General features: G+C 28.8%; 2 protein-coding genes across 2 annotated transcripts; one reads left to right on the forward strand and one right to left on the reverse strand.

The window, feature by feature from the left end:
* Positions 1–24,208: 24,208 nt before the first annotated feature.
* LOC123271700 (protein STU1-like) lies at positions 24,209–25,063 on the reverse strand. The gene has a single exon (XM_044738089.1). The coding sequence runs from the start codon at positions 25,061–25,063 to the stop codon at positions 24,209–24,211; it is 855 nt and encodes a 284-aa protein (XP_044594024.1).
* A 25,806-nt stretch (positions 25,064–50,869) lies between these two features.
* LOC123271701 lies at positions 50,870–54,073 on the forward strand. Its single transcript, XM_044738090.1, has one exon. The coding sequence runs from the start codon at positions 50,870–50,872 to the stop codon at positions 54,071–54,073; it is 3,204 nt and encodes a 1,067-aa protein (XP_044594025.1).
* The last annotated feature ends 18,016 nt before the right edge of the window (positions 54,074–72,089 follow it).

The following is a 72,089-nucleotide window of genomic DNA, read 5'->3' on the forward strand; positions in this document are numbered from 1 at the left end:
AAATATTATTTCATAAGGCTACAAGACAAAAAAAGAAAACTAAAATTTATTAAAACCGAAATAATTAATAAAATATCACGAAAATTCTAAAAGTCAAACAGCTCAATTCGACTCACAGCTATTAATATTCCTGGAATACAAATGAAGGTACAAAAATCTTCATTTTTAGGCTCTTATAAATATCGCTTTCACACATCAAATTTTATGGTGTTTATATTTTCTATAACTTTAATTTTTTTGGAAATAGATTTGGGTTAAGACTAAAAAAATGGAATTCTAGAAAAATATTCATTGCTTTTGACTTTGGAGCAATAAAAAAATCTAAATATTTTTAGATTGAAGTTTTGTTAGAAAAACGATTCAATACCTTTACGGTCGATAAAGCTGAAAAGAATTACAAATTGACAAAATTTTAACGAATTTCTTCCATTGAATTACAAGAGATTTAATTAAAATATATTTCATTTAATTAAAAAATATTTCCCTTATTCCCCTTATATTTTATTTAATTTAAGAAAAACATTTTTTTTTAACCTGTGAGTAAATTTAGAAAATTTTAATCATACTTAACAACGATGAAAATATAACTAATTGTTTTCTTGGAATTGTAACGATCAGCACAGTAAATGATCGAGATAAATCTACATAGTCAAAACAAATTTCTGCATTATTTATTCATATAAGCTTAGAAATTTTATTTTCTTAGCCCTAAAAATTTTCATTTAATAAAATAGAAGACCAACTGTGTAAGGCAGAAACGTTGTTTGCTTGATAATTGATTTGTTTTTTCAATTTTTTATTTCTTGTTAAAATTATTATGATAAGATTTTTCTTAAATAAAAAAAAATAAATCAAAAATTTTATTTTTAATAACAATATTAACCTAAAACACATTTTCATAGTTAACAATGATTATAATAATTTCTTAGATGATTTGAAGTTATAAAATTAGAGTGCAGTATCTTGCAGCGAGAATTTTTGGCGACCATGCGCCACCTGTCGGAATTTTTCGATACTAACTTTTAAATTTTTATTTTGCAAGTTTTTTAAAGCTGTAAGAAAATTCTGCCAGTGAAAATGTGCATTAGATCTTATTCAGTGGTCCGTAAAACGAGGGATAATTTCAACAATTAATAAAAATTAAAAAGAAACAGTATGACAGGCCGCTTTGAGCGCAACCTGTTACAAAGTTAATTTTTTTGTTGAAATTTAATTTTTAGAACTTATTATTTTGATTTTTCTTTGGTAAAATAAATTTTATTTTATTAAGTAGTTGCAAAAGTTAGGCTAAAAATTTTAACTTGTCAGATAACTTCTCTGCAAAAACTTTGTTAAAAATTATTTTCATCTAGAAATGCGCTACAAAGGATTCACCAATAATGTGTCTAAAAATGGATCAGAAAATTTTCTTAAGTATCCAAAGCAGTTTATTATAATTTGCTAATTTTCCTGTAAATAAACATAAGGCTACATGATAAGAAAAAAAAAAACCAAAATTTTTCTAACAATTTATTTTGATGAGTGATAAAATTTTATTGGATAGTCATTCTATAAGCTCTAGACGATGAATAACTAAAAAAGACAAATTTTTTGATGATTTGAAGTTAAAAAATCTGAGTTGAGTGTCTTATAGCGAGAATTTTAGAAGATTATGCGCCACCTGATGGTGATTTTTGGTAATAAATTCAAAATTAAGCTTAATAATTAAAAACTTGTTGAAAATTGCATATAAAGTATAAAATTGAGTTAGTAGCTTTGAAACTTTTAGTAAATTAATGATTGATGAATTAATTTTGGTAAGAAAAATTCAAGAAGACTTCTTAATATTTTTGTTAGATTTCTTACTGTCAAAGTATTAAAAAAATTTCACAAATGAGCATCAAGATATTGAGAGTCTTCAAACAACAATAGTGATCGTTTGTTGAATAATAAAAATAAATCATAGTGTATCTTTCTAAAATTTATGAATGCCAAGTTTTCGTAAAATAGTGACGACAGATTAATAATTTTTTTTTGTTAAATCATTTACAAGTCGTTTATAATATACGCGTGATCCGATGAGACCTTAATGATTTTGTTTATTATATTTTTTTTTCATTTTTTATCATTATTCATTTGCAGAACAGAAAAATAATATCAACAGCTAAAAAATATCGGAATACAAATTAGTGGAACTAATTGGTTAGTAGTCTCTGATTGTTTGTCTGATTGGTTGAATAAGCTAGATCAATGGTTAAAAGTCAATCAGTTAACGCTAAATGTTGATAAATCGACATTTATTACTTTTGGTTGTTATACTGACAGTGTGCCTACTAATTTTCATTTGTACATTAAAGATAGAGAGTTGAAAAGAGTTGAAAGTTGTAAATATCTGGGAGTAGTTTTTGATTGCCACATGAAATGGAACAAACATATTTCAGAACTAATGAAAAAACTCAAGTACTTTACCTTGCTCTTTTACAAATTAAGTAATTGGATAAACACATCATTACTGAAAATCATTTATCATGGTCTATTTGAAAGTGTTATAAACTATGGAATTATAGCCTGGGGAGGTGCATATGATAACACATTAAAACCTATTGTAAATCTACAAAATAAAATGTTAAGCAAAATAACAAATTCTGATGATATGTTAGGACCATTGAAGATTAAACAATCTTTCGTTGTACAAGCCTTAACCTATTATTTTTGTGAATGTAAAACTTTGTACTCTGATAGGGTAATCAATACAAGATCTAGACAGTTAACATTACCAAAAATTAATAGAACAATAAGTACTAAAAGTGCAATTTATATTGCAATTAAATACTTCAATTTACTTCCTAGTAATCTGAAAGAGCTAAATTATAATAAATGGTTAACCCTTTAGAGTCTGACCTTGAAACTCCACTCTTTGGTCTGGCGGAGCCCAATAGAATTAGAAAAAGCGCGAAACAAATGTGACAGGGCCGTATTATAAGAGAAAAAATTTCACCTGGGTGGGAAGTAAAAAATAATTTTTTTTTCAATTTTTAATTTATTAAATAATAAATATCAAAGGACTTAAATTCAAATTAAGAACAACATTTTGTCTCATTATAAATATAGTTAAGTATTTTAATTATCAGCATAATTATTAGAAAAAATAAATACTAAGAAAAGTTCAAATTTCAATATCAATTCTTATAATGTGAATAATGGCCATATTTTAATAATATTTTTAGTAATATTTTAACAATATTTTGAATAACATTTTTAGTAATATTTTAAATAATTTAATAGTTAGTTTTTTCCATAAAAACTTTATTTGACTTTATGGTAAGCAGCAAAACTTTATGGTAAGCAGTAATTTATTATCTTGGACAGTGACAGGTCGATTTCTTAATACTCTCACGTTTATTTCATCATCAACCTTTAAAGGTTTTATGTTTTTTATTTTTCTTTTTGGCATACTAGCGACTAATTATGAGCAATCAAATTATTTTTCAATTACATAGCAATGTATGAAATTTAAAAAATTTTTCTAACCTTACTTTCGAAGAGACTATTTCTTTACGTCAACAATACTAACTACGGCACTGTCAATGAACGCAGCGCGAGATTCAAATGAGTGGAAGGGTACTCACAGGCACACTACTACTCTCACATGTCACTCATACATACTCACGGGACTCTACGATTCGCGCTCTCCCCACCAGTCTCACACGTAGACGTTTTAAGATCCTCTGACTCTAAAGGGTTAAGAAAGCATATTGTGAGATGGATATGATCAATCCGAACAAAAACAGTTTCACTGTAAAAAATCGCGCCAAGTCCACGTTCATAAGACTATTAAGAAAAAAAAATTTGTTTTTTTCTTTACAAAAATATATAAAATAAAGAAATTAAAAAATCCAAGTAACCGATATGATTGTTTATGATTTTCGGAAATTAAAAAAAAATTGTGTTACAAATTTAAAAATTAAAAAAAAAATTTGGAACGTATTTAGTGTGCGCGGTTGCAAAATATTTTACTTTTAATGAAATTCATAAAATCTATTTACTAGGACTTTTAGAAAATTGAAATACACAACAACGCACACCAAGTACGTTCCAAAATTTTTTTCTTAATTTTTAAATTTATAGGGGACGGACGGGCAAGACGGAGAGGGCGGGTAAAATGAATAATCGTTTTAAATCGCTGGTCGGTCGATAGAAACATTTTAGACAGCAATCTATCAATCTATTATGTAACTACACTTACCGTTATCGATAAAGCATTGGTTTTGCATACTTGTGGGAATTTTTTTTTATAAATATTGAAATTTAGGAAAAAAAATAAAATTTTAAATCGTAAGTATACAGTACTTAGTTTAATGTTGTTAAGGACGATGCAGATTTGATTTTTTTTCTTCATATTCAGGACGCGGTTGATATTTTTGCGACGATTGTTTTGATTGAAATGTATTTTCCAATCAGTATTCGTTTTACGCGACCTGAGTATTCATTTTGCCCGCCCTGGTAAGGCAAAACGGATAATGTTGACTTTTTTTTTTTTTTTTAATTTCGAAGAATTTCTTTGTTATTATTTTTTACTTTAATTATAAACTTCAATTACCCAAAAAATTATTAGCCAAAGTTAAGAATGGATATGATTGTAATATATATTTGTTATTTCATTTTCAAATTAACATATCCGTTTTGCCCGTCCTTCCCCTAACACAATTTTTTTTAATTTCCGAAAATCATAAACAATCATATCGGTTACTTGGATTTTTTAATTTCTTTATTTTATATATTTTTGTAAAGAAAAAAACAAATTTTTTTTTCTTAATAGTCTTATGAACGTGGACTTGGCGCGATTTTTTACAGTGAAACTGTTTTTGTTCGGATTTTAGTATTTTTTGTAATTATAATAAAAATTTACAATTGGTACCAACTTAAATCTCGCGTTGGTTGCATTTTTTATAGCAAACTATCCCCTTGAAACTACAGTTTATGTAAAAATAATTCAAGCGCACCCTGGCGGGTGTAGATGCAAGCTGTGAAATATCTTTTTTTAACCGTAGTTTCCCATCTAATGAAGGATTACTATGCATTCTCGAATTATTTAGTCTGTGGCAGATCACTTTGCCCATCGAAAAACAATTAGGATCGAAATTTTTGCGTTGCTATAGTTTGTGCTGATTAAATTTAATAACTTCAATTAGATTAATTGTTATAAGTGAATATAATTAATTAATAACAGTCAAATAAAGTATGAATTACTGTTATAATATACAATTTAGGAAAAAAAAGTGCCGTAGAATTAAATAAAATTTTGCAACCTCAAAATACCGTTCTGCTTACAGTAAACATAGTCGGTAGTCTGGCACTCCGTTTACAGCAGATTTGAACGGAACTTGGCGCCAGATTCTACCGAATCTGTGGATAATACTTTAATTCATGATAAATTGTATTCATGTAAAAATTTTGTAAAATTATTCTTAATATACTCTGTACACTACTTACTTAGTTAATTTAATATTATGTATTAATTTTTATAAATGTATTATATTTTTCTGGTGTCTATGCACAGGTGCTTCTTGCACCTCTATAGAATATTTTACCAGAAGTAAATAAATAAAATAAAATAAATAAATGAAAAAAGAAGACCTCAAAAACCAAATAGCTAATTTTATCAAGAAGTATTTTTGAAAAAAAAAGCAATAGCCGAAAATTATTAACCCTAGTCGTACGACTAATTGAAAAATGCATACCATAAAAATTACTAAAATAAAATTCTCAATAAAATGATGTCTTTTTTATCCTGTTGCCTCCCGAATTGCAGAACGAATTAGCTTTAAGTCAAAAAATTGTAAGTCGTCTTATTACCTCCGTCGGAGATTGAGCAAAATCGTTTGCACGACAGAAGGGTACAAAAAAAATGTTTCAAATAATTTCTCATCAAATATATATCTTAAAATTACATGCATCATTTTTTTTTTTAAGTTACATTTAGATATTTGAAGTTAAATTTCGAATTGTATTGATGTTTTCATAGAAATTAGCTCTCAATATCTGACCAAATTTTGAGTATGTTAGTAACACTTAACCAAATGGTTAGTTAAAAATATGATAAAAGGCAAAAATACAAAGTCTATTCAAAGAAACTGAAATGATCGAAAATGTATCTTTGATTAGAGATTCATGCCTTCTAACAACAAAATGTAAAATATAATTAAAATTATAAATTCAAGACGGCCAAATATATACTAAGATGATATTACTGCGAGGAAATCCATATATTTTTTTATATTAAATTTATCATAAAAGCTTGTCATGTAACTAACTATTCAGTCCAACTGTGAACTTATTACTCAAAACGCCTTTTTCAAGACTTTAATTAAAAAAACTTGAGGTTTCTGCCAGCCTCTTTAAACTAACGTCCAGTAAACTGTTACAAAAATTACAGAAATGGTAAACTTTGTAAGACACATTAATTTTTTTGGTCGGAGGTTATATAAGTATAATTCAAGTCTCTAGCAACGAGAATTTCTGACGACTCTGCGCCACCTACTGGACATTTTCAGTACTATATTTTTTAAGTTTAATATAAAGCTTTAGAATTTAGCAATGAAAATTTTTATTTAATTTAATATTCATTACCATGTAGAAGAATTCTAATTATTTTTTAGAAAAATACGTTTAAACGTTTATGATTTTCCATACTCAAAATTCTAACTAAATATGATGGTTTTTAATTTTAAATAACGTGAGTTTCCAAAATGTTAATCTAGACGAAAAAAAGAAATGATGAAAATTTCGCCGCCTTTTTTTTTGTTCGATAATTTTTTTCATTGTACAAATCGTTGATCTATTATTATAATTTAATTTCAATGATAAGGACATAAAAAAATACTTGAATAATACTGAAAAAAAATTTCAGAAATATTGGGATAAAAATATCTTGTGGATATTCGTAAAAAGTGAAAATTTATATGAGTTATGTTGATACTCCCGTAATTTGCAATAAAAAAAAAAAAATTTGCTTAAAAAATTCTAAGTTTTCACAAGCCATTCCAAAATTCAGATTTAAAAATTTAAATAGGAAATATCAACAATTTAATTCAAATTATCATCAATTATAAAACTTAGTACCCAAATTTCTCAAGATAAAAATAATTTGTATTATTGAATTAAAACAGAAGACAAACCAATAATTAGATCACTTCACTTAACTATGCTTCTGTATGAACTTCTCGTCTTATGAGCCGCCATTTCCAATTATTCTTATTTTACAATAATCTTGAAATGAATCCAGGACCCGGCCGTTAATTTCGTCAAAAAAAAAAGCATCTAATATACTCCATTTTTTTTAATAGCGCAATTGAATCATAAGTTATTTAAACAGATGATAATTCATATCATCTTGATTATTATTTTTAATAATATTATTTTTATGTGATCTAACGATTTTAGTTAATAATAACGCAGATGAAAAACACAAGTAATAAGCACGGTAATTGTAGAGATTAAAATAACAAACTCTGTATGACACAAATTTTTTTCTTAGTTGGAAGTTATAATATTTGGGTAAACTCTTTGCTTGTGAGAAGTATCAGCGCTTATGCGCCACCTGTTGGAATATTTTGGAACAACATTTGCAATTTTTTGAAATTTGTAAAAAATGAGTTCTAATTTAGTTATCAATTAAATATGACAAATTTCGATGAAATTTTTTAATATTATAAAAAAAAATTTTATATTTATGGTTTTTAATTTATTCAAAGACTCACAGAATTTTGAAAAATTTGAATTTGTTTAAAATGATATTTAGCAGTGACTAAAAATGATCTTGAGTGGAAATTAGGAAAAAAATTAATGTTATAATAAAATTGTTATTATAAACGATGAAATTTAATTATTTTATAATGAAGGTAATAATAGTCAGTGAAATTACAGCAATTTTATACAAACTCTAGTACGATTTTCATACAAAAATTGTGATTATGGTTTTATGTTTATGTTTCAAAAATGCACAAGTTTATGTTTCAAAAATTTCATTCACCTTATGATGATTTTAAATTAAGAATTTCTCTATTGAGTAACTTATATTACACTTATATCTTAATTGGATTTTTGAGAGAAATCTTCCAAAAATAAAAATGTCATATCTAAAAAATCCTACTTTTCACCATGATAACAATTTTTTAAAAAGTAATTCGATTATAAAATACGAAGAGTTAACTTATTTAATAAAGCTTTTCACGCAACCGAAGTTACAAAATTCCAGAATTACAAATCATTTGTAAAATAAAGAAACTATACGATTTATCTAATTAGTTTGAAGACAAAATTATATTTTAAACTTTAATAATAAATCAAAAATTACAAAAATGGAAAAATTTGTAGGATACATTAATTTTTTATCGGTTGAAGATTATATAAGTATAATTCAAGTCTCTTGCAGCGAGAATCTCTGACGAATCTGCGCCACCAATGGGACATTTTCAGTACTATATTTTTTGAGTTTAATCTAATACTTTAGAATTTTAAGTGTTTAAATCAAGGAGTCAAAATAATTTAGCAGTAGAAAATTTAATTTTTTGCTCGACGGGCAGAAAGCGTCAACTTTCGGCCCGCTGCACTAAACGAAAGTGCCGCTTCCTGCCTTCGTCGAGCAAAAAAATAGTATAGACTCGACGGGAAGTAAATAAGAAAGCCTCAGATCACATGTTTGTCAACCTCGGCTTCGCCTCGGCCGACAATTACATGTGATTTGAGACATTTATTACATAAATCCATTTTATAAAAAATTAAGAAAATAATACTTTTGAACAATATAACATTTCGTCGATAATAATACAATTTGAACGCAAATTATGTTGTAACGAGAATACAATCTTAACAAGAGCACAATAAAAATTTTTTGAAAAAAAGAAGTGAAATTCAACTATCGTAAATTTTTTCAAAATAAATTAATTATAAAATAAATATAATTATCAGGCAAAGATATAGTGATATAATTTTCATAAAATGATAAACTTTGTAAGACATAAATATTTTTTTTGGTTAGAACTTATGATATCTGAGTTAAGTTTCTTGCAGTGGAAATTTTAGATCACAATTCGCCACCTGTTGGAAATTTTCAGAACTAAAAATGAAAAATAGTTTAATTTAGATAAAAACTTGATTAAATTATCCAATGATTGAATTTTAAGAAATTGAAACGTTGAACATAAATATTTAGACTATTATACAAATATTTTTTGGGTAATTACCTTGAACGAGTTCGAAGATGAGCAAAATCGATCAATTAGTTGTGTTTAAAAAGAGATAATTAATTTTTGAAAAATTAATGTGATAGCTTATGAAATTACCTTTAATTTGACGTATATAACATTGACTCTTTGACGATTTTTAGTTATTTTATCAAAGTTAAGAGTTATATTGAATCATTTTCAGGCAATGTGTAGTAGAAACGATTTATGAATGTTATTCTATTGAAAATTTTCATTTCTAACATATTCCATACTTAACAATGATCGAAACATAACTAATCGTTGTCTTGGCATAGTAATAACTAGGGCCGAGAATTTAGTTTTTTTAAAAGAGAGAGACAGAAGATAGGCGTAGCCAAGCGTTCTGATTGGTCGTAATAAATAAATTGTTTTTTGTTTATCGCTATTAAGTGAAGACAGCAGCTTGAATAAAAAATAAAATTTAGATTGCTAATCCAATATGAAAATATAAAAAATATGTCAAAAAAAAACAGGTTAGTTTGCAGATGTGAAGGTGCTTGTAAACAAATACAAGTCTGTGCTGCTCAGATAAATAAAGAAGAAAATTTGAAACACCGTGTTGTAACTAAAATGTTTAATGAAATGAATAAAAGTGAACAGTGACAAGCTGGCGATTTCGCTGGAGATCGCGTAAAGGAATTGCTCCCGGTCTCACTGGTAATTTTGCTGGAGATCGCACTGACGGTCTTTTTAAAGGTCTCGCTGGAGGTCACGCTAGAAATCTTGCTGACGGTCTCGCTGGAGATCACGCTGATAGTTTTTCTAGAGGTCTCGCTGTCGGTATCACTGGAGATCGTTTTGCTGGGAGTTGTGCTAATGGTATGGCTGCCGGTCTCGCTCGTAATTTTGCTAGCGATCACAGTGACGGTTCCGCTCGAGATCACGCTGACGGTCTTTCTGGAGGTCTCGCTGGAGATCACGCTGATGGTCTCGCTGGAGGTCGTTTCGCTAGAAGTTGTGCTAATGGTATTGCTGCCAGTCTCGCTGGTAATTTTGCTAGCGATCACGGTGATGGTATCGCTGGAGATTACGCTGACAGTCATTCTGAGAGTCCCGCTGGAGATCACGCTGACAATCTTTCTGGAGGTCTCGCTGGTGATTACGCTGACGGTTTTTCTGGGAGTCTCGCGGGAGATCACGCTGACGATCTCGCTGGAGATCATGCTGACGATCATTCTGGAGGTCTCGCTGGAGATCACGCTGACGGTCTCTCTAGAGGTTTCGCTGGAGATCACGCTGACGATTTCGCTGGTGATCACTCCCAGAAAAACCGTCAACGTAATCACCAGCGAGACCTCCAGAAAGATCGTCAGCGTGATCTTCAGCGAGATCGTCAGCGTGATCTCCTGTGAAACCTCTAGAGAGACCGTCAGCGTGATCTCCAGCGAGACCTTCAGAAATGCAGTCAGCGTGATCTCCAGCAAGACTCCCAGAAAAACCGTCAGTGTAATCACCAGCGAGATCTCCAAAAAGATCGTCAGCGTGATTTCCAGCGAGACTTCCAAAAAGATCGTCAGCGTGATCTCCAGCGAGACTCCCAGAAAAACCGTCAACGTAATCACCAGCGAGACCTCTAGAATGATTGTCAGCGTGATCTCCAGCGGGACTCTCAGAATGACTGTCAGCGTAATCTCAAGCGATCCCATCACCGTGATCGCTAGCAAAATTACCAGCGAGACTGGCAGCAATACCATTAGCACAACTTCTAGCGAAACGACCTCCAGCGAGACCATCAGCGTGATCTCTAGCGAGACCTCCAGAAAGACCGTCAGCGTGATCTCGAGCGAAACCGTCACTGTGATCGCTAGCAAAATTACGAGCGAGACCGGCAGCCATACCATTAGCACAACTCCCAGCAAAACGACTTCCAGTGATACCGACAGCGAGACCTCTAGAAAAACTATCAGCGTGATCTCCAGTGAGACCGTCAGCAAGATTTCTAGCGTGACCTCCAGCGAGACCTTTAAAAAGACCGTCAGTGCGATCTCCAGCAAAATTACCAGTGAGACCGGGAGCAATTCCTTTACACGATCTCCAGCGAAATCGCCAGCTTGTCACTGTTCACTTTTATTCATTTCATTAAACATTTTAGTTACAACACGGTGTTTCAAATTCTCTTCTTTATTTATCTGAGCAGCACAGACTTGTATTTGTTTACAAGCACCTTCACATCTGCACACTAACCTGTTTTTTTTTTGACATATTTTTTATATATTCATGTTGGATTAGCAATCTAAATTTTATTTTTTATTCAAGCTGCTGTCTTCAATTAATATCGATAATCAAAAAACAATTCATTTATTACGACCAATCAGAACGCTTGGCTACGCCTATCTTCTGTCTCTCTCTTTTAAAAAAACTAAATTCTCGGCCCTAGTAATAACATTCATCAAGACCAATTTCTGCATTATTGATGCTTCTAACGCTAGAGACGTAATTTTTATTGAATTTGTAATCAATCAATTTTAAATACTTTTTAAATTCAGCAGAGCGATTGAAATCTTCTGACAAGCAGCATAATAAAACACAATCGTCTTCAAATCTTCACAGGTATTCAAAACAAAAAAATCTACAATTTTGTGAAAATGAGACTAAACAATATAGTTGTCATCAAAAATAGATTTTATTACTAAACAACGAGAGTCGTTTTCATTTTCGTCAACAATTTATGACAATAAAACTTAATTATAAAAACTTAGCAATAACAACTTTCATTTAAGTAAATAGAAGATTAATTGTGTAAGAAAGAAAAGTTTTCAATTGTTAATTAATTTGTTTTTCTAATTTTCCATCACTTTTAATGGAAAAAATTAAAGCCAAAATTGCATTATTAACGACAATGTAACCTAAAACACTACTTTGGTGGTCAAACAATGATTCTAATAATTTCTTCGATGATTTGAACTTATAAAATCAGAGTAAGGTGTCTTGCAGCGAAAATTTATGGCGACCATGCGCCATCTGTCGGAATTTTTCGAAACTAAAACTTAAATTTCTATTCTGCAAGTTCTTCGAAGTTGAAAGAATTTCTTCAATTAAATAATAAAAGTTTTAATATTTATAATTATTTTTTCTACAAAAAAAGTGTACCAAAATTTTTTATTCGATCTAGAATTCGGGAGTCGCATTATTTCATTCACTTTCAATATAAATGTCTCTTCAACGACTAGGCACCTATCGAAAATTGAGAAACAACGCACTTTAAAAATGATTTTCAATTTAACAAAAATTTTATTTTTTTTAAAGAAAGTTGAAAGAGAACTTTGCTAATAAAAATATGCATTGAATCTTATTTAGTGGTCGAGATAACGAGGAACATTTTCAATAATTAAGAAGAAGTAACTACTTACTCAAACTAAAAACAAAAGCTGATCCTAGAGTCATTGTTAGATACAATATCAAAGAACACCCTTATTAAAAAGGACTAGTCACTAAAACCAAAAATTAGAAAAAGAAACATTTCAAGTTGTCTAGAAACTTGTCTGCAAAAAGTAGTGAAGTTACAAATTATTTCAATCAACTGCTACAGACAATTCATAAGTCATGTGTCAATCATGGATCAAAAAATGTTGGAAAGTACACAAGGGAGTTTATTATAATATGCTAATAATAATGCAAGTAAACGTAAGGCTACATGGCAAGAAAAACCAATACTTTTCGAAGAATTTGTTTTAATGTGTTATAAAATTTTATTAGATAGTCATTCTATAGGTTTAAAACAATGATTAACTCTATCATTGATTGGAAAAGAAAGAATCTGAGTTAAGTAAAGTTGACGGTTGAGTGAAGAATGTTTTAACCATTATATTTTACATATTAAAATTATAATGAACGATGAAAAGCAAAAGAATGTGTCTTATTTTTCTTACTCTTTTTTCGTATTGTTTTTAACAAAAATCAAAAAAAAGAAAGCTGATAAAAACAGAAAAAAATTCACATTTTTGTAAAAATAAGACTAAACAATATAGTTTCTTTAACGAAAATAAATTTTAGTTCAGTTAGAAATTTTTTTTATATGAAAAAAAAATAAAACCAAAATTGTATTTTTAATGACAATGTTAACCTAAATAACTTTTTTGGTATCCAAACAGTGATAATAACAATTTCTTCGATGATTGGAAGCTATAAAATCTGAGTGAGGTATCTTGCAGCGAGAATTTTTGGTGCCCATGCGCCACCTGTCGGAATTTTTCAAAACTAAATTTCAAATTTCTATTCTGCAAGTTTTTTGAAGTTGCAAGAAAATTCTGTCAATGAAAATGTGCATTGGATTTTATTCAGTGGTCCGGATAACAAAGGAAATTATTAACCCTTATCAAAAATTGAAAAAAAAACAACGTAACTCGTCTGAAAAGTTGTCTGCAAAAACAATGGTTATTAATTATTTGATGCCACAAAACCGAAGAATCTTAAATCATGTGTCTCATTTCTCAGGGTACAAAATTTTTTTGAGTATTTAAGAGAGTTTGTAATAATATGCTAATATTCAAGCTAGTGAACACTAAGCTGCATGCTAATAAAAGAAAGACATAAGTTATTCTAAGAAGTTATTTTGATGAGTTATAAACTTTTAGTGAATAGTCGTACTATAGGCTCAAGGCAATGATTAATGATGTGAGATAAATTTTTCGTTGATTGGAAGTTAAGAGATCTGAGTTGAGAGTCTTGCAGCGAGAATTTTAGAAGATCATGCGCCTTCTGTTGGTGATTTTTGGTACTAAATTAAAAATTAAGTTTAATACTTAGAAACTTGTTAAATATGACAAAAAAATAATAAAATTGAGTTAGTAGCTTAGAAACTTCTAGTAAATTTATTAATTATGGTAAGAAAAATTCAAGAAGATCTCTTCTAAATATTTTTGTTAGAATTTTTATTGTCTAAGTATTTAAAGAAATTTATCAATGAATATCCAAGTGTTCAAAATATTACCAAATAGCAATAGTGATCGTTTGTTTAAAAATAAAAATAAATCATGGTATATCTGTATGATTTAGGAATGACAAAGAAGTGATGGCTGATAGTCAATTTTTTTTTGTTGAATCATTTACAAGTCGTTTGTATTATACGCGTGATCCAAATGATTTTGTTCCATCAGATTTTTTCCATTTTTTAGTATTCATTGACAAAATAGAAGAAAAAAGCGAAAGATAAGGAACACAGACGGAAAAAAAAGATGATCGTTAAATTTGAATACTTCCAAGGAAATATAACGCAAAATTAGAGGGTACAAAAAAACACTAAGTAAGAAAAATCTTGATAAATAAATATCTCATTACATACTTAAATTATTTTATTTACACGTAAGATATCAGAAGTTAAATTTTAGATTTTATTCAATAGTTTTCATAGCAATTAACTCTTAATATCTGACCAATCTAAGCACGAGAAAAAATCACAAAAAAAGGAACACAAAGTTTATTTAAAAGCATCGAAATAATAGATAATATATCTTCGATTGAATATGAATAATTAAATACGAAATATAAGCAAAATAAGGAATTCAAGGCGAAAATATACGCTGGAGATATAACTGCGGAAGGAGTCATGATCCTGACCGTAGAATCACTGATTCATTTTCAGATTTATAATATTAATTATAGTTTAATGGATTATGAAAAAGCAAACATTCAATTTAATTATCAGTCCTATTTAAGACCTAACAATTATAAAAAGTCTCGACTTCCACCTTGAAAATTTTCAAGCACTGCCAGCTTCTCGAGTGAATGTCCAGTTAACTGTTGAGTCACAAAATATCAAAATAATCAATTACTTATAGAATAAAAAAATTATACAAATTATCTATTTAATTTTGAAGATAAAATTATATTTTAAACTTTAATGATAAATAAAAAATTACAGAAATGGCGATTTTTGTAGGATACAATAATTTTTTCCCGATTGGAGATTATATAAGTATAATTCAAGTTTCTTTCAGCGATAATTTCTGACGAGCCTGCGCCACCTATTGGACATTTTTGGTACTATGTTTATTAAGTTTAATACAATATTTTAGAGTTCTAAATAATTTATGAATTAGATAGTCACAATAATTTAGCAGTAGAAATTTTTATCTTGTTTAATATTTATTACCATGTAAAAGAATTTCTAATTATTTTTTTAAAAAAATACATTTGACGAACTAGGGAGTCAAAATTTAGCAGTAGAACTTTTTATTTACTCTAATAATTATTACCATGAAGAAGAATTTTTACTTAATATTTAAAAAAAAAATACATTTAAGCGTTATGTTTTTTTATGCTTGAAAATTTTAACTTAATGTAAGAATGTTTAGTACCCGAATAAAATCCATTGCAAAAATGTTAAGCACAAAAAAAAAGACAAACAATAAAAATTTTATTGACTTGTGCTCAACGTTCCTTTCCAATAATTTTTTTTTATCTTGCTTAAGTAGTTGATGTATTATTATAACTCCATTTCAATGATCAGGGTGCCAAAACAAGATTGAACAAAATATTGAAAAAGAAATTTAGAAAATATTGAGATAAAAATATTATGTAGATATTAATAATAAAAAAAAATTATTAGAATTTATGACAATATTGGCGATATGAACAATAAAGAAATATTGACTTATTCCGGATCATAATCAAAAAATCAAATTTTTAATGACATCTACGGTGAAATACCTTTAACTTACTTAAGGCTATTAAACCGTATGTTTTACCCGTGTAAAAATGATATATCATTATGACGCTCATAATGAATATCATAATGAATCTCATAGTTTGACACTAATATGAGATTCATATAAAAGCCATATCAATACATTTGAAACCTGTAATAAGTAAAATACTTATGGAAATGAATTTTTTTTTAACTAGATTATAAAATTTTGATTTTTCTTGTTGGAGAAAGAAAATTTCTAGTAATTTGATTATATTTATTATAAAATTTGATCTACATGGATCGGTCACATGGGGATTCGTGACCAAACCATAGTGACAAACGCATAATTTCATACTGAAGTCATAATAGTATCTGCGTAAACTCATGATGGAATTCGAACAAAAACAGTTTCACTGTAAAAAAATCGCGCCAAGTCCACGTTCATAAAACTGTTAAGAAAAAAAATTTTTATTTCTTTACAAAAAGATATAAAATAAAAAATTAAAAAATCCAAGTAACCGATATGGTTGTATATGATTTTCGGACATTAAAAAAAATTTTGTTGTAAATTTAAAAATTAAAAGAAACAATTTTGGATCGTATTTAGTGTGCGTGGTTACGAAATATTTCACTTTTTATGAAATTCCTAAAATCTATCTACTAAGACTTTTAAAAAAAATTGAAGTACACAATGACGCACACCAAGTACGTTCCAAAATTGTTTCTTTTAATTTTTAAATTTACAACAAAAATTTTTTTAATTTCCGAAAATCATATACAACCATATCGGTTACTTGGATTTTTAATTTTTATTTTATATCTTTTGTAAAGAAATAAAAATTTTTTTTCTTAATAGCTTTACGTGACTTGGCGCGATTTTTTGTGCAAACTGTTTTGTTCGGATTTGTAAAATTTGCAATTGGTACCAACTTAAATCTCAAGTTGGCTGCATTTCTTATAGCAAACTATCCCCTTGAAGCTACAGTTTATGTAAAAATAATTGCAGCGTACTCTGGCGGGTGTAGATGCAAGCTGTGAAATTTATTTTTTTAACTGTAGTTTCCCATCTATTGGACTATTACCATGCATTCTCGAATTACTTAGTCTGTGGCATGTCACTTTTTACATCGAAAAAAAGTCAGGATCGAAATTTTTGAGCTTGCTATAGTTTGTGTTGATAAAATTTAATAATTTCAAGTAAATTAATTGTTATAATTGAATATAATTAATTGATATCAGTAAAATAAAGTATGAATTACTGTTATAATATAAAATTTAGAAACAAGATGTACCGTTGAATTAAATAAAATTTTGCAACCTCGAAATACCGTTCTGCTTACAGTAAACACACTCGGTAGTCTGGCGCTCCGTTTACAACGGATTTGAACGGAACTTGGCGCCAGATTCTACCGAATCTGTGGATCAGGCTGAAATTTTTCAAATTCATTATGATATTGTAATGATAATGTTGCCTCTTATTCATAATTCAAGAAAAAAATTTTTTTTACTGTTGGAAATTCGTTAGGATAGTATCTCCATGATGATATTAACATAATTTCATTATGAAATCATAATGATAATGAATTGAATTCAAAATTTAATAATGGTCATATCTGCATAAAATCATAATGATATTGTTAGCCTTTTTAAATCGTGATATAAAGTTATTGAGTCAGAACTATATACAGGAAATAATGCAAAATAATTAAATTAAAGAAATTTTTAGGACGATATAAATTGTTTTCAAAATAAAAAATAATTATTTTAAGACGAAAAAAATTTTTCAGTTAAAAATTTTTTTTAAACCAAGATAGTCAATGTTTTTCTAAATATTCTTCCAAGTTAAGAAAATCAAGGAGGAAAGTTAAGTAGTTCAACAGTATAGTGCATGATAAAAATACTGTTTTTCTCAATTGTTATACATTTCCTCTGATTAACAGAAAAAATTAAAATTTTACTAATCTACTTAAGAAATATTCGTTCTCACAGGTATTTTACTTATTACGGGTTTCCAAAGTATTGATATGGCTCATATATGAATCTCATATTAGTGCCAAAATATGAGATTCATTATGATATTCATTATGAGCTTCATAATGATATCATATCATTTTTACACGGGCAATGGTATCCATTTCATTTACGAATCAATTTTTCTTAAACTATTGCTATTAAACTAATTTTATGAAAAATTTACATGAAACTATTATTACATAGACTTCTTGGAGCTTAATTATGTATTCCGCCTGGAAATTAAGCTCTTACAAAATGTCTGTGAGTCCAAAGTCCATGGCTTCGTTACAAGACCATACATGTAAAATATTTAAGATAAGTTTACTAAATTTTATTCATTAATTAATTTTCATAACAACTATGTCTTCTTATCAAACTCTCACCATGCTATGAACATTCTACAAAATAATTTATCAAGACCATAACTGATAAGAGAATAATAAGTCTATTTCAACCGACGAAATGATAGGAAACATATCTGCGATTGAATGCGTATGTAATTTTAGAATAAAATACGAAACAAAAATAATTTTTTAAGTTAATAAAGCTTTTTACAACACGTCCAAAGTTACAAAGTTACAAAATTCAAAAATTACCAATTATTTGTAAAATAAAAAAATTATACGAATTATCTAATTAGTTTTGAAGATCAAAATATACTTCAAACTTTAATGATAAATCAAAAATTACATAAATGACGATTTTCGTCTGACTTATTTATTTTTTCTCGGTGAGAGATTATATAAGTATAATTCGAGTCTCCTGCAGCGAAAATTTCTGACGACTATGCGCCATCTGTTGGACATTTTCAGTACTAAATTTCCAAATTTTAATGTAATACTCTAGAATTTTAAATGTTTGACAAATTAGAGAATCAAAATAATTTAACAATAGTAATTTTTATTTAATTTAATATTTATTACCATGTTGAAGAATTTCTAATTATTTTTCAAAAAAATACATTTAAACGTTTATATTTTTTTATACTAAAAATTTATAACTTAGAATGATAATTTTTGACACCAAGTAAAATTCATTTCAGAAATGTTAGTCAAGAATCAGAAAAGCGATCAAAATTTCATTAACTTTCGTTAGTTTTGTCGAAATAATTTTTTTTATTGCGCTTAAAGAGTTCAGGGCGTTAAAATAATATAAAATGAAACACTGAAATAACTAATAAAAAAATTGTAATAATAAAAATGTAAGAAGAGTGGTTTAAATGCGAATGGGATTGCGAAGACTGTAAGAAACCTTTGCAAAAATTAGAGGAGTTCTGGGACAAGTTCCTTTTCTACATTAAACAATTTACGCATTCCTAAATTAAGAAAGAAATTCTAACGAAAATTTATGACAATTACGAGGCCAAATTCGAAGGAAAGTTAATTTTATATTCTGTTTAATTCAAGTATTGAAATTTTAAAAGATTTTAGAATATATTGTCCGAAAAATATGTAAATGTTGATGATTATAAAAAATAATAAAAAGTTCTAACAGTACTACAGAAATTTATTGTCATAAATATCAACTCAATTGCGAACCTTAAAATAATAGAGTCATAATTTCATTGACTGATTACGTTTGAAATTTACTCAATACGTTATACTTATATTTAATACGTTCGAAAAAGAGATAAAATATAAAGAAAAATACTTACTGAAATAATAAATTCTAAGTTTTGGAGAACCGAATGATATCATTTAAATTTCAAATTCTCTAACACAGAAATAATGTAAATATTATTGAATTTATAAACTACAATTAAAGTTTGACTACTTTACACATGTTTCACTGCTGAAGATAATCCAGTCGTAAATTTCAACAACAAAAATATTTAATCAAATCAATTTTTGTTCCAAAATTGACATACATCATCTTAATTTATTGATGGTATTATTTACATGTGATCTTATGTCTTGGGTTAAATAAATAATGCCGAGGATAAGATACAAGTTGTGGACACAGTAATTGTAGAAATTAAAATAACAAACTCTGTAAGACATAAATTCTTTTCTTACTTAGAACTAATAATATTTGAGTCAACTCTTCGCTGGCGAGAAATTTTGGCGTTCATGCACTACCTATCGGAAATTTTTAGAACTAGTTTTAAAAATTTTGTCATTATTTTCTAAATTTGTAAAAAATGAGTGTAGTTCTGATTCATTTATCAATTTTGAATATGAAAATTTTATGTAAAAATTGCAATTACTCGAAAAATTTTATTTTCAACAATCATTTTCCTTTCATAATATATGCTTCTTATATCATTTTTATGGATAATATCGTTGATAGATACGATTTAATGTCATAAAATGTTGAAATCATGGTTTTTAAGTGCTATTAAATTATCGGCTCTGTGCAAATAAATTTTATTTTTTTTATAATTTCTATTTCAACTTCGATAAATATTAATTACTTTTCATTTCGTAGCAGTGACCATAAATAAATATTTTTGAATTGAAATTTAGTCAGAAAAACGATTTAATTACTTTCACGGTTAAGAAAGCTAAAAATCAATTCCATGTTGGTGAAATTTTAATGAATTTCTTCGATGAAATAATAAAAGTTTTATTCCTTACTTTTTTTAAAACAAAAATTTTCCTAAATGTTTTATTCGGTCTAAAATTCTGCGAGTAGATTTGTTACATTGATTTTAATTATTAATTATTTTTTTAATGGCAAGAGGTTGATAGCAAAAATTTGCAAAAACAGTTCACTTGGTATTATACTAGATTATAATTTTTTTAAAAATATTAATTTTCAAACAATAATTATATTAACATGAACTTCTACTTTCATATCAAAGATTTAAACAGACTTTCAAAGAATCTTTATTCGTGACTTACCATTAAAATAAATATTGTAGTTAATAACAAAATCATTTCTATCTTGAGATGATATGCTCATAAATTTCTGCATTAGATATGCATAATTATAGAAATTTTATTCTGAATGACGTTCATTAATTTTTAAAATTATCGAAATAAAGGACCACAATTAAATTAAAATCTTCTGACGAACAGACGGATTAATCAAAGCTTATATTTTTTTCGATTGACAGATTTCCATTGATAATATATATGTTAACAAATAGTACCAATGATTTAAGACCACTAAAAGTAACTGACGATAAGGAACACTGAACGTGCAATCAAATAAAATTCATCTTCTGATAAAAACAAGTCACAATAATAAAGTTTAATTTTACATCAATTAATTTAAGTGTGTAAAAAAACGAAAGTTTTTTTCTATGAGTCAAAAATTTATAAGAATAAAGCTATATTATTAAAACCTAACAAAAGACTTTCATTTAATCAAATAGAAGACCAACTGTGTAAGACACATAAATTTTTCCTTGATTGTAACTTATTAAATCTGAGTGAAGTATCTTGCAGCGAAAATTTTTGGTGACCATGCGCCACCTGTCGGAATTTTTTGATACTAAATTCTAAATTTCTATTCTGCATAGAATTTTGAAATTATGAGCTTCTAACTAACTCTTCACTAGCGAGAAAATTTAGCGACCATGCACCACCTAGTGGCAAAACCAAGAACTAGTTTTCAAACTTCAAAAATTAAAATTTATACTATTACTAAAATCTTTTTTAACAATTTCATATAAATTTATAGTTAATAAATGAATTATTAAAAAAGTAAATTTGAATAGAATTAAGAAATTTTGATATTAATTTTATTTCAATAAATACTAATTAATTAATTTCCGAAATTTTTTTAAATTTTTTAGAAAAATTACTATTAATTCTGGTATTTTAATTTTTGTAAACAAACAACAAAATATGCACTTATTAAAATATTTCAGCTAGAATATTCAAATTTATCAAAATTTTTGTGAATTACTAATAGACCATTTTTCTGTTACAACAGGACTTATCGTTCAATGAAGCTAAAATTATTTTAGATCTGATTCTAAGCTCTCAAAATTTCACTAAATCATCCATACAATTACGAAAGTAACTCAGATGAATAATTTCCTCCTTCTTTTGTTTTTAGATGCAGTAAATAAGTTGCTAATATGGAAAGAGAGTTGGTAAGATATTTGAGCACCAGATTGTTGAAAAAATTCGATATTATATGTTCATTAAAATACCAAAAAATAAGGTTTTATCTATTATATAATTATCTTAATGAGTTTGGCTATCAATTCCGATCACTTGTCTCATATAGACCTTTTCATTTTCAGTGCGCATATTTAAATATCTACCATTATTTTCGAATGAAAACTAAGGCTTATTCGCCTTTTACGTTGTGACGTGATGACAAAATGTACCTAAATAAATAAAAAAGATCTTTTTAAAAAAAGCAGATAAGTAAACTAAGCACATCTAAAAATTCAGCCGACATGGGGCAGTTCACATTAATTATAATGGAAAAATGTCATAATTGTGAAAAAAACGCATTTTCATCGAAATGAGAAGTTCTTACAATATTCAAAGGAAACTCTGCCACTAAAAAGATACAATGGATATTATTCGATGGTCCCGATGATCAACGACATTTCCAGCAACTGAATTAAAGAAAGAGTCTAGCATCGAGATGAACGAAAAAATTATTGCAATTGAGAATTACTTTAGTATTATTTAAGCTCACACTATAAAATGCTAAGAATCGTGCAAGTTCAAACAAAGCAACATGACAAAAGTAGAAAAAAATTATTGAAATTTTTCTAAGAATTTATTTTTATGAGTAATAAAATTTTTATTAAATATCAGAAAGTAATTCTATAAACTCAAGACAATCACTAACTCTAAGAAAAATAAATTTCTAATTGATTTGAAGTTAAAACATCTGAGTCGAGTGTCTTGCAGCGAGAATTTTAAAAGATCATGCGCCACCTGTTGGTTATTTTTGGTACTAAATTCAAAATTAAGGTTAATAATTAGAAATTTGTTAAATATTGCAGACAAAAGGATAAAATTTAGTAGATTAATGATTGATGGAATAATTTTAGTAAAAAATAATCAAGAAGATCTCTTCTTAATATTTTAATTCGATTTTTTACTGTCTATTCGAAGAAATTTATAAATGAACAACAAAGTGTTAAAAATATAACTGAATCATAATAATGATCGTTTGTTCAATAATCAAAATAAATCATGAGATTTATAAATGATTGTTTTCGTAAAATAGTGACTGCAGGTTTTTACTTGATTTTTATTAAATGTTTTACAAATTATTTATATTAAACACATGATCTAGAATGATTCTAATGATTCATTTTCAAATAAAAGAAAAGCTTTACAAACGGTTACAAAAAAATTTCCTAACTTTCTTGTAACGAAAAGGAAGAGTCGTTTTAGACACCTGTCCGGTGTTCTCGAACTAGCATTCAAAAATAATGATTTATTATTTTAATCGCAATTTCCTTCATTTTCTATCCATTCGTCTCGCCAAATTCTAAGTTTTTATTTTTGAAACTCAAATCTTTATTATTTTAATCGCAATTTTCTTCATTCTCTATCCATTCGTTTCGTCAAATTCACAATTCTTTATTATTTTAATCGCAATTTCCTTCATTATATATCCATTCGTTGGCTTTTCCATACTAAATTGTCCTCGGGACTTATAAAATTTTCGCTCACCTAATTAATTTCTTACAAAAATAATAATCGTCATTTCTTTCATTCTATATCCATTCGTTGAGTTTCCATACTAAATGGTCCTCGGGACTTAGAATAATTTTGCCAGTCTTTTAAATTCTTTTACAATTTAATCATACCTTCGGTAACAATAATATAAAATTTTTAAATGAATACAAAAAATTAAATAATTAATCGCCGTACTAACAACAATAATTGTTTCTATCAATTTTTAAGTAATAAACTAAAATACTCAAATACAAAAAGTAAAATCTGGGTCATACCCCTCTTTCCTCGGAAAGAAAAGTGGTGAACTTGGTTTGCCACTTTTCTTTAGGTAAACTTTCCCACCAAGTCTTCAAGTCGTTGCTGGGTCAGTTGTAGAGTCGGTTTTGCTTGGTTGCGGGTCTGGGTGACCTTCCAGATCCGCCCTTGTTTATCATAAGCGCTGAACGTGCGCTTGCCTTTCTGTCCTGGTAGGAAAGGTCGACTCTGGATGTTTTCCCACGGTACCAGGGTCTCCTTCAGTTTTTCCCATGGCGTCTTGATCTTTTGGGGACCAGTGAACAGGTCTCTAAGTTCCTCTGAGAATGACTCTGGGTAGTCCTCCAGTGTTGGGAACTCTGGCAGGACCCAATTGTCGCAGGTCGGTGTGGGTGGAGCACTCGTCTGTGGTACTACTATTTGCACGTTCTTTGAGAACACACTGGAGTCTCGGATCTTCGGGCCTACCCGTTGGGGACTGCGTCTTGGACGTGGGCCCGGACGGTGATGTCTCTCTTTTTAGGTGCAACTGGTACACTCTCAACAGGTTCTACAGCTTCAACGGCGGTTTCAGCGGCAGGTTTTCTACTTTCTACAGCAGGTTCCACAGTGTCCATAGGCTCGACAGGTTCAGCAGCAGGTACCACATCATTAGCAGGTACCACAGGATCAACACTTTCAACACTGGCAGGTACAACAGGATCAGCGGGTGCAGCACGATCCACCATAGCAGTTTCAGCAACTGGGTCAACAACCGTTTCTGCAACTGGCTCAGCAACAGGTACAACCGGTTCAACCCTGGCAGGCTTCGTCTTCTGTGACGCAGCGATCAACTGGGGACTCCGCTTTTGACGTGGGCCCGGGTTGGTAGTTGTGTTGTGGTTTTCGTCCACATTGTTGGCACTGTCCGGTACCCTTCTTGGAGTCGGAGGAGTTTCCCGAGTGGGGCTGGCCCCAAAAAGGTCCTCCATTTGGCTGGCACTAGTTCCTGGCCTCCTGGCCAGTTTCAACGAACCGGTCGTGGCTGGTCTGATCAGCATTTTGGGCCTCTTGCGCTTAAACAGCCCGTGGCTGACTCTTTGCGGCTGAAGTTTGGGCACACTGGTCCCCATGCTGGGACTCACTGTCTCCGTGCTCGGCAACTTGACTGGTCTCCGATCAGGTCTCACAAAACCCGGGTTGGCCGGATCGTAAGGCTCTGGTGTTGCGATGTTTTCGGGACTAGGGCTCGATGATCTCGCTGTTTCTGGCAGGTGGTTGAGGACGAGGTGTGGCGGCTTCTGCAACATCTCCTCCAACAACCATAGTTCTTCTTCCATTGTGAATCGGGACTCCATCTCGGTTAAATCTAGATTATAATATAAATCACAATAAAATCTATTACGCTAGCGAGATCAGTTTTGACCCTTAAATATAAATACCGCTTTAATTTTTCGACAATATCTTTGTATTTCGTTTGATCTATTTTATTCATAACCCTGTATAGACATTTCGATTATAAGTAACAATTATCTGATTGGCTGCTATAACATTCGAGCAAATTTTTCAAACCAACCCAGTCTAAATCTGTCTAAAAAAAAAAATGTACTTGATTCTAAACGTTTACCTGGCGTCCGATATGATTGTTTATGATTTTCAGAAATTAAAAAAAATTTTGTTGTAAATTTAAAAATTAAAAAAAAATTTGGAACGTACTTGGTGTGCGTCATTGTGTATTTTAATTTTTTTAAAGTCTAGTAAATAGATTTTACGAATTTCATTAAAAGTAAAATATTTTGCAACCGCGTACACTAAATACGTTACAAAATTCTAAAATTATTTGTAAAACAAAAAAATTATAGGAATTATCTAATTAATTTTGAAGACAAAATTATATTTTGAACGATAATGATGAATTAAGAATTACAGAAATGGAAAAATTTGTAGGACACATTAATTTTTTTTCGGTTGGAGATTATATAAGCATAATTCGAGTCTCTTGCAGCGAGAATTTCTGACGACTCTGCACCACCTATTGGACATTTTCAGTACTATGCTTTTTAAAATTAATATAATACTTTAGAATTTTAAATGGTTGACGAATTAAAGAGTCAAAATAATTTAGAAGTGAAAATTTTTATTTAATTTAATATTTATAACCGTGTAGAAGAATTTCTGCTTATTATTCTTCAAAAAAATATATTTAAGCAATTGTTTTTTTATGCTTAAAAATTTTAAGTTAATACGATTTTTGATACCCAAAAAAAGATAACGTCATTCAAAGTTGTTGAACAAAAAAATAAGCCAACTCAAAATTTTATCGGTTTTGTTTGTTTCATTTCAATAATTTTTTTTTTTATCACGCTGATCTGCCGTGATTATTACGATAATAAATATTGTCTTCAAAAATTCCATCGGTCATAAGAAAAAAATTATAATTTCAAAGATTTATTACGTTTGAAAAATACATGGAATACACAGAATAAAAATAGCCAAAGTAATATCTAAGTCTTTCTATACCGAATGTTCAGAAATACAGAACATATTGAAAGAGTGAGTAAAAAATACATGCAGAAATACAAAAATACTCCAGAGACATTTCACAATTTTCCAATCAATTATATTATAAGCAGAACTGAAATTTAGAAATATAATTTTCTAAATGCAATATAATTTATATATTATTAAATCGAGAAATAGACTTAAAGTTGAACCACTTCATCAATGTATTGAGGTTGTGTGAAATGCGTGTGTTTTAAGCCGCTATTGGCAATTATTGCTTGTTAATCATAATTTTGCGAATAATTCAGGAGCCGGCTGTTAATTTCATCAAAATAAATATCATTGCACTTATAGATAAATTTTTATTTTAAAAAACGCATATCATTTCATATCATTTTAATTATTCTTTTATATTTTTATTATTTATGTGAGATATTACAACTAATGTTGCAGATAAGACACAAGTATTACGCACGGTAATTATAGAAATTAAAATAACAAACTCTGTGAGACGCATAAATTATTTTTTTACTTGGAACTTATAATATTTAAGTCAACTCTTTGCTTGCGAGAAGTTTTAGCGCTCATGCGCCACCTGTCGGAATTTTTCGGAACTAATTTTGAGAAAAAATTGAGGAAGAAAAATTTAATAAATCAATCTTTAATGATCACATACTTCAATTTTTTTAAGTTACATGTAAAATAATTCAATTATTCTAATTATGAATTCATTGTTATATTAAATATTAATTACTTATTATTAGGGCCGGTAATTTAAAGAAGTAATGCATTAGTTTTCACAGCAAATAGAATAACTGAATTAAAACCATGGAGAACAGATGAGTCGATGAGTCAAAAAGTCTATCCAAATGTTTGAAAATAGTAAAAAATATGGCTGTAATTGGAGTTTGTGCACTACAAATATAAATATTTCTCTGCATTTTGTGCGTATCTAAGCATCAATATACATAGTAAAAAAACCTTGACTTTCAAAACGACCTAGCATACTGAAACACATTTTAAAAGAGCCGAATATGTTTCAAACATTTACCTAAAATCACTAATTTTTTCAAATTTATAATATTAATAATAAATATTATCGAATACGAAGAGAAAATTTTTAATTAAATTATCAATTTCCGACGTTATGAAAGCTATTCACATAACTAAAGTTACAAAATTACAAAGTCGCAAATTATTAGAAGGAAAAATAAAAAAATTACACGAATTATGTAATTATTTTAAAGACAAAATTATGTTTTAAATTTTAATCATCACTCAAAAAATATCTAAATGGAAAAAATTTGTAAGACACATTAATTTCTTCTCGACTAGAGAATATATAAGTATAATTCGAGTCTCTTGCAGCAAAAATTTTTGACGACTCTGCGCCACCTATTGGACATTTTCAGTACTATGATTTTTAAGTCTACCATAATACTTTATAATTTTAATTAGTTGACGAATTAGAGAGTTAAAATAATTCAGCAGTAGAAATTTTTATTTAATTTAATATTTATTACCATTCAAAAGTATTTTTAATTATTTAAAAAAAATACAATTAAGCAATTATGTTTTTTTATGCTTGAAAATTTTAACTCAATATGATTTTTGATAAAAAAAAAAAAAAGAAAATGCATTTTAAAGCTGTGAAACTTAGAAAAAGAGGACGATATTTTAATTTTATTGGTTTTTTTTTGTACAACAGAAACAATTTTTTTTATCACGCTAGAATAGTTGATGTATTATATTTTAATTTGAATTATCTGGATGCTGCAAAAAGATTAAAGGAAATTCTGAAATAAAAGAATTAGAAAATATTCATAAACAAAATATCATGTGGATATTCATTTTCATAAAAAATTAAAACTTTTTTTAAGACAAATAAATTATTCTTCGTTAGAACTTATAATATCTAAGTTAAGTTTCTTGCAGTAGAAATTTTAGACCACAATTCGCCACCTGTCGGAATTTTTTAGATCTAAAAAAATTATTAAATTGAGACAAACACTTTTTTTCTGTGTATATTTTTTAAAATTGTAATTTTTTTGAGGATTAAATTTTGATTAAAAAATTTGAATTCTAGAGAAATTGCTTTTTATTCCGTAGCAGTCACCATGAATAAATATTTTTAAATTGCAATTTAGTCAGTTAAAAACTCTTGATAAACCAAAAGCAAAGATGGAATCCCAAGTTAACTTAATTTTGAAAAATTTCTTCGATTGAATAATAAAAGTTTTAATATTTCTTTTATTTATTTTTATAAAAAAATCTACCCAAATTTACATTTCGGTCTAGAATTCTGGAGCAGAATTATTTCATTCATTTTTAATATAAATATCGTTTTAACAATTAGGAGCTAACTTATAATTGAAGGACAACGTAATTTGATTGAAAATAGATTTTCATTTTGCTAAAAATATTTATTTTTAACTTGTAAGTAAATTTATGAAAATTCTGTCACATTGGAAAATATTAAAAAAAAAAATGAAAACCAATTTCTGCATTATTTATGTATATAAGCTAAGAAATTTAATTCTGGATTATTTTCTGATCTCTCAACCTTAATTTCTCTTCGGACAGCGATAAAAAGTTTGAAAAACTGACATAGAACAGAAAATAGAAAAACAGACAATAGAACACCATCGTAATTTTTTTTTTTTTTCATATTCGACTTCCAGAGACAAAGAATATGTGGCAACAAAGAAAAGCTGAACAAAAAAGTCAGTCTAACGAATTAAAATCAAAACTAAAAATTAAAAAACAATCCATTTGGTTTTAGAATAAATTTTTATTTACTAAAAATATTTATTAATTATAGTTAATTAATGTATTATTAATGCTAACATTAGAAACATAATTGTAAATCATTTTATAGGTCGATAAATCACAATTACTCTCCAATTTAAGGAAAGTGATTGAAATTTTTTGACAAGCGGAATAATTGTTTTTCTAATTTTTTGTAAGCTTTTTTTTTAATGGAAAAAATTTAATCCAAAATTGTATTTTTAATAACAATATTAACCTAAAACACATTTTTTGTAGTTAAACAATGACTATAATAATTTCTTCAATGATTTGAAGTTATAAAATCTGACTGAAGTATCTTGCAGCGAGAATTTTCGGCGACCATGCGCCACCTGTCGGAATTTTTCGATATTAATTTTTTAAATTTTATTATGCAAATTTTTCGAAGTTGTAACAAAAACTCTGCCAATGAAAATATGAATTAGAACTTATTTAATGATTTGTATAACGAGGGACTTTTTCAACAATTAAGAAAAATTACAAAGAAACACTCTAACAGGCCGCTTTGAACACAACTTGTAAAATTAATTTTTTTTGTTGAAATTAAATTTTTAAAATTAATTATTTTGATTTTTCTGTCTTTGACAGAATATATTTCATATTGTTAAATATTAATGTTAGGTTAGAAATTATAAATTATTGGAAAACAACTACAAAAACTATCAAAGTGGAAATTATTCCAATCAAAAAGTGCGCTGCAGACAATTAATAAATTACGTATGACCATCATGGACCAAAAAAAATTTCTAACGTATCCAAGGGAGCTTGTCATAATATTCTCATATCCCTGTAAGTAAACATATAAGGCTGAATAGTAAAAAAAAAAATTCAAAATTTTTCTAAGAATTTATTTTGATGTGCTATAAAATTTTATTGGATAGCTATTCTATAGCCTCAAGATAATGATTAACTAAATAAGACAAATTTTTTGATGATTAGAAGTTAAAAAATCCGAGTTGAGCGTCTTGCAGCGAGAATTTTAAAAGATCATGCGCCACCTGTTGGTGATTTTTGGTACTAAATTCAAAATTAAGGTTAATACTTAGAAACTAGTTGAATATTACAGAGAAAGGATAAAATTGAGTTAGATTAAAAACTTTTAGTAAATTTACTATTAATAAATTAATTTTAGTAATAAAAATTGAAAAAAACATTTTTTTAATATTATTGTTGAATTTTTTATTGTCTAAATATTCAAATAAATTTATGAATAAGCAAAGTGGTAAAAATATTACTAAATCACAATAGTGATGGTTTATTGAATAATAAAAATAAATTATGGTATATCTTTATGAAATTTATGACGAATTTTTGTAAAATAGTAGGTTTATAATTTTATTTTTGTTAAATCATTTATAAGTTGTTTGTATTACCCGCGTGATAAAAAATAATCCTGATAATTTTCTTCTTAATTTTTTTCATTTTTTTTATTGTTCATTTACAGAACGGAAAAAAGAGCACCTATTTCAACAATTTAACAATTTTGAAGTATAAGTGAAAAAGAAAGATAACTAAAAAAGAAATGTCTTATCTGAATAAAAAGTCTTTTCGGAAAAAAAGAAATTTACAAACAGAGGAAAAAGAATTCAACTGAAAAGAATCATATAAATGAGAAGATTTTAAGAAAAACGACGGCTGATTTCGATTGTTGACAAGACCTGAACCGGAAGCTCGTGAGGAATAAAAGAGTCGAAAATAAAATAAAAAATGGAGTCAGAAAAATTTAATAAATTAATCTGTAAAGATCAATTTTTTTTCAATTAATATGTGAGATATAACAATTATTAAAATAATAAATCCTCTTATATATTAATTGGAGTCAGGAAAAAAAGCAATTAAATTATTCATTTTCAGAGCAATCGAAGAGAAATATTTCAACAAAATCTTATCACGCCCGCAACACAGAATAAAAGTCACGAGTTAGAAACGAAATAAAAAAAAGTTTCGATCCAAAATTATAAAAGTAGTACAAAATATTTCTGCAATTATAGATTTAGAACTGAAAAGGGAATATACCTGTAACTATTTCATATTTAACACCAAAAACCGTAGCTGGCATAACAGAAAATTGAGACGACCAAGAACACTAAAAAAAAAAAACATGATAATAGATCTATAGATGTCTTTAACAATTACATAAAATCACTCATTTTTTAGAATAATTCTATTTTAACTGACTAACATGCAATCCATCACTTTAGAAGTTCTAAAAGCTTTTCATACAACGGAAAATATTAAACTTTACATTACCAATTATTTGTAGAATAAAATAATTATAAAAATTGATTAATTTCGCAGACAAAATTATATTTTAGACTCGAATAATGAATCAAAAATTATAGAAATGGTAAACTTTGTGAGACACATTTATTTTCTTCCGGTTAGAGGTTATATAAGTATAACTCGAGTCTCTTGCAGCGAGAATTTCTGACGACTCTGCGCCACCTATCGGACATTTTCAATACTATGTTTTTAAATTTTAATATAATACTTTAGAATTTTAAATGTTTCCAGTAAAGTCGCGTAATGGGAGACTAATTATAACATTTAATTTATTATTTTAAAACTTCCTTATTCACTGGACCAACTTTTACTTTTTTCATCCTTCTTTTTTTTTATTTATTTATTTTTTTATTATTGTTTTCATGATACTAAACTTCAGTAGCTGTGCAACAGTAACTGTAATTGTGATAAATAATTAACATAAAGATAAATATTATGCTACTGCGGCAGAAATTTAAAATAATTTAGCAGTGAAAAATTTTTTTTAATTTAATATTCATTACTATGTCGAAAAATTTCTGCTTATTATTTTTCAAAAAAATATATTTAAGCAATTATGTTTTTTTAATACTTGAAAATTTTAGCTTAATATTATTTTTGAAACCCAAAAAAAGAAAATGCGATTCAAAGCTGTTAAACAAAAAAATAATAAAAGAAGTCAAAATTTTATCAGCTTTTTTTTATTTCCACTGCAATATTTTTTTTTTATTACGCTGGAACAGTTGATGCATTATTAAAATTTAATTTAAATTATCAAGATGCTGTGAAAAGATTAAACAAAATACGAGGAAATAAATTAGAAAATATTGTGAGAAAAATATCTTGAAGATATTAATTTTCAAAAAAAAATTATTATAAGTATATAACGGTACTACCATAATTTACTGTAATTAATATTATCTTGAAAAAGTTTGAAAACCAGAATAACAAAATTATTATTTTAAAGATTTATTAAGTTTAAAAAATAGATGGAATACACAGAAATTACCGAACAGAAATAACCGAAATAAAATCTAAGTTATAAACCGAATTTTCGGAAATATAGAACACATTGAAGGAATAAGTAAGAATTTATACAAAAAAACAAAAAGACTTCAGATACGTTTAACAATTTTTTAGTATCAACATTTATAAGCACAAAACTGAATTAAGAAATATAATATACTAAATGCAATATAATTTATATATTATTGAATTGAAAAAAGACTCAATGTTAAACCACTTCATCAATGTTTTAGGGATGTATGAAACGCGTGTGTTTCGAGCCGCTACTAGCCATTGTCGTCACAATTTTATGAATAATTCAGGACCTGGTTGTTAATTTCATCAGAAATAAAATTCAATACTTCAAGATGTAATTTATTGTATAAAAATATGTAATTTGGACATAAGTTCTCTAAAGAGACGATATTTGATTTCATTTTAATTGTTTTTATCATTTATGTAAGATATTATGACCAATGCCGCAGATAAGACACAAGTAGTACGCACGGTAACTGTAGAAATTAAATTAACAAACTCTGTAAGGCACATAAATTTTTTTTTTAGTTGGAACATAATATTGGAGTCAACTCTTTGCTTGCGAGAAGTTTTAGCGCTCATGCGCCACCTGTTGAAAATGTTTGGAACTAATTTTACAAATTCCGTCGATACTATTTAAATTTGTAAAACATACTTCCTAATTTAGTGATCGATTTTGAAAATGAAGATTTTTTTGTTAATATTATAAACAAAGTGGAACCGTCTATATATATTGTGTACATTTATTCCACTAGAGGCGCGAACGCATGATATGTACTTCTTAAAGCAACAGAATTAATTTTGGGATAAAAGAAATTTTTTATCAAGAAAAAAAATTTTTCTTTCGCTCGAGAAAATAATTAGGAAGAAATATATTTTCTTAATTCAAGTAAATCTTTTTTTTTTTGTGTATATTTTTTCTAATTGTAATTTTTTTGAAAATTAATTTAGTTTTTATAAATCGAAACCAGAAATATCGAACGCATTAACAAAAGAAATAAAGAAATACATTAAGACTGTAAATGAAAGTAATTTTTAGCAATTGTTTTACAATTATGATGACAGTTTGAAATTTATAATTCGATCTTTCAAACATAAAAATATTTTATGTATTATTGAATTTAGGAAATAAAACTGGAAGAAAGAAAACTTGATCTACGTTACGTTACTGGACTAATCGCACGTGTTTTGTACTGCCATTAACAATTTAATTATTTTTATTAACAACAATTTTGTGAATACTTCAAGACTCGTCTGTTAATTTTAAGAAGCCAAGTATGCAAAGAAATAAATTTTTGTTTCAAAAAATTAGTAACGACATAAATTTTTCATATCATCTTAATTAATTTTTTAATAATATTATTAATCTGTGATTTTATAACTTAAATTGATGATCCCGCAGGTTAGACACAAGTTATACACACGGTAATTGTAGAAATTAAAATGACAAACTTTGTAAGACACATAAATTATTTTTTAGTTCAAACTAATAATATTTGAGTCTCTTCTTTGCTTGCGAGAAATTTTAGTGATCATGCGCCACCTATCGGAGAATTTTGGAACTAAATTTATAAAATTCGTCAATGTGATCTAAGTTATCAATTTTGAATATGATAATTTTTTTTTAAATTATAATAAAAAAATTATATTTTTATGATTTTTAATTCATTTAAAGACTTACACATTTTCGAAGAATTCCAATTTATTTATAATAATATTGAGTGATGACTAAAAATGGTCTTAAGCGAAAATTAAAAAAAAAAATAATATTATAACGAAATTATTTTTTTAAACGATGACATTTAAATATTTGATTTTATATGTAACAGTCGCATATAAATGAAATGAAGCAAATTAACAGACACACTTTTCGATCCATGAATTATAATTTGTGTCTTTAATTATTAATGTTTTATTTTCTTCACTGGAACGATAAACGTAAAAATAAGGATTATGGTTTGTTTATGAAGCTCAGAAAAGAAATTCAATAAGCTTAGTCAACCCAAATTAATTTTATATGAAGAATTTGTCACTTAAACGATTTTAATAAGGATAACTATACTCAAATTTTATTTTTGTAAGTAATCTGTTGAATAAAAAAAAATGTGTCTTCAAAAAAATTCAATAACTAACCTAGATTTAAAAAAAAATTTCCTCTGAACCAAAATAAAACTGAAATTTTTTCGGGATACAAAGATTTAACTAAGATACATTTATTTATAATAATCTAATTATAGAATCAGTAGAAAAAATATAGTGATACAATTTTTACAAAAAGGACAATTTTTATAAAACTAATAAATTATTTTTTGTTAGAACTTATAATATCTGAGTTAAGTTTCTTGCAGTGAAAATTTCAGACCACAATTCGCCACCTGTCGGAATTTTTTAGAACTTAAAATAAAAAATAATTAAATTTAAATAAATCCTTTATTAAATTATCCAATATTTTAATTTTAAGACATTGAAGAATATAAAATAAATTTTTTGATTATTGATAATAGTTAAACAATTACATTACTTATTTTAATTGTACAAAAAACGGTATTTTTTCTTATTTTAGCCAAAAATTTATGACAATAAATACTTAAAAAATAAGTGAATTGTTGAGCACTTAGGTATGGAGGTAGCGGGAAGTTGCAGGGATGGCCTTTAGGGTCAACCGTTTTCCTAATTTTTTTTAAGTTATTTTTTTTCTCGGTTGGAAATATAATTAATTACGTACATAATTAATTAATTTCAATTTTTAAAAAATTTATAAAATTATTTAATGAAATGTTTTTTTTTTTTTAATTCAAAATAACGTTAGAAGTGTCAGTAACTGGGTCTTTTACCTTAATTAATTAATTTCAGAAAATTTCTTTTAATTTTTTAGAAAAATTACTGTTAATTCTGGTATTTTAATTTTTGTAGACAAGCAACAAAATATGCACTTATTAAAATTTCAACTAGAATATTCAAATTTATCGAAATTTTTTTGAACTACTAATAGAAAATTTTTCTCTTACGATAAAAAACCGTTCACTGAAGCTAAAATTATTTTGATTCAATTCTTTCTCAAAATTTCACTAAATCATCCATACAATTACGGAAGTGTCAGATAAATAACTTCTTTTTTTTTATTTTTAGATGCAAAAAATAAGTTGCTGATATAGAAAGAGTGTTAGAAGACATATCAGTACTAAATTTTTGAACAAATTCGATATCATATGTTCACTAAAATACTAAAAGTAAGGTTTGATCTCTCATTAGGACAATTCTCAATTTTGCTTTTTGTTGTGACGTAACACCCAAAATGTATTTAAATGAATGAATTAATTCTTTTCTAAAAAAAAAACTAGATCAGTAGGTTAGGCAAATTTAAAACTTGGGCCGACATGGGTCAGTTCACATCAATAATCCAATAGAAAGTCATAATTGTGAAGAAAGATGCTTTTTCGTAAAAATGCAGTTCTCATAAATATGGAAAAATACTTTGCCACCGAAAATGTGTATGGGATATTATTCAATGGTCCCAATTGGCAAGGACATTTCCAACAGAAAGCTCGTAAATCATGTGACTCATCTCTGGGACGTCGAAAATTTTATTTTAGTATTTAGTAAACGTACACTATAAAATGCTAAAAATCAAATTCGTTTAATGCAACATGACGAAAGAAAAAAGAAGTAATTAAAATTTTTTAAAAAATTTATTATTCTCAGTAAAAAAAATTTTACTGAATATCAAAAAGTAATTCTGTAAACTCAAAAGACAATGTCTAACTCTGTATGACAAATAAATTTTTCGTTGATTGGAACTTAAAACATCTGAGTCAAGTGTCTTCCAGCGAGAATTTTAGGAGACAATGCGCTACCTGTTGGTGATTTTTGGTACTAAATTCAAAATAAAGGTTAAAACTTATAAATTTGTTAAAAATTGTAGAAAAAGGATAAAATTTAGTAGATTAATGATTGATAAAATAACTTTAGTAAAAAAAAATCTAGAGATCTCTTCTTAATATTTCAATTAGATTTTTTACTGTATATCCGAAGAAATTTACAAATGAACAACAAAAATATATCTGAATCATAATAGTGATCGTTTGTTTAATAATAAAAATAAATAGTATATTTATATGAGATTTATAGATGATTGTTTTCGTAAAACAGTGATTGGAGGTTGCTAATTAATTTTTATTAGATCTTTTACAAATTATTTATTTTAAATACGTGATCTGGAATGATTCTAATGATTTATTTTTACAAAAAAGCCAGTTTTACAAAAGAGTACAAAAGATTTGAGAAAGAAAAATTCAATTAATACCTCGTATGTTTACATACAATATTTTTAACTTCCCGCTAAGAAAATCGAAGATTTTCAAAAATCGGGAAGTTATTGTTTTCACCCTGTTTTGCAAAAATCGAGTTTTCATCAGATCTCGACGTTTGAAGGTCACAGGAAGCTTCCCTGACTATTCCCGCGAGGTTGTCACGGTGTCTGTATGTATGTATGTGTGAAAGTATGTGATCCGCTTATAACTTTTGAACGGCTTGACCGATTTCATCGCGGTTGGTGCCATTTGAAAGGACTTGACCAAACATAGATTTTGAAAACTATTTGGATCGATTCAGATCAATAGATTTTGAGAAATCTTAAAAAAACTGAAAAAAAAATTTTTTTCAAATGTGGTTTTTTTGGAATAACTTTTAAACGGCTTAAAGGTTCAATTCCAAAAACTAATCAGCTCTTAGCCTCAAAAAACCACGTTGATCGCCACCAGTCCGGTCAAAATCGGTTGATTCGTTCGAGAGATATCGTGAACGAAAGAAAAACGAAAAAAGTGTTTTTTCGGAATAACTCCAAATTTTCTAGCGCGATCAATTCAAAATTTGAGATTCTTCATGAGGCTTAAAAAACTGCGTCGAATGCTTCTAACCGCGTAAAAATCGGTTTATTCATTCAAAAGTTATTGCGGTTTAAAAATTCAAAAAATAGTGTCTTATCAAATCTCTATCAGACTTTTGAGCTCGAAGAGCTTAAAAGCATAGGAAAGTAATCTCTTTGAGCTCGGAGAGCTCAAAATAACCCATAAATTGTATTTTTGAGCTCGAAGAGCTCAAAAACGTCATTGGTGCAATTTTAAGCGCCTAAGTATGGAATTAGCGGGAAGTTGCGGGGATGGCCAGCCATAATTTGTAGCTAAATTTGTCATTAAAGACAAATATGGGAACTGGGGAAATAAAGGATAAAGGGGGGAGGAGGGACCTTACTCAGTAGGAATTTTTCGGTAACCGAAAAAATAATTCAGACAGCCCAGACCGGGACTCGAACCCGGATCGTTTGGTTACGCGCCAAAGGCTCTACCAGTTAAGCTATCCGAGACATTGTCCGTAACTACCATTCCGTCACCTAATAAGACCTACCGAGTAATAAACACCACCGTCCATCTTACGGTAAAGAGCCATAATTTATAGCTAAATTTGTCATTAAAGACAAATTTGGGAACTGGGGAAATAAAGGATAAAGGGGGGAGGAGGGACCTTACTCAGTAGGAATTTTTCGGTAACCGAAAAAATAATTCAGACAGCCCAGACCGGGCCATCAGGGTCAACCGTTTTCCTAATTTTTTTTTTTTTAAGTTACATATAAAATATTAAAATTTTTCAATTTATGAATCTATTTGTATATCAATTATTAATAATTTATTATTAGAGCCAGAAATTAAATTAAGTAATTTATTAGTCTTCATAGTAATAAATCGAAATATCTTACCAAACTCTGATTATGTCCACAACATTAAATTTAAACCATCCAAAAAAAATAATTGATTATGCAAAAAGTCTATCCAGAAGTTCAAAAGTAGTGAAAAATATATTTATAATTAGAGATTGAGGATGAAATGAAAATGTATATGAAATTAATTTCTATGCAAGCAATAAAATACAAAATAAAAACTAAATATGAAGTTCAAGACGATCAAAGTGATGATGAAGTCATTCGCATTAGTCGCTTTGAGAGCGAACATCAATATATTCTATAGCACTTTATACAGCAAAATATATGCTTATTTACACGTGCTTAAAGCGTGAATTTACAGTAAAAGTATTACGTTTTAAAATAGTCGTGTACATTTTCTTCATCTGCATGAAATCACTGATTTTTCAGATGAATTATATTAATAATATTTTAACAGATTACAAAAAAGAAAACATGTAATCAAATTATTAAATTTTGAAGTTATAAAAGCTTTTCACTCGTCTGCCAAAAATCAAAAATTAACAAATTACTTGTAAAAAAAAGTTACAAGAATTATCTGATTATTTTAAAGTCAAAATTATATTCTAAATTTTGATGATGAATCGAAAATTTCTGTAAAATGGAGAATTTTGTAAGACACATTAATTTTCTTCCCGTTGGAGATTATATAAGTATAACTCGAGTCTCTTGCAGCGAGAATTTTATACGACTATGCGCCACCTGTTGGTGATTTTTGGTACTAAATTCAAAATTAAGGTTAATAGAAATTTGTTAAATATGACAGAAAAAGGATAAAATTGAGTTAGTAGTTGATTATTGAATAATAAATTAATTTTGGTAAGAAAAATTCAACGAGACTTTTTTTTAATATTTAAATTAGATTTTTGACTGTTTATTTAAAGAAATAATTTCTTTAATAATAAAAATAAATTATGGTATATTTTTTATGAGATTTATGAATTATTGTTTTTGTAAAATAGTAATTGCAGGTTGCTAGTTATTTTTTATCAGTAATTTAATAAATCTTTTACATTAAACTCGTGATTTAAAATGATTTTAATTACACGTAAATAAAATTTTTTTTAAATTTATTTCCAGACAGAGGAAAAAAAGTTCGACTAAAAAAATTACACGAATACAAATTGTAGAATATCTTTACAAAAAAAATAAATGATTTCGATGATGGACAAGAAAGATCCTCACGTGAAGATATATGATCAATAAAAGAGTTGAAAAAACAAAACTAAAAAAGAAAAATTTTTATAAATGAATTTTTAACGATCACATCAATTTTTTAAAGTTACACGTAAAATATTACAATTATTATTATTATATTATTCAAGAATGATAAATCAATTTTTAAAGTAATTTGACCCAAAAATTCCATTAGTTGATTTATTTATTTTCAAAGCAAAAGCAGTAAAATATTTTACTGAATTAAAAGTATGAGTAAGACACGAATTGAAAAAAAAGTCAATCCAAATGTAGAAAATTGAAAGAAAATGTAGCTATAATTGGAGATTTAGAACTAAAAGGGAATATATTTGATACTATTTTGTATTTTAAAAAGCGGAGCTGAAAGAACAGAGAATTAAAGACGACCAAGATATTTTTGAGATTAATTATATTTCCACCGATTATGAAGAAGCAAATATGTAATCAAATCAGCATTGTAGATGTTTAAAGTATAAATTTACATTTACTAAATATGTATGAAATAAAAAAAATTGTTAAGTTAATTTTGAAGACAGAATTATATTTGAAACAATAATAAGCAATTAAAAATAACAGAAATGGAAAAAATTTGTAGGTTACGTAAATTTTTTTTCGGTTGGAGATTATATAACTATAACTCGAGTCTCTAGCAGCGAGAATTTCTGAAGACTCTGCGCCACCTAGTGGACATTTTCAGTACTATGATTTTTAAAATTAATATAATACTTTAGAACTTTTAATGGTTGACGAATTAGGGAGTCAAAATAATTAGCAGCGAAAATTTTTTATTTTATTTAATATTTATTACCACACTGAAAGAAAAATATGGTCAACTGAACTAGGAAAATCTAGTTAAATAGCATCACCACTATTTAATTGCAGTTTTTCTACCTAAAATTATTTATTATATTGAACCCCAATAAATAGTTACTTAAACTATTTTCAGTTAAATATCAGCTTAATAGCCATCTTGATTAACTTTAACTTAGAAAACAGAAAAAATAATTCGGATAGCTCGGACCGGGAATCGAACCCGGATCTTTTGGTTACAAACTAAGAGTTCTTCCAGTTTAGCTATCTGAGATGTTGTCCGTAAAAACCTTTCAGTCACCTAATAACTTTTTGTTTAACACGATAACAAAAACATATTTATTAAAATATAGTCGATATACCTATGTATCAATAGTTACTTAAACTAATGCATAGTTTGAGTAACTACAAAAAAAAAAAATTCAGAAAACTATATTTTCATAATTGTAATGTTATGATTCAGTTAACTATGCACTTTTCTCTCAGTGCATGTAGAATTTCTGCTTATTATTTAAAACAAAAAATACAATTAAAGAAATTATGTTTTTTTTATCCTTGAAAATTTTAACTTAATATGATTTTTAATACCCAAAAAAAGATCACGACATTCAAAGCTGTTGGACAAAAAAATAAGAGAAAGCCTTAAAATTTTATCAGCTTTGTTTGCTTGATTTTATAAATTTTTTTTTTTCACGCTCATATATTGTTATAATTTAATTTGAAGTATTGTATGCTGCAAAATGGATTAACAAAATACTGTTGAAAAATTAAAAAAAATTCCAGAAAAAATCATGTAATGATTAGATTTCAAAAAAATACTTAATTAAAAGTTACTGCCGTCGTTTACGATAATAAATATGGTCTTGAATAATTCCATCTATCACAAAAAAAAATTATAAAATTAAAGATTTATTACATTTGAAAAATCTATGGAATACAAGTAATATCTAAGTCTTTATACCGAATGTCCAGAAATACAGAACATATTGAAAGAAGAAGTAAAAAAACATATAGAAATACGAAAAGACGCCAGAGTCCTTTAATAATTTTCCAATAAATTATAAGCACAGAACTGAAATTTAGAAATATAATTATCTAAATGCAATGGAATTTAAATATTATTTAATTGAAAAATAGACTTAAAATTAAACCACCATCAATGTATTAGATTGCATGAAATGCGTGTTTTGAGCCGCTATTGGAAATTATCGCTTATTGATATTAATTTTACGGATAATTCAGGAGCCGGCTGTTAATTTTATCTAGAAAAATATCAATTCACTTATAAGTAAATTTTTGTTTTAAAAAACGCAGTGATGTCGTAAGTTCTTTAAACAGATTATATTTCATATCATCATAATTTTTTTATGCCGCAGATAAGACACAAGTAGTACGCATGGTAATTGTAGAAATTAAAATAACAAACTCTGTAAGACACATAAATTTTTTTCTTAGTTGGAACTAATAATATTTGAGTCAACTCTTTGCTTGCGAGAAATTTAGCGCTCATGCGCCGCCTGTCGGAATTTTTTAGAACTAGTTTCAAAAATTTTGTCAATACTTTCTAAATTTGTAAAAAATGAGTATAGTTCTAATTGAGTTATCAATTTTGAATATAAAAATTGCAATTATTCGATTTAAACAAAAATTTTATTGAGTTCAACATTCATTTTCCTTTCTTGAAATGTGCTTGTCATATCACTTTTATAAATAATATCATTGACAATTACGATTTAATGTAATAAAATATTACAATCTTGGTTTTTAGATGCTCTTAAATTATCGTTCTTATGCAAATAAATTTTATATTTTTCTCAACTGTAAATTTTGAGGATTAGATTTGGATTAAAACCAAAAAAAATAAAATTCGAATAAATATTTATTGCTTTTTATTTTGTAGTCAACTCTTTGCTTGCGAGAAGTTTTAGCGCTCGTGCGCCGCCTGTCGGAATATTTTGGAACTAATTTTGAGAAAAAATTGAGAAAGAAAAATTTAATGAATCAATCTTTAACGATCACATATTTCAATTTTTTTAAGTTACTTGTCAGATAATTCAATTATTTTAATTATGAATTCATTATTATATTTAATATTAATAACTTATTATTAGGGCCAGAAATTAAAAGGAGTGAAGCATTAGTTTACAGAGCAATCCGAATAATTGAATTAAAACGATGGAAATCTAATGAGCCGATGAGTCAAAAAGTTTATCCAAATGTTTAAAAATACTCAAAAATATATGTGTAATTAAATTTTATGCACTATAAGTAGAAATATTTATCTGCATTTTGTGCGTTTCTGAGGATCAATATACGAAGTAAAAAAAAAGCTCAGAGTTCAAAACTACCAAGTACATTCATCACTTTTAAAATAGCCGAATATGTTTTCAACAGTTACGTAAAATCACTAACTTTTCAAATTTATAATATTAATAACATATTAATCAATTACGAAAAAACAAACGTGCAATTAAATTATCAATTTCTGACGTTATAAAAGCTTTTCACGCGACTGGTTACGAAATTACAAACTCGCAAATTATTATAAAAATTAAAAACATTTCCAGACACTAAAGGAAATCGGTGATTTTTCCGATGGATGAATCTCCCAAGGAAAACATTACTAACGACCCACCAGAAGTAAGTAAAATTATTTTTTATTTTTCTTTTATCAGCCACTTGGAGAAAAAACTATATAATTAATTAATCTTTTACGATTACATTCTTCAATTTTCTTCAAATTTACATATAAAATACTTGAAATTATTAAAAATCATCAAATTTATAGCAAATAGCTCTTAATATCTGACTAGATTTTGACCACGCTGGTAACTTAAAACTACATGGTTAATTGAGGTCTCTCAATGTAAAAAAAACAATGTCTATTCAAAAGTATGGAAAAGAAAGAAAAATTATCTTCGATTGAAGATGTGTGCCATTACAGAATAAAATACGAAATAACTATTTATTTCCACCAGTTTCAAGAACTTTTGACGCATCCAAACCGACAACATTCTACAAATACTAATTATTTGTAAGACAAAAAAATTATAGGAATTATCTAATTAATTTTGAAGATAAAATTTTGGACTTTAATAATAAGCAAAAATTATAAAAATGGCAAATTTTGTAAGACACATTAATTCTTTCTCGGTCGGAGGTTATATAAATATAACTCGAGTCTCTTGCAGCGAGAATTTTTGACGACTCTGCGCCACCTATTAGACATTTTCAGTACTACGTTTTTAAAGTTATTTAGTTTCTTTTTTAAAATTCTTTAGAATTATTTTTTTTTTTATTATTCACGTGTTTTATTTTGATTTGTGACGTTACCAACTTTTTCTATGTAATTTTTTAATTATTTACAAAAAAAAAAAATAGAATGTTTTCTCAGAAAAACAATTTTTTAACATACATTATTTTGCTTGACTACTTTCATGTACTAGTTATGATAAGATTTTATAGTTTGTTATGATTGTAATAGAACACAAAAAAATTGGATTGTATTTATAAATTTATGTATATATTTTTCAGAGCCTGATGAAGACTCAATATACTGAGAAAAAGATTTAGTACGGAGTACTAAACTGATAAAGTAACAAAATTTTTATTCGTTTATTTGGAAGAAACAAAAAGTTTGGAAAATTCAAATGAGCATATCTTAAGCGCTCATGTCATACATAAATTATTTAGGTCATAACAAAAATTATTCGTTTTTAATTTGAATTTTCCCGCGAGTACAATCGAAAAAAATTAACTGTATCGAAACGGAATTATTTTGACACGCAATTTTCACAAGGGTTTTGATAAACTTCCTCAGGAATAAAACAAAAAAAAAATTAAATCGTAAAAGTGATTTTTGACAAAGTTATGGTGTTATCAAGCCCAGTGCTTCCGTGAATACCACACGGGAAAAAATTTCTGGGAAAATTTACGATACAACTATTGTAAAGCTGGACTATACTTTTATTACTCTTAATTATCAAATATTTTAGAAGAAAAAATACTATTTATTCATGAAAAAATACAATATTACTATTGTAAAAAGTAAGAGATGAAAATTTCCAATGCTGCCTCTGTATCTTTCCAATAGAACTATAGCAAATTTTACAATAGTTGAATTGGAATGTCTCTCAATTAGTGTGAGTGATGGCCGTGCACAGCGCTAGACTCCGAGTTTATGTAAATGTTAAAGGATATGAGTCTTAGTTTACCTTGGATAGCGTAAAGGGAGAGTTTCTGGCTGCCAACACAGAGTTCTGGGTTAGATTCCCAGATAGCACGAAAATTGTCGGTCTCTGTTTTCGATTACTGTGCAGGTACCTATTAGTCCAACCTTCTATCTCTCTCCCTCCCTTATATTTCTTTTAAAAATACCAACTGTGAATTTTTACAATAGTTGAATTGTAAAGTTCTCAAACACATATTGTATAATTTGCTCTATAGTATTCGACTTTTTAAGACTCTTGCTAGTCTTATTTGTTGGATAAAATTTACAATAGTAGATCGTAAAAATTACTAAATGAGAAGTATAGTCCACCGTTACTATTTTATTTAGTAAAAATTACAATAGTAAAATAGTAAAAACTCCTTCAATTTTCTTTCCGTGCACGCTCTTATTCATTTAATTCATCAGAAAAACGAGTTTTTTTTGAGAAATCTTATTTAATCGATAAGAAAATTTTTTTAACGTGTTCTGTAGTTAGTATTATTTATTTCAATATGCTTTTTATTCATAATTTTTTTCGTTTAAATTATGAAAATCACGTTTTAATCGAAATTACGAATTTTAGGCGAGAGTAGAGCATACCTGCGCGCTTCGCGCTTAAGGCATGCAATATTTTGTACCCTATAATATTATTTGTTACAGTTTAATAAATGATTTATTCATATGAACAAAGCCTTATTACATGGAAATAAATATTTAGTTCCACTAAATAATATTTGCCTTCTATTTATGTCTTTTCTCAGTGGAGCTTAGTTTACATTTTTTAATTTGTTTATTATTGATATGTTAAAAACTTGTTTTATTTTAAATTTTATAAATCTCTTAAACAAAAAAATATTATTTAATGAGATTCTTTTCTTTATAATATCTTATATTTTCACTTAAAATTATTTATTTTAATTATTTTTATTTATTTTAAGTAAAAAAGTTAGGTTACACGCTAAAATTAGTTAAATTAATTTCTTTGATACTGTACGGTGAACAAGGCCCAGTAGCAATTAACTCGCTTCTGGGGGACTCCCAAATTAAAGAGACGCACCTGTCCACCGCTAGTTCCCGCAAAATCGAACCGCCAATGGAAAATCAGCCTCTCGATCACGCCATGGATCGACCGCTTTATTGGCTGATCGCTCCCGCTAGACATGCGCAATAGCCTTCTTCCCCAAGTCAACGAGGAAGAAGACGAACTATTATTATTATCTTTCGCTTCCACGCTTTTAGTTGCAGCAAGTCGCCATTAATTCCGCTTTGCTTTCGCTTATTGTTAATTAACCGCATTTCGCTATTTTTATAATTTAAATTGCTTAAATTAACCGCTAATAATTCGCTCTAATTTGTTACAGATAAATTGTGTTATTTGTGCATTTATTTCACCGCTTTTACAGTGCCGGCAGAGTGTTCACCCACGTGTCAACCGGTATCGCTTGTGCTAACCACGCTTTGTATTATAAATCCGCTTTTATTTAAACAATCCGCTATTTAACATATTAAATATAACTTGTATTTAGTGTAAATAAATTTATAGTGTTAATTTTTAATAATATTTCCGTGTTTTAATTGAGATATCCAGACCTAAACCTGATCCCCGCTTTTCCGCTCTTTCAGCATTTTTCAGATACCAATAAACGATTTATTAAATACCAATAAATTAATTGTTATATATTTATTTATTTATTTATTTATTTATTTATTCAATTTAAATGTCAAGGCGAAAGCCAAATGGCAAAATTAATACATAGAGTAACATAAGTATTTGTAAATCTATAAACATTGTCGATATCAATATCAATATCAATATTCAGCATTATAGCTAATAAGTGATAGTATAAATATAAAATATAATAATAAAAGATGGAAAATCGTATGAAGGTGATATGAAAAAGATGATATTAAAATATGATAAGATAACATGTAAAATGACATGTAAAACACTCATTAATTAAAGTAATAAATTTTGTATATATATCTCAGTTTAAATTATAAATTAAGTAAACTATTTGCAGTCAATGGTTCTTAGGTTCTTTGGTCTCCCTGAGCTCAAGATCGTAGAAGAAATCGAACACTCTAGATTTAAATGCTTCAATGCTAAGTGAGTTTATGACTTCGAGTGGTATTTCACGCCAAAGACGTATTGATAATATGAGGCTTTAACTCATTTACTAAGGCTTCGAATTGTGGTGAATGAGCAGAGAGACTATTTATATTTAGGCTCAGAATATTGATAGATGACAAGATGTTAGTAGTTTTATACGGTAATTGCTAATTCAATTTAGCTAAATCAGCTTCAGAGCTTATCAAGAGCTTCAACGAATCATCATCTTTTTTAGCATAGACTTTGCCTTCAGAGGACCAGACATATTTGAAATTTCGTTGTTTTGCTTTAATTTTAGTGAGTTTCAGCAATTTATAAACATGCGTGTGTAGAAATTCGTTGATAAATACTTGTCGATCTTGATCAGTTTGAGTACCTGAATCAAAAATATTTTTGACAAGCAATTTCGGTGAACGACGTTTATTATTAATGATATGTTTACAAACTTCAGATGATTTTAAATGAATAACAAAGGATTTAGATAATGGTTTGGAGCTAGATCGACTTTGCTTTCTCTTTGAGTTGAATTCACAAATACTCAGTATATCAGTGATAAGATTAGCAACACCAAGCTTATTAAAGACTTTATGAACTATTTGTTCCGACGTTTGATCAGCAGCAGTAGTTTCAGAAATCCCAGATAGTAGAAGCTCGGATGACATCTGATAATTAGCCGCTTGTGGAGGAGTAGAAGTACCAGCAACAGAATTGAAAGCAGCTTGTAGCATAGTAATTGACGCAGCATCATCATCGCATTTTTGCGAATTTAAGTTTAATTTATTACTAATATCACTGATATCCTTCTGTACTACAGCTTGATTTTCCGTAATATCAGCAAGCGATTTGTTTACCATTGCAAAATTTTCTGATAGAGTTTTGATTTTAATGTTATTCAACTCAAGATTAGCAACCAAGCTTTTAATTTCTTGACAGTGATTGTCAAGATTTTTAGAGATAGTCTGAATACATTGACTATTATTGTACGACATATCAATTAGGAAATTTAATTTATCCTCTAGACTAAAACTTTCCCAATCAGGTTTATTTCCAGCAGAACTTGCTTCATTCTGATTTCCTGAAGTTGATGAATTTTCACTTTGATTTGTAGCATTGGTCATCTTGGAAGAGTTTGTTGTGGTTGGTGATATAAATACAAAATATACTACTGAATATTTATTTGGTGGAACTAAATGGGCTTTAAAAAATGTTTTAGTACCTATTACTAAATATTTATTAATGAAAGATTTGTTACTAAATCATTTAGTATCCGTTACTAAATCTTATTAATTAAATTAAACAGAACTAAACCCTTCTATCAGTGGAAAGAGTCGAACCGTCGCAATATTAAAAATAACATGATTTTTTAATTTGTCATTTATTAAGTCCAACTATCTACAATTTTTTTGTATTAATTCATGATTTTGGATGTGATAGAAAATTTAAATTCTTTAGAATTTTAAATGGTTGACGAATTAGGGAGTCAAAATAATTTAGCAGTGAAAATATTTAATTTAATATTCATTAACATAGAGCAGAATTTATGCTTATTATTTTTCAAAAAAAATACATTCAAGCATTTTTTTATGGTTGAAAATTTTACCTCAATATAATGGTTTTCAATCTCAAAAAAGTCAAGCTCTAAAATGTTAATTAAAATTGAAGCAAGGAATTAACATCGGTTTTTTTTTCCGTCGAAATAATTTTCAATTATCTCGCTTAAATAGTTAATGTATAATTATAATTACATTTCAATGATAAGTTTAGTACAAAAAGATTAAATGAAATACTGAAAGAAAAATATTTTTTTGATATCAACAATAACAAAAAATTATTATAATTTATGACAGTAGCATCGTCATTTACTTTAAAAAAATATTGACTTGACTATTTTGATTACAATAATGGAAAAATCAAAATTTTAATTACTTATTACGCTTGAAAAATTAATGGGATATAAAGAAAATAACGGAAGAAAAAAATTTTAAGTTTTCGTATACCGAATGCTCAAAAATTCAAGTACTTGAACATCCGAATAGAAAACACGAACAATTCTATTGCAATTATATTTAACAACGAAATTTAGAATTCAAATTTTCTAACATCAAAATAATTTATATATTATTGATTTTAAAAACTACAATTAAAGTTAGACCACTTAATGATTGTTTCACTGCTGTACGAAATGAGCGTGTTTAAAGCCGCCATTAATAAATATTCTATTTTATTGAAATTTTGTGATTAAATCGGGACCGAGCTGTTAATTTCAACAGAAAATACATCTAACCAAATCAATTATTGTTCCAAAAGCGGAATACATTCGTAAGTTTTTTAAACAGACGATATTGTATATGATCTTAATTAATTTATTGATAGTATTATTAATATGTGATTTTATGACTTAATTTAATAATGTCGCAGATTAGACACAAGTTATAAGTGCGGTAATTGTAGAAATTAAAATAACAAACTTTATAAGACACATAAATTGTTTTCTTAGTTGGAACTAATCATATTTGAGTCAACTCTTTGCTTGTGAGAAGTTTTAGCGCTTATGCGCCACCTGTCGGAATTTTTCGGAACTAATTTTTCAAATTTTGGTAATACTTTCTAAAGTTCTGATTTAGTTATCAATTTTGAATATTAAAATTTTTGATGATTTTTTTTTCAATACTTTAAAAAAAATTCTATTTTTATGACTTTTAATTTATTTAAAGACAATTTATTCAAAATAATATTTAGTGATGACAAAAAACGGACCCAAGCGAACATTGAAAAAAAATTAATATTATAATGAAATTGTCGGAGTTCATTTTGGTACGCCATCATTGACAGACGTGTCTGAAAAGAGTGCTTTCAATTGTCTTATTTTATCGTTACAGTGCTTACAAACAATTGTGCAAAGTGTCACCTCCGAGAAATTAATCGCTCTTATTTTTATAGTGCAATTTTAAACTTTATTCATTGTTTTTAACTCATGCAATTATTTAATCTTTTGTGTGGACATGCGGCTTGTGGTTATGTTTAATCCTAACGGTTATGAAGACTGACGCGCCATCTCCTGCAGCCAGTCCCAAACATACAGAGACAGTTGGTACTGACTGCGACACAAACTATACTACACTATTGCGTGAATTCCCCACTACATCCCTGGCGGGAAATTCGGATCGGATAGCGCCAGTTTTTAACTTCAAAGCGCAAACAAAACTTTACTCTCCTGATAATCGCAAGGACGCAGCAAGCAAATCTCGCAAAGGCCGACTCACCAACTGTGAATCGCTCAGCAGATACAACTCAGGCTCGGCAACATCCCTCCCCGAACTATTCCTCAACGCCAATAATAAGAGGGGACGTGACCGTGATATCTCTGGAGCCAGCAACCGCAGCCCTCCAACGAAGCTCAGCCGGTCTACTTCCTCACCACCAAAACTGAAAGAAGACGAACACCGAACACCTCACAACGCGGACAGCAACATGGGTGAAAACACTAAGTCCTGTGAATCGCTTGACGAACTCCTCCGCAGGATGGAAATCTGGCGCACCGAGGATAAAGCACAACTAACCACCCAGCTTGCTGCCTTCAAGGAAGAAATAGCAACACAAATCTCAACGGCCTCGCAGGTGAACCACGAAGAGATACAGGAGATCAAGACAGCCCTGGCAGCTGAAAATGAGAGTCTAAAAAAAGAAATTTCCGCCCTAAAAGAGCGCATCACCACGCTAGACCTAACACGTGAACTCTCATCACTTGGGGAAAACGCAGATCAATCTACTCCGAACCCTTCGTCTGGTCTCGCAAACATGTTGGATGAGCAAATCAGAAAAACTACCAGAGAGACACTGGACAAGTTAGCAAGGAAGAATAATGTTATTATAAAAGGCCTCAACTGTCAACTAGGCACACCATCCAGGACTGCCTCTGACTTCTTCACAAAACAGTTCAAGCTAACTAACTGCGTCTCCGAAGCAATTGTCATTGGCAAAGATAAAGACAGAATTAAAGTCACGCTGAAAGACCACGCGGCCAAAAAAGCTATCATGTCTGGGAAGAAGAATATTAATGCCCCAATATATATAAACAACGATCTAACCCGTGAGGAACAGCTCATTGCAAAAAAGCTTAGGGACGCAAGCAAAGAATTTAAAAAAGAGGGTAAAAGAGTAAAATTACATCATCAAAGCATCACTGTCGATGGCAACCGCTACAAATATGACCTATCCAAGCAGTTGCTGGTCCCTGCACAAAATAATGATGCGAATACTATGCAAACAGACCCAGGTCAAGGCACTAGTTCGCTCAGCAATTCAAAAAACGGGGGGTCTCCTCCCAACATGAGCCAACCAACCCATCAAGCATAAAAATCACTTTCTGGAACATCCATGGTATCTTCAATCTACTCGACTCATTAGCATCCTTCAATTCATCGTTCATAGGAGTGTCGGAAACGTGGTGTATGAACCCTATTACCTCTCAAGCTCTCTCTTCCTGGCAGTCGTTTTGGTCTCCGGCCACCAAACAGCAACCAGGACCGGGCAGGCCCAGTGGTGGTCTACTATCACTGGCCGTAGCCAGTGTAAATACTACAACTCTGTCATCCTGCAATGCCTGGATCATCTCCAAGCTCTGTATACAGAAATTATCCATAATCTCTATCTCCGTATATTTTCACCCGAGCGCAGACCTATCCACACTCTTAAGCCAACTTCAAGCGACAATCAACGACATTCTGGCCACACATTACTTTGACTTATTTATCATCGCCGGCGACTTCAACGCCAGACCTGGCACACTTGGACACACGGACGAAAATATAATACGAGGCTCCTCCCTTAATAAGGATCGTTCCTCGCTGGACCTCATACACAATCAAAGAGGCTCAACAGTTCTGGAGTTTTTCGAAGCAAACGGTTTCACCCTTCTTAATGGTCGTACACCTAGCGACACGCCAGGTCACTTCACGTTTACAAACAAAAATGGACAAAGTGTGGTTGACTTGACCTGGGTAAACAACGACAGCCTTCACCTAGTCAAAGACATGTGGGTTGACGAAATAGTTTCTAAGTCAGACCACTTTCCAACTACAATTGAAATTTACTCCAAGTATAGTGCAAATATGGATGTGTCAAATCCTGCCCAGGGTACATCCAAGGCTACACAGTACAAACTCTGCTGGAAGAAGGACAAGAAGAACAACTACAAGCACCAAATGGCCTGGTCTCCACGGATCACTTGTGACCTTGCTCACTCACACACCGACATACTGTGTGATAACCTATGTTCTGCCATTCTAGATGCCGCCAGTGAATGCCAGCTAATGCACACTGTCCATACTAACTCCAAGCGAGTCTATCACAAGCCCTGGTACAACAACGAATGTGCAGCTGCCAAGGCTGCCGTCAAATCCTCTCTGGCCCAGTGCAAAGCAGCACTTCAACCTTGGTCAAGTTACCACGACATCAAAGCCAAATACTACTCCTTATTAAAGGATCGTCGCTCTGATTTTGATCTACAGATTCGCAAGAAATTTAGAAATGTTCGCAACGCAACTGAGTTCTGGTCTGTGGTGAATTCTGCCCGTAAAACTACACTGAAGCCATCGCAAATAACCCTCGGACAATGGGAATCTTTCTTCCACGACATATATGCCCATAATCCAGCACCCGATTACTTATATTCGAGCCCTTCGGACCCTCAGCTTGACAAGGACATCACAATAGAGGAATTAAATCTCAGCCTAGCTAAGTCGAAAATGGGTAAATCGCCCGGCACTGACGGCATACCCAATGAGTTTTACAAAGCGCTACCAAACAACTGGAAACTATATCTAGTAGCTCTCTTCAACAAAATTTTAAGCACTGGTACAACGCCCACAGAATGGTCTCACATTCTGATGTGTATGCTCCACAAAAAGGGCGATCTGCTGAATCCCAGCAACTACCGGGGCATTGCCCTCGTAAACAGTCTCGAAAAAATATTCACCCAGATTATCCATGAAAGAATCCGTGTGTGGGCTAAGTCATGCAACATCATCCCCGAAGAACAAGCCGGTTTCCAACCTGGTCGTGGCTGTGAAGACAATGTTTTCACGCTTTTAGCTCTTCTTCAAATGCAACTTCGCTTCAAAGACGCTACTACCTATGCACTTTGTATAGATTTCAAACGAGCGTTCGACTCAGTGCCGCACCAAAAGCTCTGGAAAAAACTTATTGACCTTGGACTCAACCCTAAGACTGTGAACCTGTTGATGAAACTATACAAAAATCTAAAGATGCGGGTAAAAAACATTGGTAGTCTTTCAGAACCTATCACCATAACTGAAGGTGTATTACAGGGTGAAGTTCTAAGCCCTCTCCTGTTCTGTCTTTACATAAGCGACATAATACAATTTTTTAAAGAAAGAGGCGCCGAGGGACTCTTTGTTGATGCGAAAGAGGTACTACTTCTGTTATATGCCGATGACATTGTCCTACTAGCATCCACCGAAGTCCGACTCCGCAAAAGCCTGGTGATACTCGAAGAATACTGCCGAATAAACAGCTTAACCGTAAATACTAATAAGACCCAAATACTAGCTTGTAAATCCACTGGCAGAATCTCGAAGAAACGTAGAAAATTCATGTTCAATGGCAAAGAATTATCAGTAGTACCGAACTACGAATACCTCGGCATAAAGTTCTGTACTTCGCTCAAGGGAAACCTTGCAGCCGCACATGCAACAAAAAAAGGAAAAACAGCCATTGGAACTGTGCTAAACATCACTAAAAATCTCAAAGGTGACTCTTGGCTAGGAGCAGTCAAGCTCCATAATAGTCTAGCCCGTTCAACTGTCACATACCTTGCACATCTCAGCTGCCTGAGCCTAGACTGCATAGAACAACTGGAAACGTCACAACTTTACTTCTTCAAGCGCCTATTTTCACTACCCATGTGTACCCCTGGCTATGCCATCAGACTCGAACTCAGCCTCGAACATACAGCTGTCCACATACTTAAGGCAGCCATCAACTGGGTAATTAAAGTACTTAGCATGCCTGCGCATAGACTACCTCTACTCTGCCTGCGCAAACTGGTAGCCTTGAATGCGACACCTTTCAACTCATCTAAACTAAACTGGGCCCAACAACTAAGGAACTTATTAGCTCATATCCAGGAAGACACTATGCTTGATAGACTTGAGGCAGACTACTGGAAGAGAAGGAAAGACACCATTTTATCCAAATTTCAAACCTACATGCGTAGCTTGGACTTGAGCCGTTACCGGGCGTCCTCGGCCTGCCAGTTCAATTTCATTACCCAGATAGCGCCTGAACGTATAACAGTCCAACCTCTACATCTCATGAGAACCTTGTTCCAACTGAGACTAGCCAGCAAATACGCCTGCCACATAACAATCGATGGCTACACGCACAGGCTATCTCCAACCAATACGTGCTCATTCTGCCACCTTCCGGACACCGAATCTGCTGAACATTTCATTTCCGACTGCCCTGCACTGTCTAACCTCAGACACAAGTACCTGAAAGATTGGCTCTTATATGAACACCCTCAAGTGATTAATTTATCACTCCTTGAATCCTCCAACTTGGACACCCTGAAGAAAATCCATGGATATTGCCGGGAATGCTTTAAAATAAATTTCAACTCAGCCAAATGTTAAACTGTCATTACCATCAATATAAAAATAGCTTAATTTATACCAATTTGTACTCGAAACCAATTGCTACGAGAATTGTATTCTTTAACACGCAATAAACTATTATTATTATAATGAAATTGTCATTGTAAACGATGTCATTTAAATATTATATGTTTTATATAATACTCACTTAAAGGCTGAAAAAAAGAGATAATAAACGGCCAAGGTCACTAAAACGGACACTGCCTCAAAGATCAGAAAAAGCAAATATGTAATTACATTAATACATTTTCGAATTATAAATGCTTTTTATCGAACCCAAAAAAACAAATTTTTAAAATTGTCATTTACTTGCAAAAAACAAAAATGATACGATTGATCTAATTATTTTTGGAAACCAAATTATGTTTCAAGCTATAATAATAAATGAAAAATTATAAAAATGACAAAATTTGTAAGATACATTAATTTTCTTCCGGTTGGAGGTTATATAAATATAATTTGAGTCTTTTACAGCGAGAATTTCTGACGACTTTGCGCCACCTATTGGAAATTTTCAGTACTATGTTTTTAAATTTTACTATAATACTTTCGAATTTTAAATGTTTGACGAATTAGGGAGTCAAAATAATTTAGCAGTGAAAATTTTTATTTAATTTAATTTTCATTACCATGTCAAAGAATTTTTACTTATTATTTAAAAAAAAAAATATATTTAAGCAATTTTGTTTTTTTGTGCTTGAAAATTTCAACTTAATATTATTTTTGATACCCAAAAAGAGAAAATATATTTTAAATCTGTTATACAAAAAACAATTGGTTGTTTAAAAAAAAAAAAAAAAAAAAAACCAATATTAAACTGGTTGTTTTAATTAAAGTTTAGTGAATTTACAAGTAGGATTTTTATCAAATTATAATTATTACCCTTAATTAATAATAACTTATTATTTCTTCAGCGAAACGATTAACGCAAAAAAGAGTTATGGTTTAAGATCAAACAAGGTTCAAAAAGTTCAGTCAACTAATATTTTTACACCATATTAAAAATTTGTCAATTGAGTGATTTATATTAAGGTAACTAGACTTAAATTTCATTTTTGCAAGAATGATACCCGAGTGACAAAATATTTATCCATTTCATTATTACATTAATAGAATTACATTATTACGTTGATAATATTTCATTTTGCAATTGTGCTGACTTCGGGTGAATATCATTAATTCTTTAATAGAACATCAATATTCTAAAATATAACCGGATAGCGAAGAGTATTTTCGACCATTAAGAACAATTGAAAAAAAAAAAAAAAACAATTTATTTTAACAGTAAAAAAACAAATAGAAAAATAAATGACGTAAAAAATTATTTCATGAATCAATTAGACACCAATCATAAATCATATCTCTTATTTTATAGCTCAAAAATTTATTTTAAGTATTTAGGAGAGTTTGTTATTATTCGCTAATATTCATGCAAGTAAATATAAGGCTACATGACTCGTAAAAAAAACTCGAACACTGAGATAATGTGAACTTGGTAATTATTTCATTCATGGAATACAGAGTAATTATAAATCATTTGACGCATTTTCCAATTCAAAAATTTTTTTTTATGATTTAGTAAGCTCGCACTATTATTCGAGTTAATAAAAAGCTACATAATACAGGAAGAAAGAATTATTGAAATTTTTCAAAGAATTTATTGTTGTGACTGATAAATTTTAATTGAATATCAGAAAGTAATTCTATAACCTCAAGACAATGATTAACTCTAAGACAAATAAATTTTTCGTTGATTGGAAGTTAAAAAATCTGAGTTAAGTGTCTTGCAGTGAGAATTTTAGAAGATCATGCGCCGCCTGTTGGTGATTTTTGGTACTAAATTCAAAATTAAGTTTAATACTTAGAAATTAGTTAAATATTATTGAAAAATGTTGAAAGAGCGGAAAAGCGGGGATCAGGTTTAGGTCTGGATATCTCAATTAAAACGCATAAATAATTATCAAAATTAACACTATAAATTTATTTACACTAAATACAAGTTATATTTAATATGTTAAATAGCGGATTGTTTAAATAAAAGCGGATTTATAATACTAAGCGTGGTTAGCACAAGCGATACCGGTTGACACGTGGGTGAACACTCTGCCGGCACTGTAAAAGCGGTGAAATAAATGCACAAATAACACAATTTATCTGTAACAAATTAGAGCGAATTATTAGCGGTTAATTTAAGCAATTTAAATTATAAAAATAGCGAAATGCGGTTAATTAACAATAAGCGAAAGCAAAGCGGAATTAATGGCGACTTGTTGCAACTAAAAGCGTGGAAGTGAAAGATAATAATAATAGTTTGTCTTCTTCCTCGTTGACTTGGGGAAGAAGGCTATTGCGCATGTCTAGCGGGAGCGATCAGCCAATAAAGCGGTCGATCCATGGCATGATCGAGAGGCTGATTTTCCATTGGCGGTTCGATTTTGCGGGAACTAGCGGTGGACAGGTGCGTCTCTTGAATTTGGGAGTCCCCCAGGAGCGAGTTAATCGCTACTGGGCCTTGTTCACCGAACAATTATCAAGAAAGTATAAAATTGTGTAAGAAAATTAGAAATTTGCAGTAAATTAATGATTGATGAATTAATTTTAGTAAAAATAGTTCAAAAAGAACTTTAATTAATATTTCTGTTAGATTTTTTACTATTTAAGTATTTAATAAAATTTATCAATGAATATGAAAGTTTTGAAAATATTATTGAATAATAATAGCGATCGGTCGTTTAATAATTAAAATAAATCTATATAAAATTTATGAATGATTGTTTTCGTAAAATTGTAGCCGTATGTTACTAGTTTTTTATATTTAATCATTTACAATTCGTTTGTATTACGATATAAAATTATTCTAATGATTTATAAATAAGATGTTGTCAATTTTTTTTTAGATTTATTCACCGACGGAGAAAAAAAGTGTTTGACTGAGAAATATAGACATACAAAGGGAAAAAGATGTTTTTGTCAAAAAGATAACTGATTTTGACTATTGACAAGACTTTCAAGAGAAGATCCCCGAGAATTTAAGAGAACAAAAAATTAGGAACGAACAATTCAATAAATATATTTCTTACAATAACTCAGCTTAATTTTCTTAAGTGAAATCAAACTAAATTTTTCATTTATTTTCAGAGCAATCGGATCGAAATATTTTTCTAAACTTGGATCTCACCCGTAACATTAAAATAAGACCATGGATCACACTCGAGCAACCAAAAAACTGATCCAAAAGTATAAAAATACTAGATAATATTTATACAATTGAAAATTTAGCACGACAAAAAATATATCTGCTACTATTTTGTATTTTAGCACTACAACTCAAAGCCAAAAAATAATAGAAAAGAAAGATCAAGGTCACTATTACGGACAGTACCTAAAAGATCTGAATAATTCATCACTTGTAGAAAAGTCAATTTTTAGATTAATTATATTAATAAAATTCCAACCGATTACTAAAAAACAAACTAAAAGATCTAATTATTTTTGAAAACCAAATTATATTTTAAACTAAAATAATAAATCAAAAGTTTAAAAAATGGCAAAACTTATAAGACACATTAATATTCTTCCGGTTGGAGATTATATAAATATAATCCAAGTCTCTTGCAGCGAGAATTTCTGACGACTCTGCGCCACCTATCGGATATTTTTAATACTATGTTTTTTAAGTTTAATATAATACTTTAGAATTTTAAATGTTTGACGAATTAGGGAGTCAAAATAATTTAGCAGTGAAAATTTTTATATAATTTAATATTTATTACCATGTAGAAGAATTTCTAATTCTTTTTTAAAAAATATGTTTAAGCAATTATGTTTTTTTATACTTGGGAATTTTAACTTAATATTATTCTTAAAACCCAAAAGATGAAAACGCGATTCAAAGCTGTTAAACAAGAAAACAAGAAAAAAAGTCAAAATTTTATCAGCTTTGTTTGTTCCACTAAAATAATTTTTTTATTACGCTGGAATAGTTATTAAATTATTAGGATGCTGTGAAATAATTGAACGAAATACTGTAAAAAAAATTAGGAAAACGGTTGACCCTAAAGGCCATTCCTGCAACTTCCCGCTACCGCCATACCTAAGTGCTCAACAATTCACTTATTTTTTAAGATCTTCGAGCTCAAAAATATAATTTATGTGTAATTTTGAGCTCTCTGAGCTCAAATAAATCGCTGTTCTGTGCTTCCCGTGTAAAAAAAAAATTTCCTGAAAAGTTCCGGAATAGTTCCTGGTCCGGAACGTTCCTATGATAAGACAATCCGGAACATCCCCGGAATATTTCTGCAATGTTCTCGAAATAGTTCTGGAACATCCGTGGAACACTTCCGGAACATTTCCGGAAAATCTCCGGCAGATTTATAGAACATCGCTGAAATACTTCCAGAATAAATTAGGAATACTTCCGGAACATCTCCGGTACATTCCTGGAATATTCCCGAAATACTTCTGGAACAAATCGGGAATAGTTACAAAATATATCGGGAATACATCGGGGATATGTTTAAAATATTCCTGGAAAAATCCTCGAATACTTCTGAAACATTTCCGGTAAACGTTTGGATTATGTTCCGGAAGTATTCCTAATTTACTCTCGAAGTATTCCAGCGATGTTTTATAAGTCTGTCGGAGATTTTCCGGAAATGTTCCGGAAGTGTTCCATGAATGATCCAGAACTATTTCGAGAACATTGCAAAAGTATTCCGGGGATGTTCCGGATTGTCTTATCATAGGAACATTCTGGACCAGGAACTATTCCGAAACTTTTCAGGAAACTTTTTTTTACACGGGTTTTGAGCTCTTCGAGCTCAAAATGCTAATGGAAGTTTTATAGAGCACTGTTTTTTGAATTTTCAAACCGCAATAAATTTTAAATGAATTAACCGATTTTCTCACGATTTACGGCATTCAGCGCAGTTTTTCGAGTTCTTTGGAAAATCTTCAAGCGTAAACTGGTCAGACTAGAAATTTTATAGAAATTCTGAAAAAAAAAACATTTTTTTCAATTTTTTTCGACAACGATATCTCACGAACAAATTAACCGATTTTGACCAGGCTGGTGGCAATCTACGTAGTTTTTTGAGGTTAAGAGCTGAGTTTTTAGAATTGATCGGTTCAGCCGTTTGAAAGATATTTCAAAAAAACGAATTTTTGGAAATTTTATTTTTGAGATTTCTCAAAATTGATCTACTCTAATTCTGTAAATTAGTATCAGAATTCTAGGGGCAAAGGAACTCTTCAGAACCCCGATTATTTCGATCGAATCGGATGATCCTTTCAAGAGTTATGAGAGATTTACATACATACATACACACACACACACACACACACACACACACACACACACACACACACACACACACACACACACACACACACACACACACACACACATAGTAGAAACAATGTTGTCATCAAGAGCCTCCTGGAACGCCATCAGCACATTTGCAACAGAAGTCCTTATAGATGCGTTCCATCGAAAGAAGAAGAGCAAATGACAACAACTGGAAGAAAGGTAAAATAACACCTTAGCTACCAAAAGAAAGAGCAGTAGCTAGATCCTCCCCTCACGAAGTAATGCCTAACGGCGGTTTCCATGAGGAATTAGGGGAAAGAGGAAAAGGGGTTGAGGGTTTAGTGGGTAGGGGCGCTAGCGTCGAGTTTTAGTATGACACTGCGTCGAGTCGCCACATATCCAGGCCAAACAACTATGCCTAGAATCCGTAAAAAGGATTCCCCCCCCCCTCAAAACAAAAAAAAACACACACACACACACACACACACATACATACAGCCACGGTGACATCATCGCGAAAATAGTCAGGAAAGCTTCCTAGGGCCTCAAAACGTCGAAATCTGATGAAAACTCGATTTTCGAAAAACGGGGTGAAAACAATAACATCCCGATTTTTGAAAATTTTCAATTTTCTTAGCGGGAAGTTAAAAATTGGACTATAATTACAGAAAAATATCATGTATATATTAATTTTCCCGGAAAGTCTACCTTAAAATATAACAGTACTACCGTTATTTACTGTACTAAATATTGTCTTGAGAAATGTGAAATATATCTTTGAAAAAATCATAATTTGAAAGATTTATTACGTTTAAAAAATAGATCAAATACAGATGAAAAAATGTAAACAAAATCTAAGTCTTTGTAAACCGATTGTACAGGATTATAGATTATTTAAAAAAAATCTAGTACAAAATATACACAGAAAAACAATTATTTCGAAACCAGTAATTTTCTTGCAATTGTAAAAACAACTCAAAAATTTAGAAATGTTTTGTTTTTTCTAAATGCAATATAATTTATAAATTATCGAATTTAAAAAAAAAATAAAAATTTAGACCACGTTGTAGCGATTTATGAAACGCGCGTGTTTTGAGCCGCCATTGGCAATTATTCTTGTTAATAATTTTTTAAATATCGACGACCTATCTGTCAATTTTGCATGAAAAAACCTCCTATCATCAATTTTTGTTCAAAAAAAAATATTTCAGATATAAGTTTTTTAAACAGACTATATTTCATATAACCCTAATTATTTTTTTATATTTTTATTATTTATGTGAGTTATTATATCTAATTCTGCAAGATAAAACACAAGTTGTACGCACGGTAATTGTAGAAATTGAAATAACAAACTCTGTAAGACACATAAATTTTTTTCTTAGTTAGAACTAATAATACTTGAGTCAACTCTTTGCTTGCGAGAAATTTTAGCGCTCATGCGCCACTTGGCGGAAATTTTTGTAACTAATTTAGCAAATTTTGTCAATATTTTTCAAATTTGTCAAAAGTGAATTCTGATTTAGTAATCAACTTAGAATATGAAAATTTTTGATAATTTTTTTTTAATATACAAAAAAATTCTATTTTTATGAGTTCTAATTTATTCACTTACAGAGTTTTGAAAAATTCTAATTTATTTAAAATAATATTTAATGACGACTAAAAATGGTCTTGAGCGTAATTATTTATGCAAGTGAAATTTTTCTAAGTCTCAGCATAATTTAGTATGAAAAAAATTATTACCAAATTAATTATTTATGTAATAATTATTTTTTTCCGACAGAAAATAGTATGGAAAATAATTTTGTGAGAATTATTGTTTTAAGTGAATATTATTTTTTTTAAGCATCAAAATTTAGTATGGAAATAAAATCTGATTTTAAATCAATTTGATTTGTAAATCCTTGACGAATTGATGGAATTAATTGAGAATTTAATTTCCGATAAATGGTCAGGACTTAGAATTTTCGTAAATTTTTCGAGGTTCGATGGCGCACTGCAAATGGAGTCAATTAGCCAATTAACGCTTCTCGTGAAAATTTTTGAGTTGATAAATACCAGAAATCGTGGCCGGGTGAAAGAATTCTTCTGACAGTGTAGTTATCGTGTGAATACTATTCCTTCAACGATATCAGAGAGCACGGTTAGACTCAAGAAAATCAATATTATAATAAAATTGGCATTGTAAACAATGCAATTTATTTGTTCTATATTTGATGTAATAGTCACTCAAAATAATGTAAACTGATACAAAGTTCGGGTTATCTAGTTCAAGTTAAGTAAATTCGATCAAATTAATTAATGACGGACACGAAAATTCGATATTCAAATAATTCATAAAACACAATTTTATATTTTGCAAAAAATCCAGCTTTGGATATAAATTATTTATAACTAATGTATTACTTTATCACCAAAATAGTGATCGTAAAAATACGAATTAAGAAATTATATTGAAGATAACTATACTCAAATATAATTTTTGTGAGTAATTTGTTGATTAAAAATCTTTATTATCTAGAAAATTGGCGAATCACACATAAATAAAACACAAGAATCTCCAGACGAAAAAAATTCGATTAAAAAAAAATTATCACCGAAACCTGTTTCAACTGTAATTTCTATAAAAAAATTTATGCTCACCTGTAATAAACTTTTTTATAATTTAAATATAAAATTAATATAATTATCTTGCAGATCAAGCAAAAATATACTGATATAATTTTTATAAAAAGACAAACTTCGTAAGACACATAAATATTTTTTTGGTCAGAACATTCGCCACCTATCAGAATTTTCTAGAACTAAAAATAATTAAATTTAGATGAAGTCTTGATTAAATTATTCAATGATTGAATTTTAATTACGATATTGAAGTATTTAAAAAAAATAAGAAAGACCAAAATTTTTCTAAAAATTAATTCTGATGTGTTATAAAATTTTATTGGATAGTCATTCTATAAGTTCAAGACAATTATTAACTCTGTAAGAAAAATTTTTCATTGATTGGAAGTTAAAAAATCTGAGTTAAGTGTCTTGCAGCGAGAATTTTAGAAGATCATGCGCCACCTGTTGGTGATTTTTGGTACTAAATTCAAAATTAAAGTTAATACTTAGAAACTTGTTGAATATTACAAAGAAAGAATAAAATTGAATTAGTAGCTTAAGAACTCTTAGTAAATTAATAATTGATAAATTAATTTAAGTAATAAAAATTCAAAAAAATAGTTCCTCAATATTTCTGTTAGATTTTTTACTGTCTAAAAATTTAAAGAAATTTATCAATGAGCATCAAAGTGGTAAAAATTTTACTGGTAATAACTACCAATAAAAATAGTGATCAATTGTTTAATAATAAAAATAAATTATAGTATATCTATATGAGATTTATGACTGATAAGTTTTCGTAAAATGGTTACTGCAGGTTGCTAATTTTTTTTTGTTAAATCATTTACAAGTCGATTTTGTTTCATCAATTTTTTTTCCATTTTCTATTATTCATTTACAAAACGGAAATAGAAAGAAATAGCCTAAAAGGCGAATTTTCGACGAAAAAAAAACATTATTGCTAAAAACGATTAATCCTAGTCGTAGGAACGCAAATCGTACAAATTATAGATTCATACCATGAAAATCAATTAAATAAATTTTAGATTCCTAAAAAAATGGCAAAGTATCAATTATCCTGTTGCCGGCTAACATAGCTGTAAGCATTGTAAGTCATCTTTCTACCTTCGTCGATGAGTTACAAAATCGTTTGCACGATAGAAGGGTAAAAAAATAATTTATTCAAAAAAATTTTAACAACTAAATTTCTTACGATTAGATGCATCAATTTTTTTGTAAGTTACACGTAAGATATTTGAATTTAAATTTTGAATTTTGCTAATTAGTTTTTATAGCAATTAGCTCTTAATATCTGACCAAATTCTAAACACGTCAGTAACATTTAACCAAATGGTTAATTAAAACCATGATAAAAAAACCAAAAGTATAAAGTTTATTCGAAAGTATTAAAATCATAGAGAATGTATTTTTGATTGACAATGTATACATTTTAACAATAAACTGCGAAATATGAACAACAGTTGAAATTCAAGACGACCAAATATACTGAGAGGACATCACTGCGAGGAGACAAATGGTTTTTTATATTCTTATTCTACTCCTTATATTTTTATACTACTCAAGACGTCTTTCTCAAGACTGCTCGCAAGAAAACTTAAAAATTTTTCCAGTCTCTTAAGACTAACGTCAAGTAAGTTGGTAAATTTTAAAATACTAAAATCACCAATTATTTGTCGAATAAAAAAATTATACGAATTATCTAATTAATTTTGAAGACAAAATTATATTTTAAACTCGAATAATAAATCAAAAATTACAGAAATGGTAAATTTTGTAAGACACATTAATTTTTTCTCGGTCGGAGGTTATATAAGTATAACTCAAGTCTCTTGCGGCAGAAATTTCTGACGACCCTGCGCCACCTATTGAAAATTTTTAGTACTATATTTTTAAAGTTAAATATAATGCTTTAGAATTTTAAATGTTTGACGATTTAGAGATTAGATATAATTTAGCAGGAGAAATTTTGATTTAATTTAATATTTATTACCATGTAGAATTTCTAATTATTTAAAAAAAAAAATACATTTAAGCGTTCATATTTCTTTATGCTTGAAAATTTTAATTTAATATGAGGGTTATATTCACAAATAAAATTCATTTTACATATGTTAATTAAGACCAAAGAAAGGATTCAAAATTTCATCGACTTTTTTAAGTTTCGATGAAATAATTTTTTTATTACGCTTAAATAGTTGATGTATTATAACTTCATTTTAATGATGACACTAAAATAAGATTAAATGAAATACTGAAATAATTAATACAAAAAAATAAATTATTCACGCTTTCTATAAAAATTTTTGAGTTGATAAATGCTAAAAATAATTACCGGGAAATGTAAGTTGTCTAGTAGATACTCTTTCTTCGACAATCACAGAGAGAACTTACCCCGATTCGACTAGAACATTGGTAAGTACTTTTTTAGTCCTCACGATAGAATTTATACTAAATTCTCGCCTATCAGAATTTAACAGGCAATACTAAGCCATGTAGGGAAAGGCAAGAAAGAGACTTTTATAGTTTTGTTCGATTAACAATACCTTCCATAGATTTAGGCTATTTTAACCTATACTAAAACTGCGCCACCCGTTTATATTGATATTTTTACTGTTCATTGATTTAATTAACGATAATTACATGTCTTGATTTGATTTACTTGATTTATTATTCTTATTATCATTAATAAAATTAAAAATAGGCCAATTTTAGCAGTTACACGCAGAAATTGAGAAAAAATTTATATTATAATGAAATTGTCATTGTAAACGATGAAGTATTGACTCGAAAATTTGATCTTCAAATAATTTATAAAAAGTATTTTTAATATTTTACAATCAATCGATCTTTTATCATAAATTATTGGATTAATGTATTACTTCGTCACCAAAATAGTGATCGTAAAAATACGGATAGAACGGAATTTTTTCTTATTTTAGTCCAAAATTTATGAAAATCAAGCTTTATTATCAAAAACTATCAATAAAAAGTGTTAATTAATCAAATAGAAGACAAACTGTAAGACAGATAAATTTTTGCTTAATTGGAAGTTATAAAATCTGTGTAAAGTATCTTTCAGCGAGAATTATTGGTGACCATGCGCCACCTGTCGGAATTTTTGAATACTAAATTATAATTTTTTTTTTGCTTATAATTTTGAATTCATGAGCTTCTAACGAACTCTTCACTAGCGAGAATATTTAAAGACCATACGCCTCCTAGTGGCAAAACCAAGAACTTTTTTTCAAACTTAAAAAATCAAAATTTTTACTATTACTAAAACATTTTCAAGAATTTCATATAAATTTATAGTTAATTATTGAATTCATATAAATTTATAGTTTATTATTGAATTATCAAAGGATTAAAGTTTGTTGATCAAATTTTGATCAAATCAAGCAATTTTAATTTTAATTCTACTTCAATTAATTCTCATTAATTAATTATAGAAATTACTTTAAATATTTTTTAAAAATTATTATCAATTCTGACATTTTAATTCTGATAGATACACAATAAAATGTGCATGTATCAAAATTTCGGCTAGAATATATATTTAAGTTTCTTAAAAATTTTCTGAACTACTAATAGAACATTTTTACAACTTTATTCTAAGACAATTTATAGTTCACCGAAGTTTAAATTATTTCGCATTAACCACATAGTCCTCAAAATTTTACTAAGTTATCTACAAAATTAAGAAAATCAATCAGATAATTTAATTATTTAAAAATGCTAACAAGTTGTCAATCTAAAAGGCAGGTGATAAGATACTTAAGTAGCATTATTTTTGAACAAATTCGATATATACCCATGAAGATATTAAGCAACAAAATTTTATTACTCGTCCCATCATTCTAATAAGTTTGACTTCTAATTGAGACAGTGTGTCGTATATTTACCTTTCACTCAGTGACGTGATAGACAAATCATGTAATAATAGTTTGTTATCAGTATATTTTTATAAAAGACTGCATATTAAAATAGTATGTTAAGTTACTAAGGAGCTTCCAAGTTTGAATCAGAGAAAAGTTGAAATCATTCACCTCAATAAATATATTTTCTAAAACTTAAGTGAAAATATCAATCTTCTCTTAATGCCAAAAAAAACGCATGGATAAACTTGACAAATTTGCAAATTGTGCCAAAATTGACAGCTTGAATTAAAAATTTAACAACACGTCAATATTGTGAAATAAAACCGTTTAACATTAAAGTATAGTTCTTTTATCTAAATGTGCATTAGAGTCTATGTACAGGATCAAAATGACCCACGACATTTTTAACTTCCGTTACAAAGAAAGAAACAGTATAATTAGGAAACAGTGAAAAATTGTCTACAAAACCGATCAACTCAAAAATTATTTCAATAATGGAGAACAAACGTAGTGAGAAATGACCACCGATATTTTTAATCGTTAACGTTCTAAACAAAAATGGAATCGTTCGAAAATTTTTTTAACATTTTATAGTTATGACTAATAAAATTTTATTGGATTTAAGACAATAATTCTATAAACTCAAAGTAATGACTAACTCTGTAGGACGAACAAATTTTTCGTTGATTGGAACTTAAAAAATCTGAGTTGAGTGTCTTGCAGCGAGAATTTTAGAAGATCATGCGCTACCTGTTGGTGATTTTTGGTACTAAATTCAAAATTAAGGTTAATACTTAGATATGACTATTTAAGGTTAACACGGAAAAAAAGACTGTCAAAATTACAGAAAAAACTGTCAAATTTACAGATTTACCGCTGTCAACCCAAAAATGTCAATTTTACAAAGTTAAAAATGTTATTTTCACATTGTGAAAACTGTCAATCTAAAAATGTTAATTTTACAGTTTTTTAATGTAATAATGACATTAAAAAAATGTGAAATTCATTTAAAAAAAAAAAAAAAGTGAAATTTATGTTAAAACAATAATTGAACTTGTTAGTTATGAGTAAGAATTTCACATTTCGTGAAATGTAAACAATAAACAAATAAATATTCTAAAAATTAAAGTTTTAACTGAAAAAATTAGGTAAAACAATTAACTCACATAAAATAATTGTTCGATTCTGCAAACCATAGAAAGTAAAAAGCATTGAGATACATATAACTATAATAATGAATATTAGATTTATTTCTAATATTAGATTAGACATATTTACACTAACATTAATTTAATAATTGTCAAATATTGCTTGTAGTTGTTAGATAACAGGCAAAAGTTTGTCTTAAATAAACCTTACGGTTTTTTTAATTGCGTAGAATAATTATTTGAGTAAATGTAAATGAAATAATTAGTACGTGTGCGTATTTTATGATTAAAAATTCTATTTACAGTGGTATTTAGTTAATCTATTTCAACATCTAAACAAATAGTCAAATATACTTTGGTATGTAATTTTAATAATCTAGAAACGGTTGTATAAAGTTACATCAGAAAATATTTAATGTTGCTAAACATTCTGTTATCAAAAAATTTTTTTATATTGTAAAAGAGGTCGTTGTCATTTTTTATTCAAACACAATTAATAATATTTATGTATACATATGTTAATGATTAAATTTTTATTATTTCTTAAAAATGATAGTCGAATTATCTATATTTTTAAGAGAATAAGCAAAATTTTGTGGCCAGTGTATTTATATAATAAAATGGGTTTTTATGATTAAATTTGGTATCATTGGAAAAGTCTTGACCTGGAGTTGGGCCTTTTCATGGTTTTATATCATTCTCACCAATAGTCAATTTATGATGATAAGTACTTAGGGTGCATTCAAAAATGCTCTATCCCTAGATACATAATTAAGAAATGACCTTGTATCTTGTGAACTATTGACAGTTTTAAAGATATAAACTCATACTGATGTTACACTCATTAAGACGTTTCATTTGAGTACCCACATCAATTTTTCATATATTTTGTATATTTATATATATATTATATATATGTAAATATGAAAAATATATCAAAATGCATGTAGGTACTCAAACGAAAGCTCTTGATGAGTGCAACATCGGGATGAGCTTACTCTCTTAAATCGAAATAGTGACTTTTGACTATGAAATAGTGACTATTCACTATTTAGTAGTGAAAAGTATACCACTATTTGAATTAGTGATCTACTCTGCACTGCAAAAATAGTGAATAGTCACTGTAGTCACTATTTCGATTTAAAAGAGTACATCTTTAAAAATGTCAGTAATTAAGAATTGACCTTGTATCTTGTAGAATTATTGACATTTTTGAAAATATAAGCTCATCCCGACATTACACTCATCGAGACCTTTCATTTGAGTACCCACATCAATTTTTCATGTATTTTATATATTTATATATATATTATTTATATGTATACATGAAAAATATATTAAAAATACCATGTTGGTACTCAAATGAAAGCTCTTGATAAGTGTAACATCAGGATGAGTTTATATCTTCAAAAACATCAATAGTTAAGAAAGTAAAGTGCAATTTAACATAATTAAGAAACGACCTTGTATCTTGTGAATTATTGACATTTTTAAAAATATAAGCTCACCCCGACATTACACTCATTGAGACCTTTCATTTAGGTACCAACATAAATTTTTCATATATTTATATATATATATATATATATATATATATATATATATATATATATATATATATATATATTGTGATGCCTTTTCCGGCACTGGCGTCGACAGGGCCGGATCAGGTCACCAAAAATTGGCTTACCTGGTTCGTATATTTGGTTGGGCGCCAGGAACTCAATGTTCCACGGGTCGATCTGGCGGTGGATCTTCGTGGGCGGCGGGTCGGTGTTGAAGAGATTCAAAAATCGAATCACGGCAATCGACGAACAAAGAAATCGAAATGGGACGATAGGATCGGTTAATCAGAGCAACAACAATTAAAAAAAATAATTGAGGCGTGCAATTCTAATCCAACAACGGTTTATTCAACAACAAATATATACTGTCGGCAATGTCGCATTAATAACAAAAATTATTTAACGCAAAAATAATTCTAACGCAAGACTAGTGCTAACGCAATGATTCGACATTTCAAAATAAACCAAATTCTAGAAAGAAATTCGAGTAACCAAAAATAAAAATTACAAAGCTCTTTCTTTCAAACAAAATAAATAAAATGTCGGTTCGCCAAAATGCTTCAACAAATTTCGAAACGAATAAATAATTCAACTCGCAAAATTTATTCAAAATTTCAAAACAAATAATTAATTCAATTCGCAGAATTTATTCGAATTGTCAAAACAAATACTTAATTCAATTCGCAAAATTTATTCAAAATTTCAAAACAAATAATTACTTCATCTCGCAAAATTTATTCAAATTGTCAAAACAAATAATTAATTCAATTCGCAAAATTTATTCAAATTGTCAAAACAAATAATTAATTCAATTCGCAACATTTATTCAAAATTTCAAAACAAATAATTAATTCAACTCGCCAAATTTATTCAAAAAATTTTTAAAAGGAAATAATTATTCCAATCGCAAAATTTTATTAAAAATTTCAATCGCAAAATTTTATCAAAAATTTCAATTGCCAAATTTAATAACAAAATCTCAATCGCAAATCTTTATCAAAAATCGCAACAGCAACATTTATCTACGAAGTCTTCTTTTTTTTTTTATTAAAAAAAAATATAATAATTTCAATCGCAAAATTCAACCAATAATTTCAATCGCAAAAACCTAATAAAGATCTCAAAATTATCCAAAATAATTCAAATCATCAAATGGTTCAACAATGACAAGAAAAAAACAAATTATGCGAAGTATTCGAATTCGTCAACTTATTTTACAAAGCACTTTACTAAGCCGCTTTGTCGGGTATTTGAAGCTCGAGGTAGGTAAACAGTACTTATAATCCCGACCAAAAATTCCACACACACAAACACGTGACTCAACGGTACCGTGCCGCAGAGTGTCGTCACTAAGCTTCAAAAATACCGCACGGAATTTCTTTAATTCCGTGAAACTCGAATTATAAACAAATTATTTTAACACGACGAAATTCGCGGTGATGACACCCTGGGGCTAATAAAGACAGCGACCAGACTTACCCTGCAGCTACCGTAGACGTCTCGGGCGATGCTGACCAAGTAGACGAAGTTGGCGGCAAAACTGACGGAAGAGCGTCGATATCTCGGCGATGGCGTGTCCGGGGTCGTAGTGTCCAAAACAATTCAGCGAAATATTTCACAATAATGTACACAATCGTACTCACGTCAGCGACAAATTTATAAAAAAAACTCAACAGCAAAAATAATCAAAATAGAACGGCACGATGCCACAGTCACGGCGTCCAGATCAGAATTAATTGCTAATATGGCTGCCTCCTCGGCAACCCATGCTCTTCTTTTCCTTTCGGTTCGTTCCAAAAACTCGCATCCAATCAGCTCACAGCTTCTTCTAGCCGGCCGTTGTATTCCGGGATGCGTCCAGTATTCCGTTGCGATCGATGATTGGTCGATACGTCGATTAGTGATCAGCCTCGTGTTCAGATGGCGCCTCGCATACTTGTTGTTGGTCGCTCTCCGTCGTCATTGGTCCGTTCAAATTTTCTCGTCGTTCTATCCTCGCGGCCAGATGTCACGTTGATCGTCGATGGCTCGTAGAAATTCGCGGGTCGTCTGATCGCTATAGTCTAGTCTCACTCACTCATGCATTCAACAATAGTTCACACTCATTCCGGTATTCTTTTTATTTGAATTTTTAATTTAAATTCGGCGCGTTTTCTTTTACTAATTTTACCTCGAGCTTGTCATTCTGATCGGGAGGCTGCTTGGGGCGACACAGGCGCGTCGAATCTCTGCTTCCTCAGCTTAGCCAACCTAATAATTTTAAAACTCGGAATTTAAAATTTTAGAAAATTTTCTCATGTCACAATATATATATATATATATTATATATACGCGTATATAAATACATGTATTTATGAAAAATATATCAAAAATGCATGTAGGTACTCAAATAAAGGCTCTTGATGAGCCTAACATCGGGATGAACTTACACACTGACAAAAAAAGTACTACTCTTGAGAAAATTTTCTTGTCACAAGAATATATATTCTTGATAATTTTCAAGCATATATTTTCTTGTCTCAAGAATTGATCGAACTAATCGAAGAATTTATTGTTTAATTCAACACATTCGTTTGTTAATCTATCGAAATTAATGCCAACATATTATTATCATGATAGTTGGATAGATAGATATTGATATTTTTTTTGTCAAAAAACCAAAATTCATCTTAAACGATTTTTTTTTGGATAAAAATTTCTTTTTTCTCAGTGCATCTTTAAAAATATCAATAATTAATAAATGACTTTGTATCTTGTGAACTATTGACATTTTTAAAGATGTAAGCTTTTTTTTTTCAAATTTTTTGGTTTTAATTTAATTTTTTTTTTTTTTTTTTTGTTTAACTGAGGTCTTCTTTTTTGCTTCATTTTGATTTTTTTTCTTTGAGTTCTCGGCGATGCTCAGGAACTCGTAAGAATCGTGGTTTTGCCTCGATGACGTTTTCTGGGAGGAGAATATCTTGATTTTGATGATAATGCTAAAAAAAAAAAAAAAGTTTTTATCCATATGATTTTTTGGGGATAGGGCCATCGTACCCCAGAAAAAATTTTTTTTTTAATTTTTTGCAAAATTTTGACCGATTTATTCGAAATAGACGAAAAATAAACGAATTTGATAGTGAAAAGCTACAGAAACCGTCAAAAACCGTTAAGGGAGCCGTCGTGTCCCAGGCTCCCCTAATTAACTTTTTACATATTATTACTGTTAATTTGACAGTTTTTATCTGTAAATTTGACATCGTATGGTTATGTTATTTTCACATATAATTTCTGTAAATTTGACAGTTTTTCTTTGTAAATCTAACAAAATTTGGCCACGTCAATTTAACATTCCCATATCTGTCATTTCCACAGATTATTTTTTTCCGTGAATACTTAGGAATGATTATTTTCGTAAAATATTGACTATAGGTTGCTACTTTCACAATTATATAAATATATATATATATATATATATATATATAT

The sequence above is a fragment of the Cotesia glomerata genome, linkage group LG9 (genome assembly GCF_020080835.1).
Source record: "Cotesia glomerata isolate CgM1 linkage group LG9, MPM_Cglom_v2.3, whole genome shotgun sequence".
NCBI classification, from domain to species: domain Eukaryota; kingdom Metazoa; phylum Arthropoda; class Insecta; order Hymenoptera; family Braconidae; genus Cotesia; species Cotesia glomerata.

Bases quoted from the DNA above. Each gene is read 5' to 3' on its own strand.
- LOC123271700 (XM_044738089.1), bottom strand. From the start codon at position 25,063: ATGGAAGAAGAACTATGGTTGTTGGAGGAGATGTTGCAGAAGCCGCCA.
- LOC123271701 (XM_044738090.1), top strand. From the start codon at position 50,870: ATGAACCCTATTACCTCTCAAGCTCTCTCTTCCTGGCAGTCGTTTTGG.